The following is a 72,089-nucleotide window of genomic DNA, read 5'->3' as shown; positions in this document are numbered from 1 at the left end:
TTATATTTTCCCTTATATTTCAAAGTTCCTGCTTCTGTCTTCTATAATTATTATCATCCCCAGTTAATGCTTTCTTTTATTTGCTGCAATTTATATCCCAATTTCTATTTCGGAGTTTTGTCCCTTCGTTTCTTCTTCTTGTGACTAAGCATTGCTTGTAATGGTCCAGAATTCGTAGGTATGGATTTTGAAATGAACATAGTTAATGTTCTAAGAAGGAAATTGTAATGGCACGATTTTGATTTGTCAAATTACCAGAATATCCGGAAAGATAGAACTATCATGAAGATATGTTCTTAATATGTTTGGAGATTGGGTAGAATGTAAGATTCGTGTAACATGGCACATGATGACGGTATGATCTGTGAACCTTTATCACGTTCTATTAGAAACTCAGCATGACTTACTGTAATATAATCACGTTGATCAAATGTCATTATATTATACTAACTCATGCTTCAATTCCCAACATTACTTCAAACATCCATTTTTTTGAATTTTTCAGATTTTTGAAACTAAAATAGTTTCTTTCATGATGTAATACAGATAGCACAAAGAGATAAATGATTTTAGATAAGAATAGTTGTGAAAATATCTTCAGGAATATCGAAGATATTTATAATGAAAGATACGATGATATCTTAGAATTTCTATTATTGAAGGTTGATGAAGAAGACTTGTTCATAAAGGTTTAGAGTCAGGAGCAAGGTATTCGTTAATGACTTCAGTAGACACTGAATCATTTGAATTCTTTGAAGGCACGTTTAGTCTTTATGATTTGTCCACAGCCTTCTTCATAGTTTGCTCAATCCATTTTCCATTTCCAAACCTGCTCTTTTTCTGTGCTTTTCCAACACACTACTCTTTATCATCCAACTTTCGACTGTTAAGGTCGTTTATAGTTTTTGCTACTTCATCAGCATTTTTCCAAAATTTGAAGGACTAGTTTCACAGTTTGGGGTGTTTTTCAGAAACTTCACATTCGAAGTAAGTAAGTCTAGGAGATAGACATTATATGTATATATATATAACTGTTGGCGTAGAATTGATGCGAGATTCAAAATATTGATTGCTAATTCCCGGTAGTTGGTATGGCAATTATTGTTACAAGATGTGGATGAGTACGTGATAGGGTTTCTATGAGTATAATGATTTTTCGAAACATCAAAGATAAATGAAGTTGTTGGTAAGTTTACTGCTAATGTGGTGGAACATGAAAGGTTTCCCAGTAACAAGAACGTATATGTCAAGGTTATAATAAGGTTAATCTGAAAAGTCGAAGTTGACTGGTTGGAAGTGTGATGAAAGTTTGATATCTTGAAAAGAATTGCAAGATTATTTTCGGTAATAACAACGTTAAAGGATCTTGCACAATTTTGAAGTCAAAGTACAGCTTTAAAAGATGTAGAGATCTAAGAATGATGTCACCGGTTCAGAGTTATGGCTTGGATTCTGATCCGTCAATATCAGAATATGTAATTGAATTTGTATGGAAACGATTGTATATTGCTGTGAGCATAGTTAATAATTTTTGAATCAAAGTTGAAGAATGTACAGTGTAACATATTAATTGTGAACTTATATATTTTCCGGGTATTACCTACCCGTTAAAATATTCTCACCATTAACAGTTTGTACAAAATAAATTTCTTAATTACAATCTTTATGAAAATATACCTATATATATAGTTTCCTTAGATGTAATCATGGATTTAATGAGTTAACATAATATTAATCTCATCTGGTTTTCGACTAGGACTAGAATATATAATCTCTAACACTTTTAGAAACTACATATTCTATGCAGAATATTTCTTCGATGAAGTTATGAATCAATACTTCATCGTTTGTTGTTGTTGGTATTCCTTGGTATCTATGGTGCGTATGACGTTGATGTTCGTGGTAGAGATTGTGATGTTGAGGTGTGGGATGCGGATGTTGTTGTTAGTGGTGGTAATGATACTGTTGGTGTTGATGATGGTGGTACTGTTGATGCTGGTGATGCTGTTGGTGCTTGTAACTTTTGTACCATATTCTCTAAAGTCACCACTCGAGCACGAAGCTAGTTGACTTCTTCTACTACACCGGGATGATTGTCGGTTCGGACGAGAGGATGAATAAGATTCAGAATTTGAGATAGTATATTATCGTGACGAGATACTCTAGAAATGAGAGAGAAAATGGTGTCTCGAACAGGTTCGCCGGTAAGTGCTTCAGGTTCTTCGCCAAGAGGGCAATGTGGTGGATGGAAGGGATCACCTTCTTCTTGTCTCCAATGACTAAGTAGGCTATGAACCCATCCCCAATTCATCCAGAATATATGATGGCTAATTGGTTGATCCATTCCGGTTACACTGTCTTTGGAGTTCAGGTGAATATCCATATCGGAATAGCTGTCGGAGTTTAAGGAATTTGAACTAGATACGTGATCCATCTTATATAATCAGGTAATTGATTTTTGATATAAGATAGATTATAGAATTTAGATTGGTACTCTTCAATACATAATTTACATATGTATATATAATACCAAAATCCCGTAAATTACGGAGAAATTTTCAGAAGATGTCAGGAAAAGTTTACAGTAACAGATACGCTAAGATATGAATTTTTGTCTATACACTATTTATGCAATAAATGCAGGAAAACATTTCTAGACTTAAGAATGATAAGCAGGTAATTTCCGACAAGAAATAATAAGCAAAAATTTTAACATGCAGACACGGTCAAAGTCCAGACTTACTAATGCATCCTAACAACTATCAGTTAGACACACTCATGCAAGACCTGGTTCACTAGGACCAACGCTCTGGTACCAACTGTGACGATTGTTCCAAATCCATATGGACGAACACGTCATTCATCGATTTCATTGCGAGGTATTTGACCTCTATATGATTCGTTTTGTAAACATTGCATTCTTTGGAAAAGGCACACCATAAATGAATATTTAAATCAAAGGTTTTCGACATCTGATGATTTCTACATATAGACAATCACCGTAAATAATAGTTTACAATAGTAATTCCGTTGACAATGCAGTCAAAATAAGATACATGGTGATGATTTGGTGAATGCAACGTTTCCTTGATAAATATGCCATGTAAGACTCCATGCACATAGCTTGTCTAACATATAAGCAAACAGCGGAAGACTTCTAGGGAACCTGAGAATAAACATGCTAACAAGTGTCAACACAAAGGTTGGTGAGTTCATAGTTTTAATATTTTGCATAAACTGTACATAAAGGTGGATCAAAAGATTTCAGTTGTTTCATCCGAAACGTTTATCAAAATATTCTACGAAATTGAGCACCCTGGTAACTAAACTTAACGAATATATAATAAGTACCCCTGTTTTAACATACATGCAACCAACATGTACAATACACGCAAACCAACGTATACTAAACTCAAATAGCATACGTCCGCTTTATAGTTCAGGCTAGGGTCTCTATACCTGGAACGGACGGGGATGTCAAGCCCTATGGATCCATATACTACTACTCGCGCCCACCAGTTCTTATAACCGGCAGTTACTAGTTACCAAAGCTAAGGGATTTTCGGTTCAAACTCAGTATAGAATTTAGTATGTACTTGTGTCCATTGTTTAAAATAAAGTGCATGTATTCTCAGCCCAAAAATATAGATTGCAAAAGCATTTAAAAAGGGAGCAAATGAAACTCACCTTAGCAGCATATAAAGTCGTTCACCAAAATATTACCGAAACTCGGATTACCAAATAACCGTAGATCTCAACCTAGAGAACATATGTTGGTCAATAATTGTCTATCAAGCTAGGTTAGGTCATAGTGTATCACAATCCTAATGCTCGAGATCGACATACAAAAATTATCCAAAGTCGTTTCAAAAAGTCAATTTTGACAATAGTTCAACAAAACGAGACGTGCCTTATATAAGGATTCATTTACTCGGCTGGTAATATTTAAAAATCCATTTTATCAATCTCGTAAACAAGTTGTTTAAATCTTAATTGCAGATTCAAAAGCAATTTCAATTAACGTCAATCATAATTCAGTTGATCATATCTTTTAATCCGTTCATCGAAACTATTCGATATCTAAATGAAAAGTTATTGATTTTTCGTTAGCTTTCCAAAAACATGTATATCATATACCTTTTACTAGTAATATATGTATTAAATTCTGATTCATTATAAACTGTTTAACGACGAAATTTAGCATACAAGCATGCATAAATATATATACTCGAGTACTAGACATGTATACACTATTAATATATAAAAGATAAGATATGAATGCTCACGTATCAATATTGTGATTCAATATTGCAGGAAAGTACGTAGACGCAACAGAGATGATAAACACTAGGTTTGACTTGCAAACAATACCCACGAATATTACCCATAACCTCCATAGCTATAACCCATAATTTCTTTAGCTCTATCCCGTTCGAAAAGCTTGTTTTGAAGTGACACACTCATGACCTCGTCGTAGTATTTTATGTATAATATTAATTAATAATAATAATAATAATAATAATAATAATAATAATAATAATAATAATAATAATAATAATAATAATAATAATAATAATAATAATAATAATAATAATAATAATTGATAGTGCTCCAAATGAACATATATTTAGTAGCAATATCCTTCCAATATGTAAAGTTTTCAGTTGCAATTGTTCTATTTTCAAGTAATATTCGTTTAAATAAATAAGTGCGAAGACAAAAGGCGAAAACGAAGTTTTGAAGACGCAAACGTCCAAAAAGCTCAAATGTACAAGATACAATTCAAATGGTTTAATTTATTGATAAGAAACGTCTAAAAATGACAAGAGTACAAGTTGTGAAACGCAAAGTACAAGATATTAAATTGTACGAAAAGGCGTTCGAAAATCCGGAACCGAGACATGAACCAACTATCAACGCCCGATGCAACGGCCCAAAAATTACAAGTCAACTATGCACAAGAATATAATATAATATATAAATAATTATATAAAATTATATATATTATATTATATAATAAAAATGTCGACAAGCAAATGGCCAAAATTTGGTGAGCTGGAGTGCATCACTTCGCGATCTCGGAGCTGGAAGGCACAAATGCTTCGCGATCTCGGAGCAGTCATTTCAGATAATGCCTATAAAAGGCCATGCAGTCTGCCGAATCCATACACCAACATAATCAATATCTCTATGTCTCATAATATATATTATATATATATATAATATAAATATTAGTTTAGTTTTATATTAGATTAGTTTGGGTAATGTAAAGGTTATTTTACGGGTTTTGAAGTCGAAGTTCTCTCCGTGTAACACTACGCGATAAATAATCAATGTAAGCTATGTTCTCCTTTTTAAATTAATGTCTCGTAACTAAGTTATTATTATGCTTATTTAAGTCGAAGTAATCATGATGTTGGGCTAAATATTAAAAGACGGGGTTATTGGATTTTGGACCATAATTGGGGTTTGGACAAAAGATCGACACTTGTGGAAATTATACTATGGGCTATTAATGGGCTTTATATTAAATTAACGATACCTCGTTAATTTAATATAAAGGTTATGATTTGACGTATCTATATATAACCACATACGCTTAATCGGACACGATGGGCGGGATATTTATAAGTACAAATTATTGTTCATTTGACCGGACACGGGGATAGATTAATAGTTATTGGACTCATTAAAACAGGGGTAGATTACATTCAAGGATAATTGGTGTAATTGTTAACAAAGTATTAAAACATTGGATTACACACAGTCGATAACCTGGTGTATTCATTAAACAAAGTATTAAGACTTTGTAACAGTTCGAATCCCCAATTAGTTGGAATATTTGACTTCGGGTATAAGGTTAATTTGGCGAAGACCCTCGCACTTTATAATTATGACCGATGGACTATTATGGGAAAACCAGATGGACTTATCGAATAATCCAGGACAAAGGACAATTAACCCAGGGTAATAAATTAAAATCAAAACGTCAAACATCATGAGTACGGAAATTTAAATAAGCATAATATATTTTATTTTATATTTTCTCGTACTTTTATTTATTTTGTCATTTTAATTATTGTTATTTATTTTATCGTTGGTTAAATATCGTCATTTACTTTACGCTTCGCTTAAAATATAAAATCGACAAACCGGTCATTAAACGGTAAACCCCCTTTTATATATTATTACTATATATAATATATTTTGTACAAATATAATTGTTTAAAAATATAGTGTAAAATAAGTCATCTCCCTGTGGAACGAACCGGACTTACTAAAAACTATACTACTCTACGATTAGGTACACTGCCTATAGTGTTGTAGCAAGGTTTAGGTATATCCCATTTATAAATAAATAATTAAAACTTGTGTTATTTGTAACGTATTTCGTAATAAAAATATATAACTATTTCGTACCCCCACGCTACATCATCAAGTTTTTGGCACCGCTGCCGGGGAATCGACGAAACGCTATATTTTTAATTCATTTTTATATAAATATATTTATATATATTTAGAAAAACAATATAAAATATAAAAAAACGAAATTAAACCTGCAAATTCTGAACCTGCATCCCTCCGCGATCTCGAAGATTTACCCTTTAGTTCTACGCGATCGCGTAGCTGTTCCTGACAGGTCAACCAGTGCATTTAATGCGAATTTAGGATTTATTTTTATATATTATTATTATTATTATTATTATTATTATTATTATTATTATTATTAATATTATTATTATTATTATTATTATTATTATTATTATTATTATTATTATTATTATTATTATTATTATTATTAATGGTTTGTATTTATTAATATTAACATTTAGTTTGTATTTTAATTTACTTTTGTAATATTTAGTTTTAAGTTATTATTAATTATATAGATTAATATTTTTATAATAATAATATAAAAATAATATTTTTAAAAAAATTGTATTTTTAATACTTTAAGTTTTCTTTTTATATTTTGTATCCTTTTATTTCGTGTAATCGTAATATTTGTATTTTATCGTTCGTATCTAGTTTTAAGTTCTAATATTTTGCAGTTGCTTATTTTATATTTCTAGATTTTTTAGGCTTTGCCGTAAAATCCCTTAAGTGCTTTTTCTTTAGACTAAGATTTAGGTGCTCTAGAATTTTGTGACGCTGTTTATAAATTTTAGTACATTTTAAGTTACGACGCGCTATTTTCTTATTTTTATTTTTTGATGTTTTTCGACGCGTAATCTTTTTCTTTCTTATTTCTCGACACGCTAGTTTTTAGGACATAGATTTTCTATTTCTTCTCTAAAATTCCAAACGAAAAATTATTTTAAGCGGTTAAATTGATAGACATCCAAATTTTCTGATTCCTAGTAATAGTTGGATTTGTTAGTGGCGAGTTGTGGGCTTCCGATTTAAAGGGTCCTGGCTACCTGCTGCATCTATTGGCTATTCGAAACGTGGGCAAAATCAGAAAAGTCTATTAATTTGATAACTTATATAATTTTTTATTTTATAACTAATAGGATAATCAGTAAATGCACCACATTGTAGCTAAAATTTGGTAATAAGCGCATTATGGAAAATCTCGAATATATTCTGGAAACTCTTTAGGACATACGAAATCAATACTCTCAAACATGTGTTGATGACAATTCGTTCGGTCAATCTTGGATCACGAATGACGAAACAATAACTGGTTGTGAAATCTGTGGAGATTATCACTCAACATGGGAATGTTATTATTACGTTCCTATGGAAAATTGCGCACCCACAGAACCTGAATGGAATGATTATGAAGAATACAATTCAAATTGGGATTATTCCCAAGAATATATCCAAACTCAACAACTAGATGACGAGGAAACATATGTGTCTGAAAATTCTTTAGATTATATGAAAATCAAACTCGAAGAACTTGATGCTCAAAATGAACAAATGAGAGAGTTTGTAAATCGGCAAGCTGAAACTCTATTAGATTACACACCTGTTGATCGGAGGAGTCGTGTGCAAGAAAATCTCATATCATCGAATTTTGATGAATTCGAGAGCTCCGAAATCACCAATTATCCCGATGATACTTTTTATTCAGTCTTACCAATTTCACAACATATCGACACATTAGCCTCTACCGACGAAATCATCAATCCATCAATGGATGAAGAAGAAATAAGGGTGACAAATTGGTATTCTTGAGAAAACGATAACATTGAAAACTTTACCCCCGAGACCAAAGTAGTGGGACCGATAAGTACCGTTAGTGAAGAAGAATTTGCTTCGATCCCGAAATTCACCATTTCACAACCTTCCAACCCAATATTCTCAATAGACGAGTCATCTACCGAAGATGAACTATGAGCTGTAATAGATAATGACACCTCGGATTTCACCCAATTGGGTAATAGAGGTGAAAACTTTGATCCCGAGAATAAACGAAAGGAAATGTTAGGAATTGTCCACCCTATAGTATGTATGTCGGTGTATATCGATCCATTTGACCAAGAACCAGAAAAGAGACATATACATTTACTAAAAGCTACACTTAAAAAAGAATTAAGTAGTGACGATTGGGTGGGTCTAAACTTTAAACCCATTGATATATTATACACCACCCGAGATGTAAATAACTGGCTCACTATTCTAATTCGTGGAACTTATTCTACCGACTTCACATGTCGTCAGCTAAGTGTGGGGAAGTCTAACCCTACTTAAAGTTAAATTCAGGGTTCGGGTTAGTGCATAACTCGTTAATAAACATGCATAATAAGTAAGGGTAAAAGACGCATTTTCAAATATTAGCAAACAGTTCAGAAAAGCAACCATTTTTGAAGAAAAAAACATGTGTGATAATACAAGAAGGAATGAACGATGAGGTGCACCATCTATCATCCTGTAATTCTATGGTATCTTTAACTACTTTTCTACACTAATCACCCTCATGAATTTATAATTATAGTCTGATTTCATGCAAATGAGGGCATTGCATGATCTCAAGTGTGGGGAAGGGTTATAAATTCTCTCGGGTTTATACTTGGCTTATTTTCTAAATTTTATGAAAATTTGAAAAATTTTCAACTAAATGAATTCAAAATCATGTTTATACATATTTATGAACGATAAAACTAGGTGTTAATGCTGAAATTATCATTACCTCGAAAAGGACATAAATTGAGAAACAACTAAATCGCTTGAATTTATTTATTAAGATATAAAAAGACGCATAAAAAAAAGCCAAGTGTGGGGAGAATGTACCAAGTTATTCGATTAAAAACTATCTATCACATGTTTCTGTAAAGTTATTGCAGGTGCTTTTATTTTGGACTAAATTAACTGTTTTACCCGATTTATTGTAATATATTTGAAAGAAAGATGGATCTACACGATGAATCAATTCCATCATTAAAAGGAAGTAAAGTCTTCCGAAAAAGACACGTGCTTCTTGATTTAGGTCAAGAAGTTGTCGTCCAGACCAGCTGTAGGTTGACGAAAAATCTAGAAAAGTCATCTCTAAAATCAGCAGGAAATCCACGGACCTCAGCATCAAACAGGGTCGCCATGTGGTCAGACTTATCCTAACCATGAGAGGATCTGTCTCGTAAAATGGGGAGGGCACCGTGCAAATTAGCTTGATAAGACTAATGAATCAGACCCCCAGAAAGGATAATCTCCTTAAAGATTAAAAATCAGCTTTAAGCCTGATATTACTCAATCCTTGAGATTGACCTTAAAGATTGAGAATTACAAACTCATGGAATTCAATGATATCTAAACTCGAGCTTGAACGAGAAAATATTTTGATAAAAAAATAAAACCGATTTATTTTCTGAAAACCCATTTTCAATGCGTTCATTACCATTGAACGTAAAATCCTGAGAATTCACAAGAATTCATTAGGTCACCTGAACCAAATCGGGTGTCAACCGTAAGAACGGTGGTTGCAAAGCATGGCCAGAGATAGGACCTTGTGCCAGACCGAAAAAATTATAGGATGATCTTTACTATTGCTCCTACAAAGGATAGTACTAGCATCTGACATGTTTTTGGACCATAATCAAATGCATGTCATTAGACATTGCCTTAACAGTTGCTTGTTCAACGCTTTCCTTTACAACCGGACGGTAGTTTGTCGAAAAGTAATATACGGAGCAAGTATACTGGACGTGTTGCTTTCACAATACAAGGATAGCAAGTGGGTGACACAAAACCATAAGTTTTGAGCTAAAATTTTCAAATCTGAAACCCACAAAACCCACAAAAATATTTTGCAAACACCGGTGAAGGGTTATTCTGGAAAACTTATCTAGGGTAAAAGCTAGATTGAATTTTCAAAAGATCAAATGTTTTCATAAAGATTCAATTTCCTAAAGGATCTAAATTTTTATAGTCATGTGGGACTGTAAACCACATCGTTACTATCATTGTTTATACCGCCGTATCAAAATCACTGGTGTATAAAGTGTGAAGAATAAAGAAGTGATTCGTGTGATTTAATTTTAAGTTTTGTATTGCTTGTGGACAAGCAACGTTCAAGTGTGGGGATATTTGAGAGTACTCCAAATGAACATATATTTAGTAGCAATATCCTTCCAATATGTAAAGTTTTCAGTTGCAATTGTTCTATTTTCAAGTAATATTCGTTTAAATAAATAAGTGCGAAGACAAAAGGCGAAAACGAAGATTTGAAGACGCAAACGTCTAAAAAGCTCAAATGTACAAGATACAATTCAAATGGTTCAATTTATTGATAAGAAACGTCTAAAAATGACAAGAGTACAAGTTGTGAAACGCAAAGTACAAGATATTAAATTGTACGAAAAGGCGTTCGAAAATCCGGAACCGAGACATGAACCAACTATCAACGCCCGACGCAACGGACCAAAAATTACAAGTCAACTATGCACAAGAATATAATATAATATATAAATAATTATATAAAATTTTATATATATATTATATTATATAATAAAAACGTCGACAAGCAAATGGACGTTGACTTGTAATTTTTAAATAATTAATTATATATTATATTAAATTCATGTGCATAGTTGACTTGTAATTTTCGTTCCGATGACTCGTACGTTCTCACTCGACTTATGTCCCGGTTTCGGTTTCTCGAACGCATTTTCGTACGCTTAGAAAACTCGCAATTTACGTTTTGTGACTCGTACATTTGTCAAAATATAGTCTTAGATTATCAATAAACTGTATCATTCAAAGTGTATCTTAAACTTTCGAGTGTTTTGGTCATTTACTTTTATAAATCATTGTCTCGCTATTTGTTAATATATATATAATAACAAATCGTTTTATGACCAAGTTAATATATATTTTCAACATTCATAAACACGTTTTAAATATACGTCGCAAATTATTCATACAATTAATATTCCAACTTATCATATATATTCAAATAAATATTTAAACCAATAAGTTTAATGTACAATATCAAACAATTAATATATTGTTACGTTTTCAAGTTATAGTATATATATATGTATCTATATACATATAATTGTTCGCGAATTGTCAGGAACAACCGAAAGGTATTTGAATATATGAAAGTAGTTCAAAAATTTTGAGATTCAGTTTTACAGACTTTGCTTATCGTGTCGGAAATGTTAATCATACAAAGATTAAGTTTAAATTTGGTCAGAAATTTCCGGGTCATCACAAAACTGGTCGAGGTTAAATGAATGCAAGAAAATAGTTCAAAATTTTTGAGACTCAACATTACAGACTTTGCTTTTTGTGTCAAAATATTAAATGGTATCAAGAATTTGATTTAAAATTAGTCAAAATTTTTCGGGTCGTCACAGTACCTACCCGTTAAAGAAATTTCGTCCCGAAATTTGATCGAGGTCGTCATGGCTAACAATAATAATGTTTTCATGACGAATATGAGTTGATAAATAGAGTTTTATCATCATTGAGTAATATGGATAAAACAATTCGATTACGCGAAGAGTATAAGTGAAGCTATCGAAAAAGATTGAAACAAAGATGAAAGGACCCGTCCTAATCCACCTGGACGAATACATTACATTTGGTTACATCGCAAGGTACTTGACCTCTATATGATACATTTTATAAACATTGCATTCATTTTTAAAAAACAAACTTTCATTACATCGAAAGTTGACGGGCATGCATGCTATCTCATAATATATCCAAACTATGAATGACTTATTATCAATCTTGATGAACTCAACGACTCGAATGCAACGTCTTTTGAAATATGTCATGAATGACTCCAAGTAATATCTCTAGAATGAACTAATGCACAACGGAAGATTTCTTTCATACCTGAGAATAAACATGCTTTAAAGTGTCAACCAAAAGGTTGGTGAGTTCATTAGTTTATCATAAATAATCATTTCCAATAATATAATAGACCACAAGATTTCATTTTTCATAAACATCATTCTCATATCAGGCATTTCGCAAACTGCATAGAGATAAAAATCATTCATATGGTGAACACCTGGTAACCGACATTAACAAGATACATATAGAATATCCCCATCATTCCGGGACACCCATCAGACATGATAATTTCGAAGTACTAAAGCATTCTAAATTCCAGAATGGGGCTTGTTGGGCCCGATAGATCTATCTTTAGGATTCGCGTCAATTAGGGGTGCGCTAATTCTCAAAATTAGTGATGTTCCTTAATTCTTAGATTACCAGGCTAAAAGTCGTATATTCGACTTCGATCCATTCAACCATATAATGTAGTTTCGATTACTTGTGTCTATTTCGTAAAACATTTATAAAAGCGCATGTATTCTCAGTCCCAAAAATATATTTTGCAAAAGCATTTAAAAAGGGAGCAAATGAAACTCACCATAATGTATTTTGTAGTAAAAATACATATGACGATATTAAACAATGCAGGGTTGGCCTTGGATTCACGAACCAATATCATTTGTATATATATTAAAACGTATCCTTGTAATCGAACAATTATATATATATATATATATATATATATATATATATATATATATATATATACATACATATATATATATATATATATATATATATATATTATTTTTAATGATATAATTTTTATATAAGTAACTTATGTATTATATATATATATATATATATATATATATATATATATATATATATATATATATATATATATATATATATATATATATATATATATATATTCATTTTTATATATAAAACATGAATTTTGTTATGTTACATATATTAAATATCTTATATATATACTTTATTTATATGTATTATATCTTAAATGTTATGTTATATATCTATTTTATATATATTCATTTAAAAATAATTTTTATATTCATTTTGTTATATTAGTATATCTATAAATATATGTTTAGTATTTTATTTAAAACCGATAGTTTGTTATATGTAAATATTTTTATAAATAATGTTCATAATAATAATACTAACCTAAATGAAATTTTTAATATATATAATAACTAAAAAAAATGTTAATTTTTGATAAAAGATAGTTTTAATAAAAACAGTAGTAATAACCTTATTAATAACGATAATGATAATAGTGATATTAATACTTATGATAATAATAATAATATTAATGATAATAACTGAATACTAATACTAATACTAATGAAAATAATAATAACTTGTATTATTTTCATAATAATAAAAATAACCCTAATAATAATAATATTAATACATATATAATAGCTATAATACATAAATGATAACATTTAACAATAATTAACATAGTAATAATAATTATAGCAATAATAATGACTATGATATTTATAATTAGGATAATATTAATAATAATGATAATTATAATACTAACACTAAAAACAATTATAATACTTATAAATATAAATGTGATAATAATTATAATCATAATACTAATACTAATAATAATAATAATAATCATAAAAATAATAACAATAATAAAATTAATGATAATAATAATAATAATAATAATAATAATAATAATAATAATAATAATAATAATAATAACAACAATAATAATAATAATATAATGAAAATAATTAAGTTGCTACCTTTAAGAAATCAGCAAAAAGAATGCCCCAGCCCGGGCTCGAACCCGTGACCTCTCGCCCACCCGCTAACACCTTAAACCATTCCGATGTTTCTGCTTTTCTGTTATAATACCTGACCCATATCTATTTAACTTATTTAGTTTTTCTGTTTCTTTTTCTTCATCTCCTTCGTTATCTTAAACCAACCAGGGATCGAACCAAAATCTTTTTAGTCTTAATAATACTTACAGAAATCAATTTTAGGACTTAATATCCAACTCCTAAAAGATTATTTGTGATAAATTGAATAAAATAAAATAAAAACTTCAGTACCTGCTGTGCGACGGTTATAAGAAAAAAAAAATTGATTTTGAATTGTAGAATGTTTTAGCTCATAATCCTAACATGAGAAAGGTTCTAAATCATAATTCTAAACTTTACAAATCCTTAATTGAACTTGAATCATAGTATATAACACGAATTTAATTGATGAACAAAGTTTGACTTTTTATTTTGAAAAACTTTGACTTCAAAATTAATAATCAATACAATAAATTAAGAGTTGAAATTTTATACAGAGTTTTGTTATAAGAATCATAACCATTCTTCATTTTTAGTTTTTGAAAAAACAACTCGAATTTAAGGTTTTGTGAAATGGGGTTCGTGAAGAGTAGAAACAGAGAAAGAAAGAAAAAAATTATGACTGTGTTCTTCAATTCTTTTTGGGTCTTCTCCCATTCAACTTACAACGATAATTAACATTTGATAAAGGATCTAAATAATTGAAATCGACTGATTTAAATTATATGGGTGTCGACAGCTTTTACTAAACAAACAATGAAGAAAGAACAAAAATTATATCACAGAATTAAAGGTGATTTGTACTGCTAACAGAATTTGTCATTGTGCTGTGATGGGATTCAATTTAGTAATCAGATTAAGGACAGAAGTACAAATCCTCTATAGGTCGATTAGAATATAAAGCTGAATATGATTTATCTTTATTTATTTAGATATAATCGTATTTATATATATACTGGATCCGTATGTATCTGATGTATCCGTATATATATGTATCTCTGCATACTGAATTTCATAATATTACATAAATATATAAATCTATTAATAAATTTAAGGATGTTATTAATTTTTAATAAGAATACTAATACTAATAATGAAAATAGAAATATATTAAATAATAATTTTTATCAAAATTATACTAATAGTAATAATAAGAATAAGAGTAATTATAAAATGATAGTATTAATAATAATAACAAAATAATACTAATAATCATTAAATTGATAATGATTTTATTAATGATAATTATAATAAATTGTGTTATTTTCTAATAACTATGATAGTAGTAATAATTTATATTAACAACTATAGTACTAATATTAATCATAATAACTAAAATTATAACTCTTCTACTAGTTATAATAAATATGATATTAACAATGATATAACAAATCAAATATATCAAATTTCAATATTATAATCTTAATAATATTAATAATACTGATATTAATATTAATATTAGTAATGAATGTAATAATAATATAATAATTATGATTAAACTTGTAATTGCATTTAATTATTTTAACGTTATATATTATAATTATACAATATATATTATATGATAACATTTATTTAATGTTTATATATTTTTATACCTATTCAAATAATGATTAATATAAATCGTATATATATTTATATATATTTATTTTAATGGTAACTTAACTATTTTATTTATTATTTTACTTTTTAATTTCTATTGATTAATGTGAATTTTATGACTCAATTATTATATATACTCTTATATATATATATATATATATATATATATATATATATATATATATATATATATATATATATATATATATATATATACAAACAATTGCTCGTGAATTGTCGGAAACGGTCAAAGGTTATCTGAAATCATGTAAACAGTTCAAAAATTTCATGACTCAACATTATAGACTTTGCTTATCTTGTCGATATCATATAAAGTTTAAATTTAAATTTGGTCAAAAATTCCCGGGTCGTCACAGAAGAAATAGAGATTCGTCTTAACTTTTGACGTAGTCATGGTTGATTTCTGGAATTCAAGAAAATTAAAGAAATTGTTCTAAGCAGAAAGGAATTGTAATAGAAACTAAAACAGTTTCTTTTATGATGCAACAGAGATAGCACGAGGAGATGGATAATTTCGGACGAAAACATTTATGAAGGTATCTTCAGAAATATCGAAGATATTTAGAATAAAAGATACGATGATATCTTAGAATTTAAAATATTTAAGATCGGGAGATGATGAAGAAATTTGTCCGCAAGGATTTAGAATAAGTAGGAGCAAGATATTCGTTTAAAGATTTTAGCACATACTGAATCAGCTGGATTCGTTAAGTACAAGTTTGGTTTTTGTGATTTGTCCACGGTCTCCTTCATGGTTTGCTCAATCCATTTTCCAGTACCAATTTTCTATTGAGTGTTTCCAACACTCCATTCTTTATCATCAAACTTTTGGCCATTAAGATCATCTACAACTTTTGCTACTTCATCAGCACTCTCATATCTGAATTATTGGTTATCAATATGAGGTGTTTTCAAGAGTGTGAAGGGTTTGAACGCAGGTTGTAATCGTCAAGATATATATGATTGTTTAAGATGAAATCAAGTGGCAAACTTGAAGAAATGTTTAGTTTCATATGCTATAATCAATATTTTTAATACCTTTTAATTGTCCAAAGTTAGTAGTCCATTGTTAGTAGTCCAAATATAGTCCAATAGTTCAATATATAATCTAATTAATCAAGACGTATTATATAACTATTGTCATAACTAACTAAGATTATATTATATTGTCTCAGGATTAGCCAAGACTGGTATATTACAAATAAATAGTCATAACGGATATAGGAACAGTTAGCTAAGATATTGTTAGCGTGAATTCTTAAAGAAATTTACATACATAATTAGTTTGTTTCTAATCAATTTTTATTATGTCAATAATTTTCTTCATTATGCCATATGTTGGATTCTGATCTGTCAAAATCCGAATATGAAATTGAATTTGGATGAAAATGGTTGTTCTTCGGTGAATGGATACGTATATCTGTGATTGTAAGTAGGATAGTAAATGGTTGTTGAATCTGAATTGAAGAATGTACAACGTAACATATTAATGTGAAATCTAAATATTTCTAGGGTATTACCTACCCGTTAAAATATTCTCATCATTAATAGTTTGTACAAGAGAACTTTTAATTACAATATTTATGAAAACATATATACATATATATTTTCTTCAGATGTAATCATGGATTTAATGAGTTGATATAATATTAATCTCATCTGGTTTTCGGTTAGGACTAGAATAAGTAATCTCCAAAAAATTTAGAAACCACATATTCTTCACAGAATATTTCTCCAATAAAGTTATGAATCAATACTTCATCGTTCATTGTTGTTGGTACTCCTTGGTATCTATGGTGTGTATGATGTTGATGCTCGTGGGACAGATTGTGAAGTTGAGGCTTGGGAGGCGGATGTTGTTGTTGGTGGTACTGGTACTGTTGATGCTGATGGTATTGTTGGTGCTGGTGGTACTGCTGGTGCTTGTATATCTTGCACCATATTCTCCAAAGCCATTACTCGAGAGCGAAGCTCGTTGACTTCTTCTATTATTCCGGGATGATTGGCGGTTGGAACGAGCGGATGAATAAGGTTTAGAATTTGAGATAGTATATAATCATGGTGAGATATTCGGGAAATGATGGCGAAAATGGTGTTTCGGACTGGTTCGCCGGTAGATCTTCAGGTTCTTCGCCAAGAGTGCAGGTTGGTGGGTGGAAATGATCGCCTTCTTCTAGTTTCCATTGATCAAGTTGACTACGAACCCATCCCCAATTCATCCAATATTGATGATGGCTAATTGGTTGATTCATTCCGGTTACACTGTTTTCGGAGCTCGAGTGAAAATCCATATCGGAATAGCTATCGGAATAGCTATCGGAATCTGGGGAACTTGAACTAGTTGTGAGTTCCATCTTGCACGATCAGATAAAGGATTTATGAAATGATTTTCGGAAATAGAATACCTATAGAAGATCCCGTAGATTACGGAGGGAATTAAGGAAACGTGTCAGACAAGGTCTAATATGATAGGATATGAATTTGTCTGTACATCATCTATGCAATAATTGCAATAAGATGTATTGAGACTGAAAATGATAAGTAGATATTTTTCGAAAAAAATGATAAGCAAAACTTTTGACATGTAGACTAGGTCGAAGTCCAGAGTCGCTAATGCATCCTATCAACTATCAGTTAGACATACTAATGTAAGACCTGGTTCGCTAAGACCACCGCTCTGATACCACATGAAACGACCCGTCCAAATCCACCTGGACGAAGTCATCAACATCTGGTCTCATTGTGAGGTACTGACCTCTATATGATAAGTTTTACAAACATTGCATTCGATTAAAAGACAAACTCATTTCAAAATATAACCTTTCGATACAAATGATATATGATTTCTGAAATATGAATGACTAATCTGTCATTGACTTAATAAACGTATTTTTGAACTCGTCTACTCGAATGCAACGTCTTTTGAAATAAGCCATGAATGACTTCAAGTAATATCTTTAAAATGACCAAATGCACAGCAGAATATTTCTTTCATACCTGAGAATAAACATGCTTAAAAGTGTCAATCAAAAGGTTGGTGAGTTCATAAGTTTATTATAAACAATAAAATTCAGTAATTTTGATAGACCAAAAGATTTAAATACAGTACACCTATCTCGTGTACGAAACCATTTTTCATAAATGCTTGGCAAAGTAGGTTCGTATCCTTTTCTCCCCCGTAGGTTGCCTAGCGATTTTTAATAACCGTACACATATCTGGTGTACAAAAATAACATACACATAACCTGTGTATAAAATCATTCTCTATATATACAACCTTTGCTTGGTAACCGACCTTAACATTTAATGCGCATAAATAATATACCCAATACAGAAACTCTCGTCTGTATAAATATATAAACCTCGAAGTACTAAACACCACGCCCACTAGCTCTACTGTCTAGTGAACATTCTGGGTGGGGGTGTTAAACCCGGTAGCTACCTTTAGGATTCGTGTCAATTAGTGGCAATTATAACGTCCAACTAATTCTTAGGTTACCAAGCTATAATAATCAGCAGGAAATATTCACATCAATTAGTGGCAATTATAACGTCCAACTAATTCATTAGAGGAATGTTTTACTTGTGTCTATCTTGTCAAACATTTATAAAAGCATTTCATGTATTCTCAGTCCCAAAAATATATATTGCAAAAGCATTTAATAAAAAAGGATCAAATGAAACTCACAATACGATATTTTGTAGTAAAAATATGCATACAACGAAACTGAACAATGCAGGGTTGGCCTCGAATTCACGAACCTATATCATATATATATATATATATATATATATATATATATATATATATATATATATATATATATATATATATATATATATATATATATATATTAACACATATAATTGTAATCGAACAAATTTATATATTATTAGTGATATAAATGTTATTTTAATAAATTATATGTTTTGTTAATAATAATAATAATAAATAATTGATAATACTAATAATAATAATTATAATAAAATGATAATTTTATATAAAAATAATAACAAAAAAATTAATAATAATAATAATTTTAATAATCAAACTAATAATAACAATAATGTTTAATAATATTAATATTAGTATTAATAACAATACTTCTGCTAATAATGTTGTTGATGATAATAATAATGTTAATCATAATAATAATAATAATAATCATAATTCATAATAATAATAATAATAAAATAGAAAGGCTACCTTAATGTAATAGGCCCTTAAAAAAAACACGCCCATGTCCAAGCTCGAACCCGCAACCTCTCGTTCACCCAATAACACCACTAACCACTCCACCCCTTTCTGTTTTTCTGATTTAAACCCAACCAAAATAAATATAACCCGTATTTTCTTTTTACTGTAAATCATCATGTATCATCGTGGCTAATTTCAAATTGTCATCACTTCTCCTCATCAATCATCTCGGCCCAAGTGAAAACTTGGTGGCCCAACAGTTCTCGGTCCAAAACAAATCGATCCAATAGCAAATCATTCAGCCCAACTTGTGTTATCGCACAAAAAGGTTTACGGTTATATATGTATACATATATTACTTCAGCCCATAGTCCTGGTGGTATGGAGTCGATAGAAGAAAAGGAAAAAGTGGAAAACGAAAGTGGACAACAAGTAGGGTTTGGGTTTGCGTGATGAAACAGAAACAGATCAAAATACGCATGCTCATTCTCATTGTATAACAAAAGAGTAATTGGTTTGGTGTAGGTTTAATCGATTCAATTTAGAATGGTGGAAGTAGCAAGATTCAAACAAAGAAGGTGGTTTCGTGATATTAAACTGAAAGGTAAAGAAGCATACGGCTGTGACAGCAGTAACAAGTCGGCAGGTAACAAGGTTAACCCGAGTACATCTTGGGCCTGACTAGAACCGATTTCACATTAGGTGTGTAAAAATCCCAATCAAAAATCCATTAATATGTTGGTTCTAATTTCGGCCCAAATAGAAAGTGGAAGATCACAGCCAAAAATAAACTGAAGTGGGGTTAATTGTTTTTGTCGACCACAAATGAAAAAGAACATGGAAACATGTCTTTATTTACGTTAACTTTACAGTGAGATGGATGATTTAAAAGTTGCAGTAGTAGTAGCTATAATAATGGGGTTTGTTTGGGTTATCGACTCAAGAAAACAGAAACAACGATGGCTGTATAGGAAACCAAAAATTCAAAGTGGCTGTTAGATGAGTAATAGCAATATTGTAGCAGCAAGTTTGATAAAGTAATCTAAAGTGATGGTGGGTTATCTCAATGGTGGCGGTTGTTTACATAGTTGGACATGGTGGTGATCGAATAAGCCTAAACGAAACATAAGCTTGTTTGTGGTGGTTCAAGTATAAAATAGAAGAGAGAGAGGAAGAGAGAGAAGGATAAAAGAGAAGGATAGAGATGATGGAAGTGATCGGTGATTCTCAGTTGTGATTTATACATGGTGGTGGTGGTGGTGGCTGTGATTGTAATGTAAATGGAACAGAAACAGTAAACTAGCGGTTAATTAGGGTGGTGGTTGCTTTGAATTGAAACAAAAACGTTAAGCAAGCTTTGAGCATTTTGTTTGGGAGGGATGGTGACGTTGGTCTGTTGGCTCTCCTTCTTTGATATTTGTACAGCTAGATACATGTACATATATGTATGATTATAAAGATTAAGAGACATTTGAAGAACCTGATTATCGGATCATGATTCGATAAGACGGCGGAGGTTATGGTTAGGTATGAAATCGGTCAGTTGGGGTAGTAGTTGATTAGTAATCGGGCATGTGTTGGTGATCAAATGATGAGTCCCATACCCGTAACTTTTGGATCATCCCCACTCGGCTCGCCATATTCAGGCTTATGATATCTAAATATAGGTGAAGCAACCGGTTCAGTTGGAACCCTTTTGATGATCATCCTTGAACCACTAGGTATATTAAATTCATATATCATCATTATATTCTTGGCCGGTGAGGTGATCAAAGAAAACGAGATCGAAATCTTTATGACCTACGCCGTTTAATTTCTTTTGTAATAATATTGTTGAGCTGAGCTTTCGTATTCGGATCTGATTTAAATTTGATTATGTGTTGTATTGGTTTATGGGTTGATGATTTTCAACTCAAGTTATTGGGAGATAATAAAAAGAAAGAGTTGAAAGAAAACAATTTACGAAAAGTGTGATGTTGAAAGATGAGAGGAGCATTAGTAATAAAAGTGAGGCTGATGATTGTCTTTGCATGTACTATCATGTTTATAATATATTTTAGATAGTGTCGATATGCATAAGTATATGTAAGATTTAGATATAAGAAATCAAAGTTTTAACTGGAGGTGAGGTGTACTCCACAAACAAGAATATCATAATTAAATATTAAAATAAACAATGAAAAAGAACGTGTGATAAAACAGTTATGAATTTAGAATTTAGTGTGTCGACCACTCCTCACAAGTAAAATAGGAATACATGAAATAATTAAAAGTTGATTGTGATATGAAACGGATTCGCATAATATATCTAGCTGCATAATTCATATATAATTAATAATTAATAAATATAAATATATTAATAATAATAATACTTTTAGTATTATTAATAATAATAAAACTAATAATAATAATATTAATAACAGGTTAATGATAATTATTAATAATGTTAATAATGATATAATAATATTATTAATGATAATACTAATAAGTTTGAATTTAACATTCTTAATATCAATCGGAACATCAAACGAGTATTACAATCATTTAATATTTATTTTTTTAATATATTTCATTTATATATAGATATGTTTTAAATAATAATTATTATAATATCATATTTTTATTTTATTTTACATAATTAGTTTTAATAACAACAACATATAATATTTTAAATTATATTTCCAATTACCATTTATATATATATATATACACACACACACGCACACACACACACACACACACACATATATCTATTTACAATTAATTGTTCGTGAATCGTCGAAACTGGTCGAGGTTAAATGAATGCAAGAAAATAGTTCAAAATTTTTGAGACTCAACATTACAGACTTTGCTTTTCGTGTCAAAATATTAAATCGTATCGAGAGTTTGATTTAAAATTAGTCGAAATTTTTCGGATCGTCACAGTACCTACTCGTTAAAGAAATTTCGTCCTGAAATTTGATCGAGGTCGTCATGGCTAACAATAATAATGTTTTCATGACGAATATGAGTTGATAAATAGAGTTTTATCATCATTGAGTAATATGGATAAAACAATTCGATTACGCGAAGAGTATAAGTGAAGCTATCGCAAAAGATTGAAATAAAGAAATAGAGATTCATCTTAACTTTTGACGTAGTCATGGTTGATTTCCGGAATTCAAGGAAATTAAAGAAATTGTTCTAAGCAGAAAGGAATTGTAATAGCACAATTTGATTTGTTAAATTACTAGAAATCACAAAAAGATAGAAATATCAAAAAAATATTCTCTTGATATGTTTAGAGGTTAAGTAGAATGAAAGAGTTATGTAACATGGCACATGATGAGGGTATGATCTGTGAACCATCATCACGTTCCATTAAGAATTCAGCATGACTTACAGTAATATAATCACGTTGGCCGGACGTTATTATATTATATTTGATGAAACATGACTAGGAACTTCGAAATCAACAGGTTTAATTCACACAAAGGCGGAATTAGTGAATCAAACCAATCTAAGTGAATATTAGGAGCTTTTTGGGATTAAATTAGTCAAACTACAACAAGGGTGTGATTAGATTAATGCCTAGAGCTATTATTCACTACCTGGAGTGATTTGGGTTGAGAGAGGATCGGATTCAGGGAACCAGATCTGAGTGGTGTATGTGTGTGAGAGGCTTAACCTAAAATGAAGAACATTACACTTATATACCTCTACTGTTGACTCACCCGTACGAGTCATCCATCACACGTACGAGTTGGCTTCATCAGCCGTACGGATGATCACTCACTAGTGTCATCTCATTTAGGTTATAATTGTGACTTAGCTCAGCATCAACCGTGCATATGAGCCTGTCAGCCGTACGAGTGAGACTTCACTCACACGTCTGACTAAGTCTAACATAGTCAAATATCCATATCTCGTTCCTGCAGTACCTGTAACCGCATACAAACACAGATAGGATAATAACGAGCGATCATGGTATCCCATAAACTGAATTACCTACAATGGACGTAGGTTAGATGTCTAGGGACTTACATAAAATGCATCAACAACTCCCCCTTGGACCTAGACCATCAATTACAATAAAGTAAACGTCCATGAAATACATATAAGTCCAAAATTAACATCAGTTTAACATCAAATACATATCCAGATTCTCTCTCTCGCCTAAATACATCATCATCAAAAACAAAATACAAAAGAGCAACACAGTATCCGACATAGATCAGCTGGCTTGAACTTGGTTTGAGCTTTGAGCATCACTGTTTCTGTTGAGGTATGCATAGTAGACATCGATCACACGTTGATATCTCATAGCTTCCTCTTTTCGATCATCACTAAACGTAATATGATGGCGGTGAAGTGTCTTCACATCAAATCTCGATAAGTTCCTCAGCCACATAGGATCTAAAATCCTCACATTGTCGAACTGTATGCTTCCATCTTCCTTCTCAATCACAGTCAAGATCCCTGCTTCCTCCGACAACTCATCGTAGAACCACCATCTGAAGTTTTTGCAAATATCCTTGGGTAAGGGCATCAATGGAGATTACTTTATGTACTTTGTTGGATGGAACTTAACAACGCGTACAGGTCCACCTTTAGAATTTCTCTTTGTAGGGTGCATGGAAATCCTGACGGCTGTTGACTTAAAGATGTCTCATTTCCCTGTCTTATACTCATATCTGAGTTTTTTCTGAAACCACCTGGAAAGGTCACAATATTCAGCATTCAACATCTTCAGCTTAGCAAGTTGCATGATCTCAAAGTACGGTAGAGTTTTGAAGTGACTAGGACGTGCCATGTAATCAACTCCTCATTCCCTCTTGATCGCGAAACAATTGATCTCCTTGAAGTAACCTCAGCTTAGTATTTTACCCTTGGAATACTTCTTGGTTCTCTTTCCCCTTTCGTAGAAACTAACAAACTTCGGCTTAAGTTCTGGCTTATTCAACTGATCAGGGTTAACGACATTCTGTTTCCACCACCTCTGACGGATCTTGTCTTCTTCAACGTTTCTGTTTACTTTAACCCTATCACGTATAAACCATTTTTTAATCTCATTCCATCCCTCTGTCTCGGCTTGTTCGGCTCGGAGTTTCTTATCTTTCAATTCAGTTTCTTTTCTTTCATTCTCAACGAGCAGTTTCTCATATCGGATCTTCTTGTGCCTTTCTATCATAACATCCACTTCTTTCACTTGTTCTTTGTATACCTTCCTCGCCTTTTCTAACTCAATTAAGTTCTTTCTTTTCTCCTCACAACCCAGATTGAAGAAGTCACTTAAGGTGTTGAGTGACGGATGCGAGTATGGCTCAAGCGAAGGCATAATAATCTCAACTTCTTCTTCATCAGATTGTGTCACAAATTCGTCCTCGAACTCAATAATCACATCCTCTTTCAAACTATCTTTACCAACAGAATCTTCACTCTTCTCATCAGCAAACAAATTATCGAAATCACTTAAGTTGATATTTTAGATTGATTCGGGAGGGATACTGGAAAATGACTCTTCTTGTGGAGCCTTGTTTTCAGCTTCAGCTGTCTCTGCATCCTCTATATCATTTTCGCTATCGTATGCCATAGCAGCAAGCTGTTCCATCGAAAAATCACTTGGTGGAACGTCCCCCTTTTCTGCATTATTAAAAATATTTGAATAATTCATATAATATTCAGCAGTAAAGACCTCACCATATTCATTAAAACTTCAAATAGGTATCACTAACGGGTATCCAAAAGAAGGTCCTCCAGTTCCAGCGTTGTCTTCATAGTCTTTCTCATCATCATTTCCCAAATCAGAAGAAAATTCTTCTCCTTTCTCCTTAATCAACTTTGTTTTACCAGAGGTAAGCTGTTCGATTCTTTGATTCAATTTCTTCAATTTCTCTTGTTCTCACTCTTAATCACCAAAAACTTCTTCTTCAACTTATCTGTCCCACTCTTCTATCGGTCCAACCTATCAGATAACCTTTTGTTCTCTTCCACCAACGATTCAATCTTAGCATTACTGATCTTCTTCTCCTCAGTAGCTTGATTTTCCAGATTGGTTATTTTCATGATCAAAGACATCAGTAGATTTTGCTATGTCTTGTATTCATCTGGCGTGACCTGAGGTGTTGTTTTGGCAGGTTTTGGTGAGGTAACAGCAACTCTTGCATTCTTCATAAACCCGGATGGTTTCCTCTGAGCTTGTTGTTTTGAACCTCCCTGTGATGACTTCTGAGGTGACTCATAAGAATACTTCATTCTTTTCTCCTTCTTCTTGAGTTGTTCTGAGGTCATAGGATCCTTTCCTTTCCTTTTCCTCTGAATCAAGCTGACATCCTCCTCTGTCACTTCATCATCACCCTCGATAATCTCATCATCAACATTACCTCCTCCTTGAACATTACCAGTAGCTTTCTGATTATCACCCTCACCTTCCTCATCGGTAACTTCGTAGTTAGAGTCTGAATCCTCATTCCTCCAAGCATTACCTGCTGGACATGGATAGTTCTCCTTGATTAGATGACAAATGAGCTTTCTTTTAAAGTCAGGCTTTAAATCCTCATTCCTTGTCTCTCCATTCTTCGGAAAGTTATCGGATTCATTGGATTTAGGTGAATAATATCCTCTTCAAGCTTAGGTAGATCAGGTGCAGCGTCATTAATGATCAATTGAAGAAAACGGGCATAAATGAGATATCTCTGAGTAGAACTGAAAAGATTCGCTTTGAAGTAGTGTAGAACAAACCCTGAGAAATCGTATGGTGCCTTTAAGACAAGTGCCACAAACATACTCTGCACTTTCTCATTCAACTTATCAAAACCAGACTTGAGTCCACTCAAACAATGCATGATCACATGAGCAAGATATCTAAACTATGGTGGTAGACATATCTTCACTAACTCAGAATTACTAATTAGGTAACCAGAATAGGCACATCTCTTAAAACAACCAAGAATTCTTTCTCGACTGATCGTCATGTGAGAACATTTTTCGTCATTGAAACCTAAAATCCTCCTTATCACTTCCTTAGAAACAGTGATCTCATGTCCTTGAACGTTACTAACAAGCTTAGCATTATCTTCAGATACATCCAGTACAGCGTTTCTCCATAATTCTCTCTGATGGCTGTAGTATGGTGTGCATGGAATAGAAATAGCAGTGTGTATCCTTGATCTCTGAAGGAAAGCTATAATCTCTGCAAAATGATCACCTATCTCTAAAGTAGTGTCATAGAGAGCGACTTGATTGTTCAGTTCACCCTTCTCTAGAGGAATCTCTTGCTGAACAGGTGGGTTGATAGGATTAGCTTGAGGATTAGCTTGTGGATTAGCTTGTTGCTCCCCCTGTCCTTCTACATTAACAACTGGAACGTTGACTTGTTGTTCTGCCATTTGATGATATCTTAACAAACTGAAACATTAACAGAAATGTTAGAAATACGACCCACATATTATAAAATATCAAAGCATTCGCATCAAAGTGTCATAAACATATTAACATGATAAACCGTGCGAGTGATAACGTCACACGTGCGGCTGAGTAATCAACCGTGCGAGTGATATAGTCAATCGTGCCACTGTTGACACATTTGAGGAGTAATATGGTTTCAGACAAGGTGCACGGTTGAGGTACTGTTTATAAGCGAGTGAGTCAACCGTGTGATGACTCGTGCATGTAATCACACGTGTCAGCTCTGTCAAACGAGTGATGAACCTAATAAAATTTTAACAAGTGAGCTCAATGATTCACACGGTTGATCATCAACCGTGTACTGACTCGTGCGAGTCATGTCTCACGCGTGCGAGTGACGTCACTCGTGCATGTCTAATGAAACACATATTAAATGTCTTTTTAAATTCCACAAATTACATGTTTGATCGTTTTAGGGACCGATTTACATCACAATAGCATATATAGGATCTGTTTAACTCAAAACAATAACAAACACTGATCAAAACAAGCACCAATTACACAAAATTCGAGTTACAAACCTTTAGGGTTTCGAATCATTCAATCAACAAATTAACATAATTTAACTCGATGAAATCATACCTAGATGGTGGCGCTGTGATCGGCTAAAAGTACTAAGCAAACGCTGTGGTGGAAATTTGATTTGGTGATGATCGAATTTTTGAGAGAAAAAATGGGTTGGGTGCACAAGTGTGAGCTTCTGTGCTCGTCACCCCTTATTTATACTCTCGTGATCAACCGTACGGTTGATCACACGATCTACCATCGACCGCGCGTCTCACCTAATCACTCGTACGTGTGACCCTTATGTCTTAAGACATTTTAGAACAAGGTCAGCTGTATGGTTAACCTCACACGTGTGGTTACTCGTACGGTTCACACATCAAACGTGCGAGTGAGCCACTTAGGCAATTTCAAAAACTTCTAAATTTTCACAAACTTAGAATTTCGACTCATTTGGCAATCTTAAAGGTAACTAACACTTTCAATTTGAGTCATAAATCACTAATCCTTCAAGAAATGATCATCAACACTTAGGTAGATCAAAAATCCTAACCCAAACAAGGTTATTACTCTAAACATTCTATGTTCCAAGAGTAAATCCTACAGTGTAATGTCATCTTGAGTTCACTAACAACCTTAAATCATTAAAGTCCTTCAAATAATCACAAGCTCTAAAAACTTCAATCTTATGGATTTGGTGGCCAAAAATATCTTGATCTCGATAAGGTTCTTTTAGATGTAATTGTGCATATTCAGAGGATTAATTAGAAAATAAGGAAAAGATAAAATCTTTATAGCTTTTCTGAAATATAATGTCATGCAACTAAAAATATGCAAAGAAAAGACATTCTACCATGAAATGCAATAACATGCAAAACCAAAATCTTTTTGTTGTTTTGCAGTTTTCAATGCAAAATACTTAATTAAACAGATAAACAAACATATAAATCCACATTCTTTTTGTGAGCAAAATGATTAACAATTTAAAAATGGATCAGAACTAACATATTGAATCAATTTCTGTTGTTCATTCTTAATTATCCAGTCTATGTCTATTATCATGCAATTACTGATATCAATCCTCATTAAACATGAACATATTCATTCTGGACACTTCGACAATCATTTTGGCATTAATTACTTGAACATTATAAAGCAATGATTTTTGAGATCACGCTAAGTTCATTAATCCTTGATTCTTCCATCACTTATGATTGTGCATTTTTATTAGGTTGTCAATTCATTACATGTAACTTTCCGTTATCTCTTTCCATGTATTTCATTCAAATTGAACAGGATGGTTCTCACGGCATTTTGAATAACCCTGTCAGCCTTTGGCTTCCATCAGTGTATTGATAATCTTCAATCTAGTTGGAACGGCAGATTTTAGAATATATTGGATTATCCGAATAGGCGCATTATTTACCTCGGGGATTGGTCTACAGTTAAAGCAGACTTGCCTGATGACCAGTTGTCACACGAAATAAATATCAAGGCCCTTAACTTCATTATGTTCAAGTTGACATGGAAAACGGAATCGAAAGTTAAACTTTCATATATATATATATATATATATATATATATATATATATATATATATATATATATATATATATATATATATATATATATATATTTAATTAGAGTATATCTAGATAAGTATCTTTCCAACTTACAGTCTTAATAGGTATAACTCTATATTGCAGATGACAAGAATCTTGATAGTTCAGTGTGAACGTCGTGATTAAACAATTCAAGCTGTGCGGGGGCATCACACTAAGAATGATCTGAGTTCTTTATGAGCACATCATGAATCAGCATTCTTCATACTTTCAGGACTTTGCCATCTTGATACGCCAATTATCTTTGACTTTGATTTTCTTTTGATATTTCTTTTTCAGCATATCACTGTCTTTTGATATATTGATTTTGAATGCCATCATGAATGGATTTTCCATTGTTATGCATGAACTCAAGTTTCTTTGTTGTGTGCTCAGATCACTCGAAGGTGTTCTCCCTTAAATGCTTGAACGGTCCGCAATAAGGAATTATACTTTTCAACCTTAAGCGAGAAGGGACACTTACTTTCGACATAACCTAATTTTCTCTGATATTTTCGGGGTTTAGTTTCGAATATAAAGTCTTAGGCCCGTGACAACGTGGTATGCACCAGCCAAACAGATAATCCTCAACTTAAAATTCACCCCCAACTTTCTCTAACGATTATCAATTATGATAGGGGATACCCTCAACCGACTGTTGAGTTCCTCAACAATTATCATTAGATATGATTTCGGAGATAATTAGGTGACTACCTTCAAACGCAACAGATTGTTCATGACTTCTGAATCTCAGATGATCGTTATTCTTATTATGATAGTCTAATGCCAAGAGTTCATAAGTCACATCTATCAGTACATCACATAACAGATAAACATAAACGTTCAAATCAGTCCTTACTAATCAAATATATCAATTCTCAGTACAGTAATTTCTTCATTTCCAACAAATTAATCAAAACAAGCTCATTTTCAGATTTTTCAACTTTTTAGGGTTTTCTGTTGAGGCATTTTACACCTTTTAGGAATTTTCTGTTGAAGCACATACTCCCCTAAAATACTAAAACATAAAATCTTTTTGTCTTTTAGCATTTTAACAAAGGAAAAACAGAAAATAACTACAGACTAGCATGTAATCAAGGAAATGCAGACAGAAAGCAAAAATATGCAGTGCAGATTAAAAACTAAAATCTATATGTCATGCATCCTACATGTAAAGTCTAAAAGTTTGATTAACCCTCACAATCAACATCTGAAATCACTTTGTCTCGATCAACAATGCCATTCATCTCTAACAGTAGTAAGAACCTAGGTTTATCAAAAGCCTTAGTGAATAAGTTAGCCCTCTGGTCCTTAGTACCTATTCTCTTAACCTCAATAATCTTTTTCTCATGGCAATCCCTAAGAAAATGATATTTAACACCTATGTGTTTAGTCTTAGAATGTTGCACAGGATTCTTAGTAATTGCAATAGCAGCAGTATTATCAATATAAATAGGAGAGAAAGAGATTCTTTGTCCGTAATCGCGAAGTTGTTGTTGGATCCAAATAACTTGCGAACAGCAGCTTGCAGCAGCAATATATTCAGCTTCACATGTGGAAAGTGCAACTGCAGTTTGTTTCTTGCATTGCCAGGTCACCAGCCTTTCACCTAAAAATTGACATCCTCCTGATGTAGATTTGTTGTTGATTTTGCAACCTGCATAGTCTGAATCACTATATGCCACAAGATCAAACTTTTCTTTGTTCGAATACCATATGCCGAGATTTGGAGAATGTAACAGATAACGAAGAATTCTTTTGGCAGCTGTTAGATGAACTGTATTTGGATTAACTTGATAATGAGCACACAGATATGTTGCGAACATAATATCCGGCCTAGATGCAGTAAGATACATAAGCGATCCGATGATTGCTCGATAGTATGTAGGATCAACAGGCTCTCCTTCACAGTCTAACGAAATACCATGATTCACGGCTAGCGGGGTTGACACAGGACGCTCTTGAGTCATACCAAAACATTCAAGTATATCATTTACATACTTTGCTTGATGAAGAAAAATACCATTACTAGTCGGTTCGACTTGTAAACCAAGAAAGTAATGTAAGAGACCCAATTTGCTCATTTCGAATTCGTCCTTCATCACCTGTTCGAACTCATCGACGAGTTCCTGCTTAGTAGCACCAAAAATAATGTCGTCTACATAGATTTGGACCAAAATAATATCACCATCTTTAACCTTTGTGAACAGAGTACAGTCTACCGTGCCCATTTGATAACCTTTTTCGAGGAGATAACTTGACAAACGTCCATACCAAGCTCTTGGGGCTTGATGTAAACCATATAGGGCTCTACGTAACCGGTAAATTTTGTCAGGATGAAGATGATCTTCAAAACCCGGAGGTTAACTGACGTATACTCATTCGTTTAGCTTGCCATAAAGAAATGCACTCTTAACATCCATTTGAAATACTTTAAACTTCATAAATGAAGCAAAAGTCAGAAAAATGCGAATGGCCTCCAATCTAGCAACAGGAGCAAAAACTTCATCATAATCGAATTTAGGATCTTGCTGATAACCTTTAGCGACTAATCTTGCTTTGTTACAGATAACATTGCCATCTTCGTCAAATTTGCACTTCCATACCCATTTGAGATCAATAACTTTAGTACCATGCGGTTTAGTAACTAGCTTCCACATATCTAGACGATTGAATTGCTGAATTTCTTCTTGCATAGCCATTACCCAATCAACATGCTTCAAGGCTTCCTTAGTTGTCTTCGGCTCTATTCTAGAAATATGACATGAGTACTCATAATATGCAGCAGCAGCTGTCATATGAGCATCAACTTGACCATCAAACTGAACTTGCCTTCTTGTTCTAACACATGCATTTGGATCTCCAATAATATTCTCTCTAGGATGAGCAGCTGTAGTTCTGGGAACTGGTTGTGCAGGAACAGGTATTTCAGGTTGTAGATTCGTGGTATCTCCAATATCTTCTGGATTATCAGAAATTTCACTTGAAATATCAGATCTGCAGGTGTCGTACACTGGATCAACATCTTGATCTGAATCTTGAACTGGTTCATTGACAGTGGGTTGTGGAGTTGGAGTTGATGTAGGTGCAGAAACTTCTGGTTCATTCTGTAGATCGAACAGCATTTGTAACTCAACTTCATTCTCCGTTGGATCTGGAGCAAGATTGAATGAGTCAATCAGCTCGTCATAGTTATAAATCCAAGAATGACTCTTTGGAGCATTCTTCATATGATTCCTTTGGATGTCAACTTCAGACCATTCTTCAACACATCTTGTCTCATTGTTGAAAACTCTTTTGTTAGGAGAACTATACCCAAGAAATACTCCAGTAACCACTTTTGAATCAAACTTACTTCCTGGCTTTCTTTTCAAAATGGTACAGGGTGCACCAAATGGTTCTAGATGCTTCAAAGACGGTTTTCTCCCATGCAATAGCTCATAGCAAGTTTTACCCAGTCGTTTAATAGTCATAACTCGATTCATAGTGTAACATACATTTGCAACAGCTTCACCCCAAAAATGAACAGGTAACGATGAATCTGCTAGCAGTGTTCTAGCTGTCTCAATCAATACTCTATTCTTTCTTTCAGCAACACCATTCATATGAGGAGCGTATGCAGAACTGAATTGCATATTGATACCTTTTTCAATACTGAAACCTAACTGATCTTGAATTCTGTACCGTTGTCGTAACGAATATTTCTTACCTTAAGATTAAAACCTGTTTCTAATCGGTTGATTAGCACTTTCAAATTATCAAATGTATCGTACTTCTCTTTCAAAAACATTACCCAAGAGAATCTTGAATAATCATCAGTTACCACCAGATAATACTTACTTCCATCGATGGGTTCAAAATGAATTGGATCGAAAAGATCCATATGTAACAATTCAAGCGGAGCAGAGATTGGATTATACTTTACCAACTTATGAGCTTTCTTGCTCTGTTTACCCTTCTTACATGGACACATGTTCCTGGAATTTGAAAAGATCGAAGATCAACACCTTCTACAAGATTGTTGTGAACCAGATGGTTCATCTTCCGAAAACTTAAATGACCCATGCGTTTGTGCCACGTAATAGAATCTTGTTTAGTTGCTTTAGAAAAAAAGGCTTGATGATGTTCAGTAGTTGAAGTAGCAACATTCATATCTAGCATATATAAATCAGCTTGTCTAGGAGCCTTCATCAAAATCATTTCAGGAGGAATCACAAACTCTGGTTTCAAAATGTAGCTGAATTCGTCATCAAATTCTACCTTGAAAGATTTCTCATAGATTTGTGAAACCGACAACAAATTGTTTGCAAGCTCTTGACAATAGTTTACTTTGTCGAAACTAACTTTTTCATTCTTCAATAAACCTTGAGCTGAAATGTGACCTCCTTTATCTCTGGCAAAAGCTACATAACCTCCCTTAATTGGGTGTACATCCGAAAGAAGAGATAGATGTCCAGTTATATGTCTTGAAGCGCCGCTATCCACTATCCAGGTGTTGTTTGTAGGTACCCTGGTTCCTTGCATATCACATTAATAAAATTAATTGATAATGGGAACCCAAGCCCGGACGGCAGTAGGTTGTCCATTAACACCCATAGCTTGAACTTTCATCCATTTCCCGTTTGAGTCCGGTGGAATCTCATCATTAGAAACCGTAAACTTAGACAGTTTAGAAGTAGCAATATTGCTCTTCTGGTTTTTCACATTTTGCTCATCTTCGGAGTGATTAGATCGTGGTCTGGTACGAGAAAAATATTTTCAACGACTAGCTTTTTGCGAAGGTGATCGTGCCTTTGACTCAAAAACTCTACTATGATCACTTGATTTGGCAACTCTTGCCTCAGTATCCTATTTAGGAACCTTAATCTTCACAGGAGAAATTGACCTATTGACGTTCTTTCTCTTATACTCTCTATAGACAACCTTTGTCATATGATTTTTAACACGAACTTCATCATTAACAGGTGAACCTGTTTTATGAGCATAAGATGATCTGCGATCATCATATGTGAGGTCAATCTTCTGTCTTGGTGATCTATATCTTCTAGGACAATTAGCAGTAATGTGCCCAAAAATAGCACAACTAAAACATTGACGAAACTCCCTATGTCCTCTAAAGTCATACAAGTTATTAGAATTTGAAGATGACGGATCTTGTGTTCTTACTAACACAGGAGAATCATTTGTTTTATTTCTTGGAACAGGTGTCGATGTAACAGGAGGAACCGGTCTATTAGCAAATCTAGGATTTCTCAAAATTTTAACAGGACCTTTCGGTGTTCTAACTCTACTTGTCTTAGAGTTATCTCCTAACCTAGTTTTCCTATCTTCCTCATGATCTAGAGCACCTTCAGCAGTATCATCAGAAGTTGTATTCTTAGTTGAACTACATTTTTTATTCTTTTCAACATAATCTTCATAACTAGGAGGGATACAATATTCTGGTTGACCGTCAACTACGTTAGCATTAATAAATGTGTTATGAAAAGGAGGAGATGCAGAACTATATCCAATACCCTTTCCCTTGGTGTCATTAAGTTCCACCATTAATGCATTCCATTGTGACGCATTTGCCCAACATTTCATTTTGATTGAAATTGCCTCTAAATCAGCTTTAACGCATTCATTTTCTTTCTTTAGTTCATTAATTGTGTCAACACGTTTAATTAAAGTTTGATTTATGTCAAAGTTATAAAATTTAAGATCGTGAAGTTGTTTTTTATAAACTTCGATTTGCTCTTTCAATTCATTTTCAACCTTAGTGGTCACATGGTCAGCATGCCATTTTTCTTTCATCTCCACATATGCCTTTGTTAAATTATCTATTGTTACCTTAGATTCAGCGCCTTTAACACATTAAATAACAGTAGATGAATCAGAAGATACCTGTTGAGCGTTATTTGATGAGGAAGTCTCAGCCATAAATGCAAAGAAATCTGTCTTCTTCCCATCATCGAGCTCATCTTCTGATTCTGACGAGTCTGTAAGAAACTCTGATGTATCAGCATTTTTACCCAAATGAATCTGCTCAAGTCTGTCCCATATATCCTTAGCTCTTGTCAAACCGGAAACCTTTTCAAGATCACTTTCTGATAAGCACATCTTCAGTAAATCTACTGCTTGCTTGTTCAATGCTTCAAACTCAGATTGATCTACTCCAGTATGATCAGCTTTATCTTTAGCCTCTGATTTTGACGTCTTGTCCGAATCATCAACATCTGAACTTACACTCTCAAGATCTGAACCTTCACCCATAAGAACTAACATTTCCAATTCAGCAGCAAACATTTTACCCCATTTGTCTAGTTCCGTATCAGAATCAACCAATGTCTCTTCACTCTGATTAGCCTCTAGACTTTCTTCAAACATAGAGGTATCACCATAGTTATCCTTCCAACTGTTGAAGTAGTAGTCCTCTGACGATGTTAGTGAAATACTTCCAGATTCAGGTGTACGAGGAACTTAATCATGTACCTTCTTGAATTTATCTTTAACCATCTTTTGAATCTTCTCTTTCCGAATGATTCGTGATAACTTTTCAGCTCTTTCAGCACGAGAAGTCAGCTTCTCAATTATACTTTGACCGATGACACAGTCTTCTTTTTCTTCAGAAATCTTGGTCATGTTAGCTTTAGGTTGTTGATCATCAACATTCAATTTGATAGACCAATCATCATCGTCTCCATGAATGACAACTAAAGCTTTGTTCGGACCCTCAACTGTATCAGCTTCATTTACTTTATCAGTAGTGTAAATCTCACGCTTTGTAGTTTAACTCTGAGAACTGTAGTTCTGATTCTTGAACGGATTATGATTACCCTGCTTCTTCTGTTTTGTGCATTGTCTTAAAAAATGACCTAATTCTCCACAGTTATAACAAGTAACAGAATTCATATCAAAACCCAGTTTTGTATATTTAGTCAGACTGATTAATTTTCCAGTTTGCTCTTCGTAATCTCTAGCTCGTCTCACAAGATTTGCCATTCCCCACATAATATCCATCTTTTCTGCTTCATCCTTATCAAGCTGATGATAATCTTCTGTTGTTAGATGAATATTACCCACACGACCATCAAGATAACTGTCATAAGAGTTAACAAGGCTCGATAGCAAAGCTATATCTTTACTTATTTTTTCTTTCCCAGCTTTCCTCATGTTTTCAATCTTAAGTGCAGAAAGAACATCTGATGCAGTCGGTGTAGATGACTCTGTAGTATTTGTAGTAGGCTGTGATTGAGTATTGAGAGAACATGGTGAAACTTGTGGTGGATACGAAGTTTGTTGAATAGGTGCACTGCTTACATTCAAACCATACATATTCTGATTGTTCGTAGCAAAAGCTGTTTGAAATGGTGCATGAGCCGACTTAGGCGGTGTATAACCATTTGGACAATACATTTTCGTGTCTTGAACTTGTTTAGACCTCTTGACTTTGTTTAATAACTCTAGTTCTCTTTCCTGAAGTCTTGCAATAAACGAGTTCACTGTAGCAGTAGCTAATTCTCCACTGGTCTTCATAGTTAATACGAAACCATTCCATTCTAAAGGTAATGCTCCAGCTAGACATGTTACTTTGTCTTTCTCTTCAATGGTTACATCATGCTTGTGTATTTCAGCAAGCAAATGACGATATCTTTCAACCAATTCTGTAATAGACTCTCCAACTTGCCAGTGAAAACGATCAAACTCAGCATTCAGTTCTAACCCTTTTCTTGTTCTGTAAGATGAATTCCCTTCATTGAAGGTACGAAGTACTTCCCATATCTTGAACGAATTATCGTGACACAGAAATTGATGGAAAATCGGACCATCAAGAGCACTTGTCAAGTTACAGTACATCTTCTTTTCCAAGTTATACTCATCACGTTCTTCCGAAGGCATATTATGTAACGTATACAGTTCATATGTCACAGGTGAAAGTGGCCATTGAAATTCGGTTTCAATGTACTTCCAAAGTTTCGTGTCCTGACCATCAGACCATATCTTAAATCTTGACTTCCAAGTAGAATAATTATCCATATTCATTAACTTCGAACATTTCGTACCACTTCCTGATTCACACTCAGCAAGGAGTAATCGTTGAGTCATATTAGTAATGCTCTGAACTAACGGTGCGGCCAACGCGTAGTCGTTTGAATTAAACATCTTGAAAACTTTACCAAAGGTAAACCGTGCGGTTCAGGATATCAACCGTACGTGTGATAGTATCAACCGTACGTGTCACAGTCTCAAGCGTACATGTCACTACTTAATCGTACGTATCACAACTTAACCAAAAGAACCAGTCACAAAGTCTCAAACGTGCGAGTAAAGATCACCCGTGTGATTACTCGTACGTGTCACTGTCAACTGTAACATCCCGCGTTTTGACGTTAAATTTATTTCTAACACCGTCTTTTTTTAGATAATATCTTTCGTTATCTAAATTCGTATCTTCCGTTGACTAGCGTTTTAATATTTCCGTTATTTGATTTAACATCTCTCCTTTACCCTAGCGTTTTTAAAATATTTCGTTTAGGTAATTCACGCACCCGCATCCGAAATCGTGGGACTAGTTTTGCCACTTGACTAAAGAGGTGGCTAGTAGTTGACTAGTCAACCACCTCACCACCTCCACTCATTCATTCATTCATCTCTTTCTTTCTTTCTTTCTTTCTTTCTTTCTTTCTTACTTCCTCTTTTTCTCTCAAACACTCAAACAAGAAATCATCATCCATTTCACATCTAGGAAGCTCACAACAAATCCGACTACATATTTGGAATCCTCTCTTCATCCTCTACATTTTGATACAAATTTCATCTCGTTTGGGTAACATTTCTAAAACTCAAGATTTCTATAATTCGTGTTTTTGACTTGAAATGGTGTTAGTTAGTGTCTATGGCTCGTGTCTAGCATGAATATATGAATTATTTGCTCGATCTTGTTGTTTTGTATAAACTCGCATGAACTTGAAATGGGTGTGTTTAATCTTTGATTTTAGGTGATTAAATGTTGATTAAATGTTAAAGTTCATGTAAAATGTGTTACTAGCATCATTAGCTTCATTTTGATGTGTAGGTTGATTTAGAAAAGCTTCATTTGCAAAATGGTTGAATTCATGATTTTGGTTAGGGTTTGATGAACTTTAAAATAAACTTTTGACGCATTGAATGCTATGAAATGTTATTAGTAAGTGTTTAGTTGTATTGTATGTTTAATTACCTTCGAAATGACATATCATATGTGTAAATTGGATTCTTGAATCTCGAAATGCGTTTTATGAACTTGAAACTTTGATTTTTGAACGTTTAATGATCATTTGTTGAGGTTTTCATTATTGTTAATGATGGAATTGATTAATGAAATGTATTTAGTTGTATTCCTCTTTAAATTACCTTTCCAACGATATAAGATGCGTGTTTTGAATGTTTACGGTTCATAAGTTATGGTTGTTTGAAGTTGGAATCGTCTAAGTGTTAAACTGTCCCAGAATTGCTGAACCTGGTCCAGATGCGGCGCATCTGCCTTGGATGCGGCGCATCTGAGGCAGACTGCCCAAAAACATCATTTTTCGTTTAATTCTAGCTATGCTATGCACCCCCGATTGATATGAAACTTGGCCAACATGCTTATACATGACTTCTAAGCTCAGAAAAATAGTTCGGGACCCGACCCGAATGTGTTGACTTTTTCGTTGACTTTGACTTTGACCAAGTTTGACTTTTAGTCAAACTTAACCAAACAATTATGCAATCGTTCTAACGTACCTTTATACTTGATTCTTGCATGAAACTTGACAACGTGATTCACATGCTATACTATTCGAGTCATAACGAGCCATATGGCTAATTGAACACATTTCGCCCGACCTTGTGTCGTAACCGGTTAATTAATACAACTTACTTGTTTAGGTCAAGGCTAAGCAACTTTCATGCACACGTTTACTTTGTGAAATACATTTATACTCGTGCACTCGAGGTGAGATCATAGTCCCATCTTTCAACAACTTTTATACTTTTAAATCATGGGATTAGAAACATATATGTATCATACTTTTATACTTTAAACACAAGTACGGAAACAAACATTCCACAGTGAGTTAGAACAAAAAGCCTCAATTCGATTATCATTAGTTACACTTGCAGGGTGTAAGCGAGAACTTATATTATGTGATCACATGGACTTGACGAGCCTCATTCGGACGGTTCGCTACCGTTAGCGGATGAAATATATTTTCGAGTTTAGTGTATGTTCTAACACTATGCAACATGGTGCAAAATAGTTAAGTCTTGATAATTGGGTGCTCGTGAACATACTTTTGGAATGCAAACGATTCAGATAATCAACGTTATGGAAATACAAAATCTTGTGGTTCAAAAACAACGTTTACTAATACACCTATGATTTCACCAACGTTTTTCGTTGACAGTTTTCTATATGTTTCTTAGGTTCATGAATGGCTATTTGATACATGCTTCCGCGTACACTTATACTTGCTTGGAGTCAAGTATACATGCATACATTCTGATTTCTTACTTGGGGTCAAGCATACATGCGCACACTTTGATATACTTGCTTGGGGTCAAGCATACATGCTTACGCTATTTATAGCAACTGTGATTTTCAACTTATATTATGTCGCAAGTTATTTCATTTATACTTTACAACTTTTGTAAACTTAAACTTGTTGTCGAACCGTTTGGTAAACTAAACTTTGCAAGTCTTGTACATTTCAAATGAATGCGACATAATTTTGGTCAAACGCGTCTCATATAGGGACTATGACCACACAAAGGGACTTAAGTTAACGGCGCCATCAATGATGATTTTGTCGGGTCGCTATAGATGGTATCAGAGCGTTGGTTGTAGGGAACTAGGATATGCATTAGTGTGTCTGACAGAGTTGTTAGGACGCATTAGTGAATCTAGACTACAACCGGATAGTTAGCCATTGCATTCTGACATACATTTGCTATAGATAGCACTTACTTGACTACTTGTGCATATATACTTGAATCATTCTTAGGCAAACTTCTTAATGGTACCAAGCTTTCATCATACGAATCTGTATTCTGCCACTTTCTGGTAACACAGGTAAATTCGAGATTCATACGTGCAAGGATGACGATGACTTCGTTAGTCACTCTAGTTCGGGAACTCTGACTCCTTGGTTGTTATTCACCCCATCTCAACTTACTATCCACAGGTGTTGTAAAGTTACCACCACTACTTTAGATGAGTATCGTCATCACTATTTATCATTACAGTTGCGTACTATTCATTATCATGATTCGTTACACTTCTCGTACCGGAATACATTATTGTTTGACTTGAACCACATTGACATGAACAATCGTTTATACACTTCCCTCGGGGAATGCTTCTTTATAGTTGCACTAATTCTTTCGATTCAATACGAGTCACGTTAGAGACGTCGTTACACTTTGTTCATTTTAAATCTTCACGATTACACGAACTTGAATCTATGGAGTGATGTGGGAATGGAGGTATGAATTAGCGTAATATAATGACACTCGATCAACGTGGTTATATTACGGTAAGTCATACCAAAGTTCTAATGACTCGTGATGGTGATTGGACTCGATCAACCTAATCACCACCATGTGCCATGTACATGACTTCATTTTTCTTGTTTGAACATCCGACAACTCCGAGAATACTGATAACAACCATACCCGGGACACATCGTCGATTATTGTCGAACCATATTTATGCTTCCAAATGAATGACAAATTCTTGCAACTTCAAACGTATGTTACACGTGTATACTATCTCGTCTTCGCGCAGTTTTATCGACGAACTACGATATGCTGGTTATGCTCACATCGAGGCGGAAACTTCTCTCGCATCACACTCGTACTTCCATTTAAGGAAATCTTTATTCTAAATACTCAATGGAGAGAGAGACTCTTCACGTTATACTAGTATTCGCCACGAGGGTGAATAGTCCTAACGAACGTTTTCAGAAACCGATAAGAAACTTGTTCCAACAAATGTTTTCAAGTCCTAACAAACTTGTTCAAATATATCTTAAAGAAATCTACCTCGTCTCGGATCGAGATTCTCGTTTCACTTCTACATTTTTGGATTGCCTTACAAAAAGCCTCGGGACCACGTTTAAACATGAGTACAACACATCAACCATATCCCGAAGGACCAAACAAACATACGATTCAAACCTTGGAAACCATAATACGAGTTCGTGTTATCAACTTCAAATTTACTTGAGGAAAAGTACTTGCCTTTAGTCAAATTCTCTTACTACAAAATTTTCTTTCGTGTATTAACGCCGCACCTTTTCGAAACTTTATATGACCGCAATTATCGTTCTACAATTTGTTGGGCCAACGTAGGCAACAATCAAACCACCGGAATCGAACTCATTCATGAAATAACCATTAAGATCGTTCAAATCCAAGAGAGGCCCAAGACGATCCGTAGTCGCCAAAGGAGCTATGCCGATGTTAGACGTAAATCTCTCAAATACCAAGTGGGAAACTGCGTAACGTTAAAAGTCGCACCTTGAGGATGTGCAATCCGTTTCGGGAAACGTAGGAAGCTAAATCCGCAGTACATTAATCCTTTTGAAATCTTGGGGTGTATTGGACCCGTTACTTACCGTTTCGAATTCCCAATTCAAACAAATTCCGTTCACCCTACATTCTGTGTATCAAACTTAAAGACGTGTCTTGCAAAACAAGAACTTGTTATCCTCTTCGATGAACTTACTATCGATGCTAAACTTCACTTCCTAGGAGGACCGGTTGAAACTATGAATCGTGAAACCAAATTTTGAAACAAAGTAAAACCCCGATTTTTGAAGTTTGTTGAAATACCCAAGGAAGTACCTTCACTTATCCGTATAATTTACAACGCAAGGTTTCGAAGAAGAAACAACAACTACTACTTCCAACTAAATTTCGGGACGAAATTTCTTTTAAGATGTAGGTAATGTAACATTCTGCGTTTTTCCATTAAATTTATTTCTAACACCATCTTTTTTTTAGATAATATCTTTCGTTATCTAAATTAGTATCTTCCGTTGACTAGTGTTTTAGTATTTCCGTTATTTGATTTAACATCTCTCGTTTACCCTAGCGTTTTTAAAATATTTCGTTTAGGTAATTCACGCACCCGCATCCGAAATCGAGGGACTAGTTTTGCCACTTGACCAAAGAGGTGGCTAGTAGTTGACTAGTCAACCACCTCACCATCTCCACTCATTCATTCATCTCTTTCTTTCTTTCTTTCTTTCTTACTTCCTATTTTTCTCTCAAACACTCAAACAAGAAATCATCATCCATTTCACATTTAGGAAGCTCACAACAAATCCGACTACATATTTGGAATCCTCTCTTCATCCTCTACATTTTGATACAAATTTCATCTCATTTGGGTAACATTTCTAAAACTCTAGATTTCTCTAATTCGTGTTTTTGACTTGAAATGGTGTTAGTTAGTGTCTATGGCTCGTGTCTAGCTTGAATATATGAATTATTTGGTCGATCTTGTTGTTTTGCATAAACTAGCATGAACTTGAAATGGGTGTGTTTAATCTTTGATTTTGGGTGATTAAATGTTGATTAAATGTTAAAGTTCATGTATTAAATGTGTTACTAGCATCATTAGCTTCATTTTGATGTGTAGGTTGATTTAGAAAAGCTTCATTTGCAAAATGGTTGAATTCATGATTTTGGTTAGGGTTTGATGAACTTTAAAACAAAACTTTTGACGTATTGAATGCTATGAAATGTTATTAGTAAGTGTTTAGTTGTATTGTATGTTTAATTACATTCGAAACGGCATATCATATGTGTAAATTGGATTCCCGAATCTTGAAATGCGTTTTATGAACTTAAAACTTTGATTTTGAACGTTTAATGATCATTTATTGAGGTTTTAATTATTGTTAATGATGGAATTGATTGATGAAATGTGTTTAGTTGTATTCCTCTTTAAATTACCTTTCCAACGATATAAGATACGTGTTTTGAATGTTCACGGTTCATAAGTTATGGTTGTTTGATGTTGGAATCGTCTAAGTGTTAAACTGTCCCAGAATTGCTGAACCAGGTCCAGATGCGGCGCATCTGCCTTGGATGCGGCGCATCTGAGGCAGACTGCCCAAAAACGTCATTTTTCGTTTAATTCTAGCTATGCTATGCACCCCCTATTGATATGAAACTTGACCAACATGCTAATACATGACTTCTAAGCTCAGAAAAATAGTTCGGGACCCGACCCGAACGTGTTGACTTTTTCGTTGACTTTGACTTTGACCAAGTTTGACTTTTAGTCAAACTTAACCAAACACTTATGCAATCGTTCTAACGTACCTTTATACTTGATTCTTGCATGAAACTTGACAACGTGATTCACATGCTATACTATTCGAGTCATAACAAGCCATATGGCTAATTGAACACATTTCGCCCGACCTTGTGTCGTAACCGGTTAATTAATACAACTTACTTGTTTAGGTCAAGGCTAAGCAACTTTCATGCACATGTTTACTTTGTGAAATACATTTATAATCGTGCACTCGAGGTGAGATCATAGTCCCATCTTTCAACAACTTTTATACTTTTAAATCATGGGATTAGAAACATATACATATCATACTTTTATACTTTGAACACAAGTACGGAAACAAACATTCCACAGCGAGTTAGAACAAAAAGCCTCAATTCGATTATCATTAGTTACACTTGCAGGGTGTAAGCGAGAACTTATATTATGTGATCACATGGGCTTGACGAGCCTCATTCGGACGGTTCGCTACCGTTAGCGGATGAAATATATTTTCGGGTTTAGTGTATGTTCTAACACTACGCAACAAGGTGTAAAACAGTTAAGTCTTGATAATTAGGTGCTCGCAAACATACTTTTGGAATGCAAATGATTTAGATAATCAACGTTATGGAAATACAAAATCTTATGGTTCAAAAACAATGTTTACTAATACACCTATGATTTCACCAACGTTTTTCGTTGACAGTTTTCTATATGTTTCTCAGGTTCATGAATGGCTATTTGATACATGCTTTCGCGTACACTTATACTTGCTTGGAGTCAAGCATACATGCATGCATTCTGATTTCTTGCTTGGGGTCAAGCATACATGCGCACACTTTGATATACTTGCTTGGGGTCAAGCATACATACTTACGCTATTTATAGCAACTGTGATTTTCAACTTATATTATGTCGCAAGTTATTTCATTTATACTTTACAACTTTTGTAAACTTAAACTTGTTGTCGAACCGTTTGGTAAACTAAACTTTGCAAGTCTTGTACGTTTCAAATGAATGCGACATAATTTTGGTCAAACGCGTCTCATATAGGGACTGTGACCACGCAAAGGGACCTAAGTTAACGGCGCCGTAAATGACGATTTTGTCGGGTCACTACATCAACCGCGTGATCACTCGTGTGATCAGACTGTAGTCACTTAACCTCAAAAGGTTATGCTAACCCGTGCGTGTGAGTTCACGAGTGACAGTCAATCGTGTGGTCAACCGCGCGTATGATCAAAATATTGACCCACTCGTGTGAACTGCTGTTCAGCTCTAATCACCCAAAAACCCTATAAATTGATACTAAACCTCAATTTCTTCGTCCAATAACTGTATTAGCACTAAACTAACATAAACACACTCTCTAATGACAATTACACACGTAAAGATGATTACTTTTTGATTAAAATCACCTTTATCTCAAAAACCCAAAATAATAAACTCATTAATCACCAAAAATCACTAGATGATGTTGAAATCACAACCAACGCTATGATACCAATGATGAAACATGACTAGGAACTTCGAAATCAACAGTTTAATTCACACAAAGGCGGAATTAGTGAATCAAACCAATCTAAGTGAATATTAGGAGCTTTTTAGGCTAAGTGAATATTAGGAGCTTTTTGGGATTAAATTAGTCAAACCACAATAAGGGTGTGATTAGATTAATGCCTAGAGCTATTATTCACTACCTGGAGTGATTTGGGTTGAGAGAGGATAGAATTCAGGGAACCAGATCTGAGTGGTGTGTGTGTGTGAGAGGTTTAACCTAAAATGAAGAACATTACACTTATATACCTCTGCTGTTGACTCACCCGTACGAGTCATCCATCACACGTACGAGTTGGCTTCATCAGCCGTACGGGTGATCACTCACTTGTGTCATCTCATTTAGGTTATAATTGTAACTTAGCTCAGCATCAACCGTGCATATGAGCCTGTCAGCCGTACGAGTGAGACTTCACTTGCACGTCTGACTAAGTCTAACATAGTCAAATATCCATATCGCGTTCCTGCAGTACCTGTAACCGCATACAAACACAGATAGGATAATAACGAGCGATCATGGTATCCCATAAACTGAAGTACCTGCAATGGACGTAGGTTAGATGTCTAGGGACTTACATAAAATGCATCAACAATACTAACTCATGCTTCAATTCCCATCACTACTCCAGAAACATTCATAATTTAAACTCAAATTTTACAGAAGGATAGAAAATAAAACGGTTTCTTTTATGATGCAACATAGATAGCACGAGGAGATAGATAATTTCGGACAAAGATATTTATGAAGGTATCTTCAGAAATATCGAAGATATTTATAATGAAAGATACAATGATATCTTAGAATTTAAAATATTTAAGATCAGGAGATGATGAAGAAATTTGTCCGCAAGGATTTAGAATAAGTAGGAGCAAGATATTCGTTTAAAGGTTTCAGCATATACTGAATCAGCTGGATTCGTTAAGTACAAGTTTAGTCTTTGTGATTTGTCCACAGTCTCCTTCATGGTTTGCTCAATCCATTTTTCAGTACCAATTTTCTATTGAGTGTTTCCAACACTCCATTCTTTATCATCAAACTTTTGGACATTAAGACCATCTACAACTTTTGCTGCTTCATCAGCACTCTCATATCTGAATTATTAGTTATCAATATGAGGTATATTCAAGAGTTTGAAAGGTTTAAACGCATGTTGTAATCGTCAAGATATATATGATTGTTTAAGATGAAATCAAGTGGCAAACTTGAAGAAATATTTAGTTTCATATGTTATAATCAATATTTTAATACCTTTTTAATCGTTCAAAGTTAGTATTCCATTGTTAGTAGTCCAAATATAGTCCAATATTTCAATATATAATTTATTTAATCAAGACGTATTATATAACTATTGTCCTAACTAACTAAGATTATATTATATTGTCTCAGGATTAGCCAAGACTGGTATATTACAAATAAATAGTCATAACGGATATAGGAACAGTTAGCTAGGATATTGTTAGCGTGAATTCTTAAAAAAATTTACATACATAATTAGTTTGTTTCTAATCAATTTTTATTATGTCAATAATTTTCTTCATTATGCCACCTGTTGGATTCTGATCTGTCAAAATCTGAATATGAAATTAAATTTGGATGAAAATGGTTGTTCTTCGGTGAACGGATACGTATATCTGTGGTTGTAAGTAGGATAGTAAATGGCTGTTGAATCGGAATTGAAGAATGTACAACGTAACATATTAATGTGAAATCTAAATATTTCTAGGGTATTATCTACCCGTTAAAATATTCTCATCATTAATAGTTTGTATAAGAGAACTTTTAATTACAATCTTTATGAAAACATATATACATATATATTTTCTTCAGATGTAACTGTAAGGTGTTTCATAACATTTGCAATTCAGAATAACTGGCCTTTATATCAACTTGATATAAATAATGTTTTTCTTTATGGTGATCTAAAAGAATAAATTTACATGACTATACCAAAAGGTTACTATACAAATTCTTTGAATAATAATAAGGTGTGTAAATTAACTAAGTCACTGTATGGGCTTAAACAAGCTCCAAGATATTGGAATGCTAAACTCAATGGAGCTTTAATTGAAAATGGATTTATTCAAAGTAAGTCTGATTATTCATTATACATTAAAAATACTGGTAGTGTTTTTATGGCATTACTTGTATATGTTGATGACATTGTTATTACTGAAAACAACAAACTTAAAATTGAGGAGTTTAAGTCTTTTCTTAAAACAAAATATTTGATAAAAGACTTAGGTGAATTAAAATACTTACTTGGAATTGAAGTTCTTAAAACTAATAGAGGTATTGGTTTGCCTCAAAGGAAATATTGCTTGAAACTTTTAAATGATTATGGCTTGTTAAGTTGCAAACCTATAAGCAATCCTATTGAACCAAATTTAAATGTTAATTGTAAACAAAGTGATAAAGACAAGATGTTAATTAATGTCACAGAGTATCAAAAGTTGGTTGGAAGATTGATTTATTTAACCTTGATTAGACCAAATATTTCTTTTACTGTTCATGTTTTGAGTTAGTATATGCATGCTCCTTTACAATCTCATTTTAATTTAGCTTTTAGAACTCTTAAATATTTGAAAGGAGCTCCAGGTAAAGGTCTTCATATTGTTAAAGGTAATGATCTTGGACTTTATGCTTACCGTGATTTAGATTTGGGTAAATGCAAAATGAACAGGAAGTCTGTTACAGGTTATCTGGTATTTTTTGTGGATCTTTAGTTTCCTGGAAAAGTAAAAAACAGTCTGTGGTGTCTAGATCTTCTGCTAAAGCAGAATATAGAGCCATTGAAATGTCCCATTCATATTGATTATAAACGTTCCATATTAATTGATTTCGTTGCGAGGTTTTGACCTCTATATGAGACGTTTTTCAAAGACTGCATTCATTTTTAAAACAACCATAACCTTTATTTTGTCAATAAAGGTTTCAAAAGCATTACGTAGATTATCAAATAATGATAATCTAAAATATACTGTTTACACACGACCATTACATAATGGTTTACAATAGAAATATATTACATCGACATATGTTTCTTGAATGCAGTTTTTACACAATATCATACAAACATGGACTCCAAATCTTGTCCTTATTTTAGTATGCAATAGCGGAAGCTCTTAGTATTCACCTGAGAATAAGCATGCTTTAAACGTCAACAAAAAAGTTGGTGAGTTATAGGTTTAACCTATATATATCAAATCGTAACAATAGACCATAAGATTTCATATTTCAATATACATCCCATACATAGAGATAAAAATCATTCATATGGTGAACACCTGGTAACCGACATTAACAAGATGCATATATAAGAATATCCCCATCATTTCGGGACACCCTTCGGATATGATATAAATTTCAAAGTACTAAAGCATCCGGTACTTTGGATGGGGTTTGTTAGGCCCAATAGATCTATCTTTAGGATTCGCGTCAATTAGGGTGTCTGTTCCCTAATTCTTAGATTACCAGACTTAATAAAAAGGGGCATATTCGATTTTGATAATTCAACCATAGAATGTAGTTTCACGTACTTGTGTCTATTTTGTAAATTATTTATAAAACCTGCATGTATTCTCATCCCAAAAATATTAGATTTTAAAAGTGGGACTATAACTCACTTTCACAGATATTTCCTTCCTCGAAAATAAGACTTGGCCACGGATCGATTCACGAACCTATACAAATATGTACATATATATCAAAGTATGATCAAAATATAATTACAACCATTTTTATTATGTTTTAAAGATTTGAGTGTATTAAGTCAGATGTCCTCGTTAGTAACCTACAACTAGCTGTCCACAGTTAGATGTACAGAAATAAATCGATATATATATATCTTGAATCAATCTACGACCCAGTGTATACACGTCTCAGGCTAGATCACAACTCAAAGTATATATATTTTTGGAATCAACCTCAACCCTGTATAGCTAACTCCAACATTACTGCATATAGAGTGTCTATGGTTGTTCCAAATAATATATATACATGGGTCGATAAGATATGTCAAAACATTTGCAAACGTGTCTATGGTATCCCAAGATTACATAATATATTAGAATACATGTGATGCCCCGTACAAAACCATCGTGTACAAATCATCAACAACAGGATCATTACAAGGTTAAGTACTATATGCTGTAATTAAAGAAGTTGCATTCACGATAAAAAAGTGATGTCATAACCGACATCAAATGTTTTATATTTCAAAAGCATGCTTCACTAAGTAGAAGCAAATAATAAGTGTATGTGACCACAATGGTCGTTACAAGTCATAGTTCAAAAGTACGAATGTTTGAATGCAAAATAAAGTAGTTCATGCGATGACAACTCTAAGCAGCGGGTGTCTACAGCACGACTAGTACACAGCGGAAGCTAACCTCAAGCACCTGAGAAAAACATGCTTAAAAACGTCAACACAAAGGTTGGTGAGCTATAGTTTAAGTATAACAGTATGTAAGGTAGGCCACGAGATTTCAGTGCTACAAAGAGCGTTTCAAAACAGTATGATAAAGTATATGTTAACCGTGGGCACTTGGTAACTAACTTAACATTTATACCCCCTGAAAGTACACTTGGCAAGTGTGTATATTTACGAAGTATTAAACACTCGTTAAATGCTAGCGCCACTAGCCTGAGTGGGGATGTCAAACCCTATGGATCCATATCTAAGATTCGCGTTCACGGTTCAAAAATCAATGACTAAACGTTACCGAACTAAAGGGAATATTTCTGCCGTTATATAACCCACACATATATAAAGTTTAAGTACTCGTGCCTAGTATGTAAAACATAAAATCCGCATGTATTCTCAGTTCCCAAAATAAGTTAAAGTAAAAAAAGGAATGCTATAACTCACAATGATAATGTAGTCGTAAAGTCGGTCCGGTAAAGGTGTGCAAGTAAACGGTCCGAAGGTCCTCAACCTAAGGCAAATAGTACTAAGTCAGTAAATCATCTTAATAGGTTTAAAAGTATGTAATTAAGGTCTTAAGGGTCATCATCAATCATCATTAAACAAAAGGCGTAAAGTAGGTTTCGTTTATGAAATTACTTTAAAACAAAGGCTGAATTCGATCAGTCACCACGGCCTCTACCCTTACTGAATTAAGGTGAGACCAGTGTCCATGGCTCCATATATGAGTCCCTTAAGTATGATAAAATTTACAGAAGCAAACTCGTCTTCGTTTGACCGTGGCGACGGTCTAAGTGCGAGTAGGTCAGAAATTTATGCACAACGTTAAAGGACATAGTAACGATCGGAGGGCCATAAATCCTAAACTGTAACTCGGATTAAGACGAGTCCTATATGAAAAGTTATCTACTCGAAAAGATATATCTAAAAATCAAGGTTAGAACATCCCAGATCTACTGGTCTGTTACAGAATCACCAGACCAGTAGCTTTTGGACAGAACAGTGAGTTTAAAAGGGTTCCGGTGGTCTTGGTGCTTGATGTTCATCATGGTTCTCATCCTTGATGCATATAGCTTCAAGTGTACAACTCATTGATGTATCTACATCATCTTAACCAAGTCTTGACCATCATAACTCATGTGCAAGTCTAAGACATGAAGCACAACTCACTTAAGAGTTGTATGAAGTTTGATGAACCAAAGTTGCATCAAAGTCTTAGATCTAACACATACATGGACTTTAAAGCTAATAACAAGTTACAAACTTGAAAGTAAACTAACTAATCAAGGTCATAAGTAGTAGAACATAGTTCTTAGTTTGATCTTGAAGATCCAAGACTCAAAAGTCTAGATCCAAAGTTATATTTAAAGAAAACTTATTTGTGTGTTCTTGAACTTTCAAAGTTAACTTAATTTGTTCAAGAGATATGAGATCAAGACTAACTTGTAGTACTTGACCATATAAACTAACTACATGAAATTAAAGTGCATAAATTGAAGAAGTAAACTTAAATAAACAAGAAAAGGTTCATGGTTGTTCATACTTTAAAGATTCAAACCAAAGTTTGATCTTTAGAAAGTAAACTTTAAAGTTTACTTCATGAGCTTCAAGTATGTCTTTAATCAACAAATGGAACTTGCAACTTTTGAAACAAGTAAGGTAGAACATAACTAGATAGATTATGTCTTGTTGTTCTTGTTATAACAAGATAAAAATGAAGAATCAAACTAGTGAGTTTATTCTTGTAACATGAAGATAAGTAACAACAACATGACTTAAATAACTAGTAATCAAAGACAAGTAACATTTAAATAAAAGAATGATGATGATGAAGATGTAGATTTCGGTTTTAGCAAGACAAAAAGGAAGAAGAAGTTGTTCAATATACTTACAAGGAAGAGAGAAAAATGAGAGAGAAAAGAGAGAAGAATGTATGCAAGTAAGTGTGTGTGTAAAAGAGAGAGGAATGCAAGTGATATGTAATCAAAATTTTGAAACAAAAACCCCATCTAATGGCCCTTAGGCCGACGGCCAGCTACTCCCAAGAGGGGAGTGAAATGCACACTAGTCACAAGCATGAAAAGCTTAAAAGTTTTGGTTAATTGATGGTCATGCATGGGGATAACAAGTTAACTAGATTCTTAATGAAGTAACTAGCTAGTTCAATCTCTAAGTATTACTTACACTTGCAAGACATGGGCTAATAAACCCATTTAAGATGTAGGGTGGGCTTATGAGTCTTATTCATGAGTCCATTACACTAACAAAGCCCAAGTTCAACTAATTAACAATTATACCCAATTAAAGCCCAAGTAACTAACTAATAGTCTTAGTTAATTAAAATGATTAATAAAATTAATCATGAATGTAAATAATACTTGAAAATATTATTCGTGCAAGTTCCGGGTGTCACAAAGACGTTTCGGGCACTTAAAAGTCAAGTACGGGCAATCATAGCAACATGTAAATGTAATAACATACATTCGTTTAATCACATGTATTAATAATAGTAATTATTAATAAATTAATGTTGGAAATTCTAGAGTCGTTACATTACCCACCTGTTAAAGAAAATTTCGTCCCGAAATTTTAAGCTGAGGTAGATGGAGGAGTCGGGAAAATGTGAGGATACTTCCGCATCATTTGATCCTCTCGTTCCCAAGTAAACTCAGGTCCTCGTTTGGCATTCCATCGTACTCGAACGATCGGAATCTTGTTGCGTTTCAAAGTTTTGATCTCATGATCCATAATTTCAACAGGTTCCTCCACAAAGTGGAGTTTGTCATCAATCGTAAGTTCCTCAAGTGGTATGATAAGTTCCGATGCAGCAAGACACCTCTTCAATTTCGACACGTAGAAGGTAGGATGAACTGAGCTCAATTGTACTGGTAGATCCAAACGGTATGCAACGGGTCCAACACGTTCCAAGATTTCGAAAGGACCAATGTATCGTGGGTTCAACTTTCCACGTTTTCCAAAACGGATCACACCTTTCCAAGGTGCAACCTTTAACATTACACGATCACCAACGTTGAATTCAAAGTCTTTACGTTTAAGATCAGCATAACTCTTTTGGCGATCACGGGCAGTCTTAAGTCTAGCTTGAATCTGAGCAATCTTCTCCGTCGTTTCGTGGACTACCTCGGGTCCGGTGATTTGCTTTTCGCCTACTTCGGCCCAACAAATAGGAGATCGGCACTTACGGCCATACAATGCTTCAAAAGGTGCAGCATTAATGCTAGAGTGATAATTGTTGTTGTACGAGAATTCGGCGAGTGGCAAATGCCTTTCCCATGCACGCAACATGTCTTCCAATGTCTGAATCGTTCGTTCACTCTGCCCGTCAGTCTGAGGATGATAAGCAGTACTCATGTCAAGATGAGTTCCCATGGCTTCTTGCAAAGAACGCCAAAATCTAGAAGCAAAACGGGGATCGCGATCGGAGATGATCGATAAAGGTACACCATGACGAGATACAGCCTCCTTGATGTAAAGTTGAGCAAGTCTTTCCATTGTATCAGTTTCCTTCATCGCTAGGAAGTGTGCAGATTTGGTGAGGCGGTCAACAATAACCCAAATAGTATCATATCCGCCCACCGTCTTTGGTAGCTTGGTGATGAAATCCATTGTTATCTGTTCCCACTTCCATTGTGGGATTTCTGGTTGTTGAAGTAAACTGGAAGGTCTCTGATGCTCGGCTTTAACCTTCGAGCAAGTCAAACACTTACCAACATAAGTCACAACGTCCTTCTTAAGATTCGGCCACCAATACTGTTCTTTAAGGTCGTGGTACATCTTGCCCGCACCGGGGTGAATTGAATATCTCGATTTGTGTGCTTCATCAAGTATCGGGTTTCGTAGATCTCCATAATAAGGTACCCAAATTCTTCCGGCATAACATCGGAGTCCAGACTCCCTAACCTCGAATCGAGAGACAAGTATGTTCAAATGTTCATGAGATATATTCTCCTCCTTGAGAGCCTCAACTTGGGCTACTCTGATCTGCCTGTTGAGGTTCGAATGGATGGTGATGTTCAGAGCCCTAACACGAAGAGGTGTCGTCCTCTCCTTTCAGCTTAAAGCGTCAGCTACAACATTGGCCTTGCCAGGGTGATAACGGAGTTCACAATCGTAGTCGTTGAGCGTCTCGATCCATCGACGCTGTCTCATATTCAGTTGCTTCTGATCAAAGATGTGCTGGAGACTCTTGTGATCGGTGAAAATAGTGCTCTTAGTTCCATACAAATAATGTCTCCACAATTTGAGCGCAAAGACAACGGCTCCAAGTTCAAGATCATGCGTAGTGTAGTTCCGCTCGTGAATCTTCAATTGTAGGGAGGCATAGGCAATAACTTTTGATCGTTGCATCAGTACACAACCAAAACCACTCTTCGATGCATCACAATAAACAACAAAGTCGTCACTGCCTTTAGGAAGTGATAGGATAGGTGCGGAGGTTAACTTCTTCTTCAAAGTTTGAAATGCTGATTCGTGTGCGGGTTCCCAAATGAACTTCTTGCCCTTATGAGTCAGCGCGGTCAAAGGACGCGCAATCAGAGAAAATCCTTCGATGAATCTTCGGTAGTAACCGGCGAGACCTAGGAATTGGCGAATATGCGTTGGATTAGTGGGGGTCTCCCACTTGCTGATGGCTTCAATCTTGGCGGGATCAACTTTGATACCCTGGTCGCTTACAACATGACCCAAAAATTGTACTTCCTTCAACCAAAATTCACACTTGGAGAATTTGGCGTAAAGTTGCTCTTGTCTTAAGAGTTCAAGCACTAATCAGAGGTGTTGCTCATGTTCTTCTTCGCTCTTAGAGTAGATGAGAATATCATCTATGAAGACAATAACAAACTTGTCCAAGTAAGGCTTGCAGACACGATTCATGAGGTCCATGAACACGGCAGGTGCATTTGTCAAACCGAATGGCATCACGAGAAACTCATAATGACCATAATGGGTCCTGAATGCAGTTTTCATCACGTCACTTTCCTTCACCCTCAGCTGGTGATATCCGGATCACAAATCGATCTTTGAATAAACGCTCGATCCTTGTAGTTGATCAAAAAGATCGTCAATTCGTGGAAGAGGATACCGATTCTTGATTGTCAATTTATTGAGTTCACGGTAGTCGATACACATACGGAAAGATCCATCCTTCTTCTTTACAAACAACACAGGTGCGCCCCAAGGCGAGAAGCTTGGTTGAATAAATCCTCGATCAAGTAGTTCTTGTAGTTGACTCTGCAATTCTTGCATCTCGGAAGGTGCGAGTCTATAGGGTGCGCGAGCTACAGGTGCAGCTCCTGGCACTAAATCAATCTGAAAATCTGCTGCTCTCTGCGGCGGTAATCCAGGAAATTCCTCTGGGAAGACATCGGAAAATTCGTTCACAATTTGAACGTCGTTCATGCTCTTCACCTCAGTTTCTACCGCTTTCACATGTGCTAGGACAGCAAAGCGTCCCTTCTTCATAATCTTTTGCGCTTTCACGCAACTAATGAGGTTCAACTTCGAGGTACATCTCTCTCCATAGATAACCAGTGGTTCACCATCTCCTTGTGGTATGCGAAGTGCTTTATCTCCACAGATAATATCGGCCTTTATCTTGCTCAACCAATCCATACCGACGATCAGGTCAAAACTTCCCAGTTTGATAGGTATCAAATCAATTTCGAAATCTGCACCAGCTATGTTGATAATAGCTCCACGACTAATATGGTCAACCTTTTCGAGTTTTCCATTGGCGACCTCGACAAGCATACTCTCTTTTAACGGGACTAATGACCAATTAATCTTATCGCAAAAATTTCTACATACATAACTTCTATCCGCACCAGTATCAAACAAGACAGAAGCTAAAAGATTGTTGATTGTGAATATACCTGTCACCAAGTCGGGATTATCGCGTGCATCCCTTGCATTAACATTAAAAGCTCTACCACGGGGTGGCCTGCCATCTTTTCGCTTGTTTGGGCATGCATTTCTGAAATGGCCCGTCTGTCCACATTCGTAGCACTTCTTTGGCCCATTGGTGTTCGGCTTCCCATTCAAAGTGGTGACCTTGCAGTCTTTCCCGATATGCCCAGCCCGTTGACACTTCTCACAGACAACATTGCAATATCCAGTATGGTGTTTGTAACACCTCTTGCATTGTGGTAAGGTTCCTTTGTAGTTCGGGTTGGTGTTAGTGTTGTTGTTGGGATTAGGGTTTCCACCGTTGTTGAGCCTCTTGGCGGGGGTCTGATCGTAGTTTCTCCCTCTGTTATTGTTGTTGTTGTTGTTGTTGTTGTGGTTGTTATCCCATTTCCTCTTTTCGCTACTACCAGCCTCAAACTTAGCCTTCTCCGGCTCATCAATAAGAATCTGATTCATGAGAGTATGCGCCATGCGCATTGCTTCGGGAACATTCGGTGGTTTGGATGAGGTGACGTTTCCTTTGATGGACTTAGGGAGTCCCGAGAAGTATTTCTCCATGCGCTTGAATTCGGGGGTGACCATGGTCGGACACATTAATGCTAACTCCAAAAACCTACGATTGTAACTGTTAAGGTGGTTCCCTACGGCCTTCAACTGCAAGAATTCAATTTTCATCTTCTGAATTTCGATTCTTGGACAGTATTCCTCAATCATAGCACACTTAAACTCTTCCCAAGGCGTAGCATACGCCTCATCAATCCCTTTTGCTTGAGCTAACGTGTTCCACCACATTAGCGCGCCGTCAGATAGCGTGCAAGATGCAAACTTGGTCTTATTATCCTCCGAACAGTTGCTAACTCGAAATACTGATTCAAGTTTCTCGAACCATCTGGTGAGACCAACTGGTCCCTCGGTGCCGCTGAAGTTATGCGGTTTGCAGCTCTGGAATTCCTTGTATGTACACCCATTTCGAACGGGTGGAATAACCGGTGGTGGTGGCGGTGGAGCTTCGAGATTTCTTTCTGCTAGGGCTGCAGCGACCCGTTCGTTGATCATGTCCTCAATCTGGGCGGCGGTATGTGTGGATCTTCCGTTAGCCATGGTATTCTAAACAAAAATTTTGACTCAAGTCAAAATCCAGTATGCAAGTAGTAATAATACAGTATATAGTGACCAACATGGAATCAAAACATCACATGTTATTAAATAATGCATCTAGGTACAAATACCACAGAATCATCGTACAGCAATGTAAATAGAACATCGTGCAAGAATTAAATAACGCAAAGTTCCATTCATTAATAATAATAAGTTTCATACATCTGAATAAGTTCGTACAATACATATGAAATACATGAAACTATATCTAGATTACATCATAAAATCTAAATACAAGGTCCTATGGTGAAGGCAAGTGAACTGCTCCTCGAGCCAACTGCTCCTCGAGCTCAGTGACTCGAGCTCGGAGAGTCTCAATCTCCCTCATCAGTTCCTCGTTAGAGGGAGCTGGTGGGGCAGGCGGTGCAGGTGGGGCGGGTGGTGCCGGTGGTGCCGGTAGTGCTGATGTAGATGGTTCGGCTCCGGATGTAGACGGTACGTCCCTAGATGTAAGTGGTTCGTATCTAAATCTAGGTGGTACGGTTCCAGGAATAGTCAATACGTAACGGGGAACCTTACGTATCTGTGGGTTGGCAGGGTATGGCACAACTCGTTTACGAGCAGTAACATTACGACGATGGCCAAAAGCGTCAGTAAAAGCACGACCTCCATTCACCCCTGGAATGACGGTGCCATCGAAACGGTACCGCTTCCTCAGCGGGGTGGAGGGTACCTGAATAGGTCTATCAGCAGGATCCTCATCATCGCTGGAGTCGTCTGATGATGAAGAATCGGTGGATGATGAGTCATCCGAATCGTGTGGTGGTGACACTGGTGGCTGAGCTGGTAATCCGAAGCGTCCTGATAACGCTAAAATTATACATGTTTATTGTCGTTATTTCGATCCAATGTTGTTCCATTTGTATGTAATTGTTATACGTATGTATTGTAATTCATGTACATTTGTAAAAAGTCCATTGTGAATGAATAAATGAAGACCAACAGCGAAAACAGAGTTAAAACGAAGATCAAATGCGTAAAACAGCCCGAAACCACTGAAACAGGTCCAAATGCGGCGCATCTCTCTTAGATGCGGCGCATCTTTACACCAAATAACTCCCGACAGTTTCAGATGCGGAGCATGAAGACTTCTGGGCCAAAACAGCAACAGATGCGGCGCATCTGAGATGGATGCGGCGCATCCAAGCCAGATGCGGCGCATCTGTCCCAGATGCGATGCATCTGGCCCCCTGCCGACAGTCCTGAGTGCAGAATCGAGCTGGAATCTACTAAACGTAAAGAAATGCGGCGCATCCCAAAGAGATGCGGCGCATCTGGTCACTTTCTGGCCAAAATACCTAACTTTTTAGGCTATTTAATGAAGCAAATGGTTACTTACTTGAGGAACTTTCACTACTACGTTCTCCCCCAGTTTTAAGACGATTTTCAAGGTCCAAGGAAGGCTGCAAGTTAATCTCCACTCTTTCAACATCAATATTAAGCTAGGATCGTTTATCGCAATTAGTACTTTTGTTCTATATCTTTTTAACATGAATTCAACTTGTATTTACTGTTTCATTAGTTCTACTATGATTATGTTAGGCTAAAAGCCTTGTGTGTTTGCTTCAATGTAAGATTTATGGCTTGGGATTGTTCTATACTTTGATGTTATGCTAGTTATACATATGTTTGATTGATTTAATTATCTAGTTCAACCGTAAGAACCATTGTTATGCATGTTTAGATCATTACTTCAATTATATAGATTGCAACCTATTAATGTAAGTTAACTAGGAAAACAATCTATACTTCAATACATCTAGTAATCTAGACGATTAGATACATACACTTAAGTGATTTTGTTATGTGTTTAATTCGGTAATTGAATAAGTTCCAAAGCAACATAGTTATGAAATTACCTCAAGTGATTGTTGTAATTAAGATTTCACGTGAGTTTAACCGGGTTGAATCTAGTTAGTTAATCAATCTAAATCACCATGTTCTTTCAAGAAATCCATTGTTGTAACTATCTTTATATTCTAGTTCAATTATACGAGTTATGACTTGATTTATGTGAATTTATCTAAGGCTATAATTTGTACTTCAACACCTAGTGATCTAGACACTTATATGTGAATATAGGATGGTAATTGGATGATATTTAGGTTTTACAATCATGTAGTTTACTTAGAGTGATCTTAGTAAACTAGGTTTTATGTGAATTTAACCAAGAAAGAATCCTGTTGATTAAACATAGTTCTTAAATTTATAGATATTGTGAAATTGATATAAATTACTCTATTGTAACTATCGCATAACGGTTTTAATTATAAAAGAACAATCCCTGTCATCTATCAAGCATAGAAGTAAACACCGCATTCTCATTATTTTCTTTCATTATATTTATTTACTGTTTCGTTAAACAAAAACACAACTTCAAATATAAACTCCTTTTTTTTAGAATAATTAATCGTGGTAAAATCATTTAAACAAACTTCTCCCTATGGATCGAACTGGTCAATTTACTTGCTAGTTACTACATGATCGGGTTTTAGTTGCCTGTATTATGTGTTAATTATTAAGCATATTGTCTACATTTTAAAGGTTACGTCTTAACACATCACGTCCGAAGGCGGCCAACATCTGTCTGTGTCTACCTGGCGGAATCACCACTAAACGTCCGTCGGGAGTGCGTCGGCAAGGCGTGCGCATGCGGTTACGAAACGGCCCTTCCCCGAACTCCGCGGGAATCTCAATCCCACCGATGCGGGGTTGTGACCTCGAGGGTCTGGGAGTAGACACTGGGGCAGGTTATCTGGTATTTTTTGTGGATCTTTAGTTTCCTGGAAAAGTAAAAAACAGTCTGTGGTGTCTAGATCTTCTGCTAAAGCAGAATATAGAGCCATTGAAATGTCCCGTTCATATTGATTATAAACGTTCCATATTAATTGATTTCGTTGCGAGGTTTTGACCTCTATATGAGACGTTTTTCAAAGACTGCATTCATTTTTAAAACAACCATAACCTTTATTTTATCAATAAAGGTTTCAAAAGCATTACGTAGATTATCAAATAATGATAATCTAAAATATACTGTTTACACACGACCATTACATAATGGTTTACAATAGAAATATATTACATCGACATATGTTTCTTGAATGCAGTTTTTACACAATATCATACAAACATGGACTCCAAATCTTGTCCTTATTTTAGTATGCAATAGCGGAAGCTCTTAGTATTCACCTGAGAATAAGCATGCTTTAAACGTCAACAAAAAAGTTGGTGAGTTATAAGTTTAACCTATATATATCAAATCGTAACAATAGACCACAAGATTTCATATTTCAATATACATCCCATACATAGAGATAAAAATCATTCATATGGTGAACACCTGGTAACCGACATTAACAAGATGCATATATAAGAATATCCCCATCATTTCGGGACACCCTTCGGATATGATATAAATTTCAAAGTACTAAAGCATCTGGTACTTTGGATGGGGTTTGTTAGGCCCAATAGATCTATCTTTAGGATTCGCGTCAATTAGGGTGTCTGTTCCCTAATTCTTAGATTACCAGACTTAATAAAAAGGGGCATATTCGATTTCGATAATTCAACCATAGAATGTAGTTTCACGTACTTGTGTCTATTTTGTAAATCATTTATAAAACCTGCATGTATTCTCATCCCAAAAATATTAGATTTTAAAAGTGGGACTATAACTCACTTTCACAGATATTTCCTTCCTCGGAAATAAGACGTGGCCACGGATCGATTCACGAACCTATACAAATATGTACATATATATCAAAGTATGATCAAAATATAATTACAACCATTTTTATTATGTTTTAAAGATTTGAGTGTATTAAGTCAGCTGTCCTCGTTAGTAACCTACAACTAGCTGTCCACAGTTAGATGTACAGAAATAAATCGATATATATATATATCTTGAATCAATCCACTACCCAGTGTATACACGTCTCAGGCTAGATCACAACTCAAAGTATATATATTTTTGGAATCAACCTCAACCCTGTATAGCTAACTCCAACATTACTGCATATAGAGTGTCTATGGTTGTTCCAAATAATATATATACATGGGTCGATATGATATGTCAAAACATTTGCATACGTGTCTATGGTATCCCAAGATTACATAATATATTAGAATACATGTGATGCCCCGTACAAAACCATCGTGTACGAATCATCAACAACAGGATCATTACAAGGTTAAGTACTATATGCTGTAATTAAAGAAGTTGCATTCACGATAAAAAAAAGTGATGTCATAACTGACATCAAATGTTTTATATTTCAAAAGCATGCTTCACTAAGTAGAAGCAAATAATAAGTGTATGTGACCACAATGGTCGTTACAAGTCATAGTTCAAAAGTACGAATGTTTGAATGCAAAATAAAGTAGTTCATGCGATGACAACTCTAAGCACCTGAGAAAAACATGCTTAAAAACGTCAACACAAAGGTTGGTGAGCTATAGTTTAAGTATAACAGTATGTAAGGTAGGCCACGAGATTTCAGTGCTACAAAGAGCGTTTCAAAACAGTATGTAAGTGTGGGGATTTTGATAACGCCAAAATTATACATGTTTATTGTCGTTATTTCGATCCAATGTTGTTCCATTTGTATGTAATTGTTATACGTATGTATTGTAATTCATGTACATTTGTAAAAAGTCCATTGTGAATGAATAAATGAAGACCAACAGCGAAAACAGAGTTAAAACGAAGATCAAATGCGTAAAACAGCCCGAAACCACTGAAACAGGTCCAAATGAGGCGCATCTCTCTTAGATGCGGCACATCTTTACACCAAATAACTCCCGACAGTTTCAGATGCGGAGCATGAAGACTTCTGGGCCAAAACAGCAACAGATGCAGCGCATCTGAGATGGATGCGGCGCATCCAAGCCAGATGCGGCGCATCTGTCCCAGATGCGGCGCATCTGGCCCCCTGCCGACAGTCCTGAGTGCAGAATCGAGCTGGAATCTACTAAACGTAAAGAGATGCGGTGCATCCCAAAGAGATACAGCGCATCTGGTCACTTTCTGGCCAAAATACCTAACTTTTTAGGCTATTTAATGAAGCAAATGGTTACTTACTTGAGGGACTTTCACTACTACGTTCTCCCCCAGTTTTAAGACGATTTTCAAGGTCCAAGGAAGGCTGCAAGTTAATCTCCACTCTTTCAACATCAATATTAAGCTAGGATCGTTTATCGTAATTGGTACTTTTGTTCTATATCTTTTTAACATGAATTCAACTTGTATTTACTGTTTCATTAGTTCTACTATGATTATGTTAGGCTAAAAGCCTTGTGTGTTTGCTTCAATGTAAGATTTATGGCTTGGGATTGTTCTATACTTTGATGTTATGCTAGTTATACATATGTTTGATTGATTTAATTATCTAGTTCAACCGTAAGAACCATTGTTATGCATGTTTAGATCATTACTTCAATTATATAGATTGCAACCTATTAATGTGAGTTAACTAGGAAAACAATCTATACTTCAATACATCTAGTAATCTAGACGATTAGATACATACACTTAAGTGATTTTGTTATGTGTTTAATTCGGTAATTGAATAAGTTCCAAAGCAACATAGTTATGAAATTACCTCAAGTGATTGTTGTAATTAAGGTTTCACGTGAGTTTAACCGGGTTGAATCTAGTTAGTTAATCAATCTAAATCACCATGTTCTTTCAAGAAATCCATTGTTGTAACTATCTTTATATTCTAGTTCAATTATACGAGTTATGACTTGATTTATGTGAATTTATCTAAGGCTATAATTTGTACTTCAACACCTAGTGATCTAGACACCTATATGTGAATATAGGATGGTAATTGGATGATATTTAGGTTTTACAATCATGTAGTTTACTTAGAGTGATCTTAGTAAACTAGGTTTTATGTGAATTTAACCAAGAAAGAATCCTGTTGATTAAACATAGTTCTTAAATTTATAGATATTGTGAAATTGATATAAATTACTCTATTGTAACTATCGTATAACGGTTTTAATTATAAAAGAACAATCCCTGTCATCTATCAAGCATAGAAGTAAACACCGCATTCTCATTATTGTCTTTCATTATATTTATTTACTGTTTCGTTAAACAAAAACACAACTTCAAATATAAACTCCCTTTTTTTTAGAATAATTAATCGTGGTAAAATCATTTAAACAAACTTCTCCCTGTGGATCGAACTGGTCAATTTACTTGCTAGTTACTACATGATCGGGTTTTAGTTGCCTGTATTATGTGTTAATTATTAAGCATATTGTCTACATTTTAAAGGTTACGTCTTAACACATCAACTTTTTGGCGCCGCTGCCGGGGAGCGGTTTTGTTAAAAGATTTTAATAAACTTTGAATTATTCGATCCTTTTGTAGGAATTCAATTCCTAGAAAAGTTACTTTTTATTGTAAGCTTGTATTTTTGCAATTGGTTTGTTTGTGTTGTTGTGATTGCAGGATAGGCATTAGTGCATGAATCTACGTTCTTCCAACTCTAATTTAATTCCTTCATATCCTGAACCTGAAAGAGAACTTCACGAACGCTTAAGAGCTTAAGAAGTAGAATCTCTTGCTCAAGGATTAGAATCACTTTCGTTAGATTCTAACTCTGAACCAATTGTTCAACCAATCATCGAGCCAGTCATTAAAGAAGAGGAAGAGATGACGGCTACAAATCAAACGATGGATGCTTTGATGAAGGCAACAAGGACAGGACAAGGCCACGCAATTGTTCAACCTACGATGACTGATGGTTTTGAAATAAAGGGACAATTTCTCCACATGGTGACTAATACATGTCAATTCGGTGGAGCCCCAAATGAGGATGCTAACGAGCATCTTCGTAAGTTTGTAAGCATTTGCAAGCTTTTCAAAATCAAAGATGTCTCCGATGAAGTTGCATGTCTAAAAATCTTTCCATGGTCCCTAAAGGATGATGCAAGATATTGGCTAGACTCATTACCAGAAGGTTATATTAAAAACTGGAATGATATGATGGACAAATTTTTGTCAGAATTCTTCTCCGCTTCGAAAGCAGCAAAATTGCAAAGTGACATAAATCACTTCAAGCAAAAGTCTAACGAGACTCTTTATGAAGCTTGGACCCGATTTAATAAAATGCTTAGGGTATGTCCTCAACACGGGTTGAATACATTCCAAAAAGTCCAAATTTTCTATAAAGGAGTCAATGTGGCTACCCGGAAGGATATAGATGTTGCAGCAGGAGGATCAATCATGAAAAAAATGCCCGAAGTCGCTCACACGATAATTGCCGATATAGCAGCCCATTCTCATAATTGGCATCAGGAGATGGAATTCTCTAGATCGTCAATAGTTGCTAATGTCGAAAGCAACGATGAAATCGCTGCATTAAAAGTTCAATTGGCAAATCAAGCAAGGCAAATCGAGAAGGTAACCAAAGAAATGCACGCTATCAGGGTAGGGTGCGAGTTGTGCCAAGGTCCCCACCTCACACGAGATTGCGACCAAACGACGATGGAAGAGCAAGCAAATTTCCTAGGTTACATGCGAAAAGGTGAGATGAATTTTGATGACTTTCCGACGGTTGAAGCAAATAACCGGAAATATCCTCCTGTCAACAGTTATCAAATAGGAGGACCTTCAAGTTCAAACAACAACTACCACAGAGGGAATGCAGGTTACCAAAATAACCGAAATTTCCAGAATCAAAATCAAAGAAATACACCACCGGGTTACAATCATCTTAACAATCGTAATCAATCGCCACGAAATTACCAAAATAATTTCCAACACAATCAACCACAAGCACAACCACAAGCACTTATACAACCACAACCTGAGAAGAAATCCGGTTTAGAAGATATGTTGAGAGATTTTATGGTTAAACACGAACAAAATTCAGAAATTCAAACTCAGCAAATTCGCAATCAACAAGCTACGATTCAAAACTTAGAAAGGGATGTTGGAAGGATCTCACAGTTACTAGCAGAGAGACCACCTGGTGCTCTCCCCTCAAATACTCAAGTGAATCCTAGTAACAATCAAACAAGGAATGAGCATGTAAATGCTATAACCACTAGAAGCGGTTTAACTACTAACCCGGAGACCCTTAAGTCCCCGGAAGTTCCCTTGTCTCCTTCTGTTTTGCAGGAGCCTGTTGATATAGTTGAGCATGTTGAAAAAGAGCAAGAGAAAGGTGATCTACCGGAGGTCATATCGAAGAAAAGTGAAGAACCACCAGTGAAGGTGTACAAGGCACCCATTCCGTACCTAAAAGCGTTGAAGAAAGACAGACTCGCGAGCCAATATCAGAAATTTGCGGATATGATCAAGCAAATCAGCATTAACATGCCACTCGCAGAGGTTCTTAAGGGTATGCCCCATTACGGGAAGTTTTTGAAAGATCTCATATCCTCGAAAGGAAAATACCAAGAAGTATCTGCCACATTCCTCCACGAGGAGTGTTCGGCCATCTTGAAAAAGCAAAATGTACCTCCAAAATTGGGAGATCCGGGTAGTTTTATCATACCATGTATGATGGGTGATTCGGTAGTGTATGATGCGCTAGCCGACCTAGGTGCAAGTGTTAACCTAATGCCTTACTCGTTATACTTGAAACTTGACTTAGGAGATTTGAAACCAACCCGGATGGGTATTCGATTAGCAAACCAATCATTTGATACGCCCATAGGTATAGCCGAGGATATTCTTGTAAAAGTTGGCTCACTTGTCTTTCCCGTCGACTTTGTTATTCTAGAAATGCAAGAGGACACAAAAGTTCCTATCATTTTAGGACGTCCTTTCCTTAACACTGCAGATGCTATCATTAATGTCCAAAAAGAACAATTAAGTCTAGGTGTGGGAGACGAGAGAATAGTTTGTAATATTGACAAAGCCATGAAAAGACCCACTTCCACCGATGACTCTTGTTTTCAAATTGATGTTATAAACTTTTGTGTTGAGAATGAATTACAGGAGCTACTTGAAATTGATACCTCGGGGTTTGCCCCGGTGAGTGAAAGTGAATATTTCAATATTGATGAGGATTTTGATGAGTTGATGAAAGCGGTCACGGATGATGAGACCATGAAAGAAGAGTTTCCTAAGGAAGAAGAATCATTTGAAGATATCGGAAATAAAGATAGATTCCGAATAAAGAATTCCTTGGAAGAACCACCCGTACTAGAGCTTAAGGAGCTACCCAAACACTTGGAGTATGCTTACCTCGAAGGTACATCTCAATTGCCAGTAATTATTGCTTCACATCTTTCCGGTAACGAGAAGAAAAGGTTAATCTCTGTTTTGAAAACCCATAAAAAGGCTATAGCCTGGAAAACGACCGACATTCCAGGGATAAACCCGTCTTATTGTACACATAAAATTCTCCTTGAAAATGACTTCAAACCAGTAGTATAAAGACAACGCAGGCTAAATCCCAACATGAAAGAGGTTGTTAAAAAGGAGGTAGTCAAGCTTCTTGACGCCGGGTTAATCTACCCCATCTCCGATAGTCCTTGGGTTAGTCCAGTACAAGTAGTACCCAAAAAGGGGGGTACAACCGTTATTGTAAATGAAAAAGACGAACTCGTTCCAACTAGAACGGTTACCGGCTGGAGAGTCTGTATTGATTACAGGCGTCTCAATGATGCCACTAGAAAAGATCATTTCCCGTTACCTTTTATTGATCAAATGATTGAACGATTAGCGGGGAAAGAATACTATTGCTTTCTAGATGGTTTCTCCGGTTACTTCCAAATTCCAATTGATCCCAACGACCAAGAAAAGACCACATTCACTTGTCCTTTTGGGACCTTTGCCTATCGCCGCATGCCATTTGGTTTATGCAATGCACCCGGAACCTTTCAAAGGTGCATGATGGCAATTTTTGATGATATGATATAGGATTGTATGGAAGTCTTCATGGATGACTTTTCCGTGTTTGGAGACTCTTTTGAATCATGTCTTTTTAACCTTGAACGTATGCTTATCCGATGTGAGAAAGCAAATTTGGTCCTGAATTGGGAAAAATGCCACTTCATGGTGAAGGAGGGCATTGTACTTGGTCACAAAATATCTCATGCAGGAATAGAGGTAGATAAAGCTAAAATTGAAGTTATCTCTAAGCTACCTATACCGACGAATGTCAAGGCAATTAGAAGCTTTCTTGGTCACGCGGGATTTTATAGGCGATTTATCAAAGATTTTTCTAAAATCGCCCGCCCATTAACCAAGCTTCTTGAAAAGGATGCTCCATTTGACTTTGATTCTAATTGCGAAAATGCATTCTCGATTCTAAAGTCAAAACTCACACAAGCTCCCATTATCGTATCTCCGGATTGGAGTATGCCATTTGAGCTAATGTGTGACGCAAGCGACTATGCCTTAGGTGCTGTCTTAGGACAACGACCCGATAATCATTTTCTTCCAATTTATTATGCAAGCAAAACGCTAACGGGAGCTCAAATTAATTACACCACCACGGAAAAAGAGCTCCTAGCGGTTGTTTATGCGTTTGATAAATTTCGGTCATATTTGGTGTTGTCCAAAACCATTGTTTACACGGATCATTCGGCTCTTAGGTACTTATTCTCGAAACTAGATGCAAAACATCGTCTCATACGTTGGGTTCTTCTACTTCAAGAGTTTGACATTGAGATACGTGATAAGAAAGGAGCCGAGAATCTAGCCGCCGATTGTTTATCCCGACTTGAAAACCCCGAATTAGATAAACTCGATGATACAATCATCAAGGACACATTTCCGGACGAATCTCTAATGAGGGTTGACGAGGAATCTGAAATCCCATGGTTTGCCCATTTTGCAAACTATCTTGCTTCAAGCATTCTTCAAAAAGGACTTTCTTATCAACAAAAGAAGAAATTCTTTGCGAATTTGAAGTCCTATTTCTGGGAACATCCCGACCTATTCCGTGTTGGAGCAGATCAAATGATTCGCCGTTGTGTGTACGGAAAAGAGGCTCAACAAATTCTCGAGCATTGCCATCAAGGGCCCACCGGCGGTCATTTCGGACCAAACCACACCGCAAGAAAAATCCTTGACTCAGGCTTTTATTAGCCCACGATCTTTAAAGATGCCCATAATTTTGTTCGGACTTGCAATGCATGCCAATGAACGGGTAACATCACGAAAAAGGATGAGATTCCTTAAACCGGCATCCAAGTTTGTGAAATCTTTGATATTTGGGGAATCGATTTCATGGGACCATTTCCAAGTTCCCATAAGTGCAAATACATCCTAGTAGCCGTTGACTATGTATCTAAGTGAGCTGAAGCAAAAGCTTTACCTACGAATGATGCTAGGGTGGTGGTGAACTTCTTGAAAAATCTCTTCTCGCGTTTTGGAATCCCAAAAGCGCTCATATCCGATCGAGGAACTCATTTTTCCAACAACCTTCTTGAAAAGGTGTTGAAGAAGTATGGCGTAACTCATCATTTCTCTACTCCGTACCACCCGCAAATGAGTGGTCAAGTGGAGAACACAAATCGTGCCTTGAAACGCATACTTGAGAAGACGGTTGATAACAACCCTAAGATTTGGCAACGCAAGTTGGATGATGCGTTGTGGGCCTTTAGGACTGCTTTTAAAACACCAATCGGTACCACACCATTTAGACTTGTATACGGTAAAGCATGCCATCTTCCGGTTGAAGTGGAACATAGAGCATACTGGGCATTAAAACTTTGTGATTTAGACATGGAAAAGGCTGGTGAAAACCGATTCATGCAATTGCATGAATTGGAAGAGTTGAGGTTAGAAGCGTACGAGAATTCGAGCTCGTATAAGGAGAAAATGAAAAGGTGGCATGATGCCCGATTGAAAGAAGTGAAAGAATTTAAAACCGGTGATAAGGTTTTAGTTTTTAACTCACGGTTTAAATTTTCTCCCGGAAAGTTGAAGTCCCGATGGACGGGACCTTATTTGGTGAAACAAGCATTCCCATCGGGATATGTTGAGTTGTTTGGAAACGGAAATACCTTCAAGGTGAATGGTCATCGATTAAAACTCTATTTCGATGGAATGGACACCACGGTTCGAGATGACATCATCCTATTCCCCAACGCTAATTAGCTTGGGACGGAGTCGCGTGAACGACTCGTTAAACTTCACAACATGTATATAGTCCCACTCGTGTACGTATTTTAATATATTTGAGTGTTTTGAGTGATTTCTAAGTTATTATACGAACCAAGTTGTTTAGGGACCTTCCGAAATGTTTAAAACGCGAAAAACGTCAAAAACTGGTGCAACAGGTGCAGATGCGCCGCATCTGTGATAGATGCGCCGCATCTGCAGACAAGAAAAACCCCGTGAACTTTGAATGCGCCGAGAAAGGGTCATGCGCCGCATTTGGGCCATCTGATGCGCCGCATCTGCTTCAGATGTGCCGCATCTGAACCAGATGCGCCGCATCTGCTACAGATGCGCCGCATCTGTGTCTGTATGTTGGTTTCTGCCCCATTTTTTTTGCACAAATACGGGAGTTTATCATTTTTTTCTCATTTTTTCACCTACTACTCCGAATTCCATCTCATTCTCTCTCAAAATTTCAATCTCTACTCACTAATTGAACCGATTAATCCCATCTTTGAGCATCAAATCCGATTATCAACATGAGAAAGGTAAGATTAATCCTAAACACTTCATGATTCTTGTGTTCTTCAATCTAAAAATCAGATTTTGCTTGTTCTTAGTGTGAGGATGTTTGAATGTTCATGTTTTGGTCATTATATGCTTAAATTGTTGCTACTAATCCTTATTCATGCTCTAATTTCATGATTATTTGCTTAAATCTTTACTTTGGAAATTAGGGTTCTTCATGAATTTAGGGGTTTCGGACTTTTGGCCATTAAATTATTCAATTGAGATATTTTGAAGTTTGATTACTAGTATACATTAACAAAATCGCATGAACCTTTGTTGAATTACACGAACACACAAATTATTGAATTTTAGGGTTCTTGAATTAGGGATTTTGACTTTTGTTAACTAGTAAGTGTTCTAAGTTGAAGTTATGCAAATCATTACTTATGGTAAACACATGTGAACCTTAACTTGGTGTTATTTTGATTTGAAAGTAATTATTATATAAGTTGAGGATTATATGATTAAGCGTTTTGATGAAGTTGTTGACTTGAGATGAATTTAATGTTCTAAATGTATGAAAACCATTGATTGCATATTGTTTAACATGCTTTTTGATGAATGCCTATGGTTCCATATGTTATGACATTGCAAGTGTTTGGTGAAATGAAGCATGCTATGTATGATTATACTTGTAAAGTGATTTGAATCAATTGGCATACTAGTTCATGTTTGCTAAAGAGTGAAAATAGTTCATACCATGTTAAGATATTGGTTAACATAAACATTGAGATTTAATTGGAACTTTAACGCTAATCAACTTGGTTTGTTTTTTTTGTTTGTTTGGTTTTGTTGTGTTTTTGTAGACTAGAGCATCATCATCAAACCCTAAATCAAAAAATCAAAAAGCCCCAGCAATTGTAGATGAGGATACAAGTGAAGAAGAACATGCTGCTGAAGAGGAAGAAATGGATATTGATAACCGGCAGTTAAATGTCCGTGGATTAACCACTCCGAATCCATGGATCAATGCAGTTTTGAGGCATCCAGAATACCATGAATGGATAAAGGCACTTCTACACAAAGATGTATACCCGGGGAAATATATCGATTGGACACCATTAGAGGAAGCCGGCGAATATCAAAATTTTCGCAACCTTTTCCGAGTAACATATCACGGCCATCGAATATATGCTTGGGAAAACCTGTTCAGAATGCAAGAAAAAGTGTATCCACTTTTAGTCAAAGAATTCGTTGGTTCACTTAGGGTTGATTACACGTCACCAACATCGGGTACATTTATGAGATTTCGTCTTGGAGGGCAAGACAGGACATTAACGCTGCTGCAATTTGTGAAGACGTTGGATATTTATGAAGGGTTGCCACATCAACTGATGCAAAATTACTTTAATCAGTGTATATACTATGTTTCTTCTTTTAATCATTCAGAAGCATGGGTGGACATGAGCAATACCGCATATAGTGCAAGCAAGCAGACTTGTAGCAAGCTACGTACCTACGAGCACCGATGCGTCTAACGATTCATTTCAAGTACCATAAACTGTCGAAAAGACAGTAGTGAAAAGGTCACCAACTTGGATATATGGTACATTCATGCAATAATGGATCACTCCCATGTTCATATCCCACAAATGATTCTCACTTTCCTCCTCGAAGAAAGGAAAAAGATTACACCAATCATGGGCGGTCATTTTGTAACCAGGATTTCCGAACATTTTCGAATCAACACAAGTGGGTTAGAGGAGAAACATATGATTGCCTTTGATAGAGTGAGTTATACAAGGGTGAACATTTTGATGAGGGGGTCGAACGGCCTTCTAACTAGGTATGAGGATCCCGTGAACAGGCAACCAGAACAACCCCAACACCAACCAGATCCACAGCCGAATGTTGGAAGTAGTTCGGGTCCGGGAAATGATTGGGAGGCTTACATGGCGCGCCAGTTTTCAGATATGCGACTCCATAGTGATCAAAACACCCAAAAAGTAATTGATCACTACGATGCAGGTAACAGGGAGATGCAACATTACATCAATGTTGGGAATGATCGAACATGGTATACTCAAGCAGGGCAGCAAAATCAGCTTAATTGGATACATGAACAGGCAGTGTCATACGCCGCAGATCCCGCTAACTATACCCCCTCTCCTTGACCTGCATACAAACCTTGGGTTCGAATGGGTGATCCATATCCTGCGCCTTATCCTCCTCCTCCTAACCCGCCTACTGAAGACACTGCGGTCGTCCCTGCTCAAGGAACTTATCAGGGGTACAACCCCTCAATATTTCAGGACGACGACGCGGGAAATCAAAGCGAAGGTGGAGCTGGCCCAAGTAACTCATTTTGGGGATTTTTCTGAGGATGACGTAATTTTTCCTGATGTGTGACAGGTTTGGTTGATGTTGGTTTATTTCAAAAACAATTTCTTTTCAAGTTTGGTGTGTAATAACTAGATAATATTTTGGATAATTGTGATTTGAATAATTTAGATAATTAAAAGTGGGGTTTTTAGTACATGGAGTACACCCCCATCTTTTTTTGGTGTGAATCGTATGGTACCTTTGTTTGAATTGCTACAGGTGAGCATTGTGCTATATGCTGCATTTTTACAAAGACTGGCAGTAAGTTCAGCACATACTTGATTGGTGATTGTTTTGTGGTTGCA

The sequence above is a fragment of the Rutidosis leptorrhynchoides genome, chromosome 3 (genome assembly GCF_046630445.1).
Source record: "Rutidosis leptorrhynchoides isolate AG116_Rl617_1_P2 chromosome 3, CSIRO_AGI_Rlap_v1, whole genome shotgun sequence".
NCBI lineage: Eukaryota > Viridiplantae > Streptophyta > Magnoliopsida > Asterales > Asteraceae > Rutidosis > Rutidosis leptorrhynchoides.
The sequence above is the reverse complement of the archived record's forward strand: the minus strand, read 5'-3'. Positions refer to the sequence as shown.